The sequence below is a fragment of the Gossypium hirsutum genome, chromosome D02 (genome assembly GCF_007990345.1).
Source record: "Gossypium hirsutum isolate 1008001.06 chromosome D02, Gossypium_hirsutum_v2.1, whole genome shotgun sequence".
Classification (NCBI taxonomy): Eukaryota; Viridiplantae; Streptophyta; class Magnoliopsida; order Malvales; family Malvaceae; genus Gossypium; species Gossypium hirsutum.
In genome coordinates, this window is record NC_053438.1 from 16650813 (window position 1) to 16722901 (window position 72089).

The 72089-nt window shown below is 32.3% G+C and overlaps 2 protein-coding genes, 1 long non-coding RNA gene and 4 pseudogenes across 3 annotated transcripts; 4 read left to right on the forward strand and 3 right to left on the reverse strand.

Annotated features, from left to right (window-relative positions):
- Positions 1-9859: 9859 nt before the first annotated feature.
- Positions 9860-15039, forward strand: LOC107908346 (branched-chain-amino-acid aminotransferase 2, chloroplastic-like; annotated as a pseudogene).
- Positions 15040-17133: 2094 nt separating this feature from the next.
- LOC107910328 (uncharacterized WD repeat-containing protein C2A9.03-like) lies at positions 17134-18810 on the reverse strand (annotated as a pseudogene).
- Positions 18811-20281: 1471 nt separating this feature from the next.
- On the forward strand, positions 20282-22294 carry LOC107910327 (uncharacterized; the record flags this gene model as incomplete). The annotated part of the gene is made up of 3 exons (XM_016838148.2): positions 20282-20731; positions 20798-20884; positions 21983-22294. Coding segments are annotated over 3 exons (684 nt in total), but the record flags the coding sequence as incomplete, so codon positions are not given.
- Positions 22295-22341: 47 nt separating this feature from the next.
- Positions 22342-24219, forward strand: LOC121214644 (amino acid transporter AVT6A-like; annotated as a pseudogene).
- A 3642-nt stretch (positions 24220-27861) lies between these two features.
- LOC107908345 (amino acid transporter AVT6B) lies at positions 27862-29238 on the reverse strand. Its single transcript, XM_016835533.2, has 2 exons — positions 28600-29238; positions 27862-28450 (listed from the first exon to the last, which is right to left on the reverse strand). The coding sequence occupies exons 1-2, from the start codon at positions 29025-29027 to the stop codon at positions 28312-28314; spliced, it is 567 nt and encodes a 188-aa protein (XP_016691022.1). The 5' UTR covers positions 29028-29238; the 3' UTR covers positions 27862-28311.
- An 11651-nt stretch (positions 29239-40889) lies between these two features.
- Positions 40890-44091, forward strand: LOC107910326 (probable xyloglucan glycosyltransferase 12; annotated as a pseudogene).
- Positions 43710-44703, reverse strand: LOC121214645 (uncharacterized). The gene is made up of 2 exons (XR_005910240.1): positions 44221-44703; positions 43710-43798 (listed from the first exon to the last, which is right to left on the reverse strand). It is a non-coding gene; the product is annotated as an uncharacterized lncRNA (long non-coding RNA).
- Between the last annotated feature and the right edge of the window lie 27386 nt (positions 44704-72089).

Here is a 72089-nt window from a genome sequence, read left to right on the forward strand (position 1 = left end):
ACAACTATACGAAGACATCTTTGAATTCTTGGAGTAACTCAATGAGGTCTCGCTTTGTCTCTACAATGATGCAAGCTCCGATCTTCACCTTTTTCTTTTATTATTTGTCTCTCAAACTCACAATTTCTATTGACTCTTTGCGCAATATGATTTGTTTCTCATCTTATTCTACTATCATTAACAAATTAGGAGATGGGTTACAATCTCGATCATTTTCAAAGTTTTGAGGTTCTTCTAGACACATATCCTGTTCAAAATGAGACTCTAAGTCAGCAACAGCATCGTTCGTATCATTAATATTTAGAAACCTATTGTATGAATAAAGGAATACCTAAATAACAAATGAATCTAAGAATAATTATCTATGTGGTATGAGTATGAATAAAATAGAAAAAATAAAAAAAATATTTTCCAAAATGAGACATAAAGATGCATTTTATTGAAATAAAGATGTTGGACATATGTCTTTTTCACAAAGGGTTCTTATTGCTCCCAGGCTTAAAGCAATAAGTGTGTTTTGAATATTACTCTGAATTGTTCTAAAAATTACAAGGTTTTCTTCTGCAGTCCAATTGTTCAGAACACTTTCAGGGACATAAGAACAAATGCCTGACAGGTTTTTCCCACTTCTTTCTTCAGATATGGCATTAATGCTCAAGTTTCTCATCATTCTTTTCGGGCTTTCTTTTTCTGTCATCTCTCGTTTAGGGTAAATGGTTTCTCCTAACACAAACATTTTGAGTATACAGTGAAAGATTATTAGTTCCCATTTGACCTCCCCTCCACTCAGTCGCGCTCTTCTTCTTTCTTCTTTATTATTTCTTCTTTCTTCTTTCTTCTTTCTTCTTTCTTCTCCAGCTCTCTCTTCTTTTGCCTCGCATCTGACTTGTATCCTAAGTCAAAGCGGTCTCATTTGTCCATGAGTATTGGTGCCTCGACTCTCTCTTAAAGGTATTTTTTGAGTCCTCTTCCCAGTAAGGCTCATTTTCCAACTGTCAAGTGCAGGCTCATCTTCGTGGTTTTGGATATTCTTGGTATTGGGATCTTGTTTCCTTCGACAATGAAAGTTGCATTAACAAATTCCAGTGATCAAAAGGAACATTCTTTTTCCTCATCATCTTCTCCTATGTATGATGCGTCACTAGTTACGGATGCAATGATACCCTCTTCAGCGTTTAACGTCACCAGTTGACCCTCTGTTACCAACTTCAATTTTTGGTGTAGTGACAACGGAACTGCCCCAACCGAGTGAATCTAAGGTCTCCTCAACAAGCAATTATAAGAAGGTTTGATATCCATTACCAAAAATTCTATCTCGTATATGTTCAAACCAATTAAAAGAAGTATTTCAATCCTTCCCATCACCCTCATTTCTGTACCATCGAATGCTCTCACTATATTTTGGCACGTCTTCATATGAGAGCTATCCACTGGCAACCTAGTCATGTGGATAGAGGTAAAACATTTAGTGCTGATCCATTGTCGATTAACACTTTCGACAATGTATATCCTTTGCAGCGGGTAGTGATATGTAGGGTCTTTGTGGATCCCATGCCTTCTGGAGGTATTTCATCATCATTGAAAAAGATAAAATTCTCGACACTTAGATTATTAACCAGGCGGTCTAGCTTGTTCACAGAGATATCATCAGCGACATAAGTTTCATTCAACACCTTCATCAACAAGCTACGATGTCTCTCTAAGCTCAAGATCAAAGCTAGTACTATATGCGAGCTGGTTGTTTGTGTAGTTGTTCTACAACACTATACTCACTATGCTTCAAGAATTTCAAGAATTCCTAAGCCTCATTCTCAATTACCGGCTCATTAACAGGTGATTCAAGTCTAGCCGTCTTTTCTTTCTTATGTTCAACCGTCAAAGGTTTTTCCTTTAACGGGCTCAATTCTTGCATTTGCAGCTCCTCCCACTACGCGTGTACAAACCAACATCCTGGCCCTCTTCTGAAGTGCTAACCGAGTTCTCTTCTCCTGGGATTATCACGTTGCAATTATAGTTCTATGGAACCCTTTTGCTATCCTTATAGAGAAAAGCCACGGGTTTCTAAATGATGACTCTCGGCGCAACTTGTGTTCCTACTTCATTATTTCTCGATCGTGAAATAATCACCACCGGGTGGTTGACCTCGTAGACCTTCTCCGTCGATCTTTCCTTTGAGGCGTAAACATCTCCTCCTTCTAGACCCTTGACATCTTCAAAGAACTCCAATTCTTTGTTATCCATCAAAATTTACACTAGAGCCCTGAACTCAACGCACTCTTGGATCTCATAACCCTCTTTACTGTGAAACTCACAACATCTCCTCACTCCTTTGGTCTCTCCTTTGAATCTTGCATGATTAATCCTTCATTTATCATTTTTTTTAAACCCATTTTAGTGGGAATTTCACCTCCGCAACATCAATTTTGGTCATCTATCCTCCACTTTCAATTATCATGTTTACCCCTTGGTCAAAATGACTGGGTAAAGAATTTCTTGTCATATTAAGCCTCGATGGATCATCGAATCTTACGATCCCTATCTTGATGAACCTTTCAGTCAACTTTTTAAATGCAATGCAGTTCTCAATTGAGTGTCTCGTTATTCCTGCATGGTACTCGTATTGAGCATCAGTATCATACCATTTTGAGAATGGAGGTTGCATAAGTTTTTAGTAAAACGGGGATACCGCATGCGCGTCGAACAAATTCTAATATAACTCTCTATATGTCATCGAGATGGGTGTAAATTGAAGTTTTTTCGTGTTTGGCCTTGAGTTAGATTCTTGCCTCGAAGGGCCTTGATGGCTGGTTGTTGCAGTCCTTGGTTGGCCTATAGTGACCGGTTTTGAATAACTTTTATTACACACACCTACAGTGTTCATTTCATTTTTCTTCTTTCTCGGGTTGTTTTTTTAGCGTTTTCCCCCACGTCTATGTTGCCACTCCTTACTGCACTTTCAATCATTTCTCCAGACATTATTATTACTATATCTGAAAAGCTCTTGGTGGCACTTCCCAACAAATGGTTAATGAATGAGGCTTTCAGAATATTTATGAAAAACATTATCATTTCTTTCTCTAGAAGAGGTGGCTAAACTTGCGTTGCCACCTCCCTCCATCTCTGAGCGTATTGCCTGAAGCTTTCACTTTGTTTCTTTTCCATATTTTGCAGCGTAATTCTATCGGGTGTCATGTCAGTCACATGGCTGTATTGTTCCATGAAAGCCTGTGTCAAGTCTTTTCATAAGTTAATTTTGGCACGGCTTAGCTAATTGTACCATTTGGCAGCCTACTCGATCAAACTATCTTGGAAGCAATGGATTAACAATTGGTTGTTATTGACGTATCCCGTCATCCTTCGGCAGAACATTGTGATATGAGCTTCAGGACAATTAGTCCTATTATATTTATCGAAATCTGGAGTTTTGAATTTTGGTGGGAGCATTAGATCTGGGACTAAGCTCAGCTCCTTAGCATCAACCCTACAAAGGTAGTCAGCATTCTCCACGGCTCTGAATTTCTCCTCCAACCACTTGCACCGATTTTCCAACTATTTCAATAATTTTACTCTTGCTCTATCCATTTCTACCATGTCATCCAAATCTAGAACTATAAGGTTGGTCAGATTATCTCCGGGATTGGAACCTGAACCTATTGGGTAATTCACCGGTGCTGAAGTGCCGGCTTGATATTGTTAAGGTTTTATGGTAGCGAGTACCCTTCGTGAATATGTATCTGCTTGGGCTTAAACATTTACCAAGGTAAAGCCTGGAAGTATGTAAGGTCTTCATTATTGTCCCCAGAGTTAATCACAGTACTTTTCCCTTTTTCAATCCTCCTGGCCAGTAGTTGGGTCAATTGACTTATCATGTTTCGTTGGGACTCTTGTATTTGATCTCTCATGTCTTGTTGTACTTTAGCTAACTGTTCTTACAGTTGCGCTTGCAACTGATCTTACATATCTTTCTGAATTTGTTCTAATCTCTCTAATCTTTGATCCATTGCTTTGGTTTTCTCGCAGGTACCGTAACGATATTCAATTAGTAGATTCTTATTGTTTTTCAGGGTAACTATCATAATTTTGATTAATTAGGGTTTTTTTTATAAAATTTAATACTCAAAGCCTTGAGTTTCTTAAGAAGCCAAGCTAAATCTAGGCCCCGATCTGATTTTTGTAATGGCCCAAATTTAAGATTATCGGAACAGTGGTTTCGGGACCACAAATCCGATGAGAAAAATTTTATTTTTCTTATATTTTTATGGTCTACAATTTCACAAAATGATTTCGTGAAAATTTCGTTCGAAAATTTCGACGTTTGGGCACTCAATTTAGTCAAAAAGACTAAATTGTAAAAAGTGCAAAAGTTGAGTTCTACATGTTAGAGGTGTCCAATTGTTATGAAACTTTAAATTGGAGGTCCTTATATGGTAATTATACCATTGGTAACTTGGTAGACAAAAATGGACATGAGATAAGTGAAATAGAAAATTTTTAAGTTAGGGGCAATTTGGTAATCTAATAATTAAAATGAATTAAAAGGGAAAAAGATGGCAAATTATGCTCATCTTCTTCATATGAACGAAATCAGCAAGGGGGGAAGCCATATTTAGGGTTTTCAAGCTTCCAAGCTCCATAGTAAGTGATCCCAAGTCCCGTTTTTAATGTTCTTTACGTTTTTGAGATCCCGGTAACTTAATTTAGCTTATTCTAGCAATAATTTAACCTAGGGTTTATATTTGGAAAAATACCCATAGGTAAAAAGTGTTTATTTTGATGTTTTTTGATAGAATATGAAGCTAAAAATTATGTTAAACAACTTTTGCTAAGCGATTTTAAGTGAAAACGAGTAAAACGACATAATCGGTAAAAATACCTAATGTTATTAAGTACATGTTAGAGTGGGAATTTGATGTTGCCATAGAAGGGAAAAATGTTCAGCATGTCATAAAACATAAGAATAAGGGATGAAGTTTAATTTCCGAGTCTTGGGGCAAAAATGTAATTATGCAAAAGTTTAGGGGCAAAATCGTAAATTTGAAAAAGTTAGAGTCGAGGGCTGTTTTGATAAATGTGAGTATTAAATGAGTTAAATTTGCTATTTTAGATCAAGAAGAACGAAACTCGAGGTTAGACAAAGGAAAGAATAAAGTTGAAGACTAAGTTGGTGAATTGGGCTATATTGGTACCGAGGTAAGTTTACGGTAAATAAATGCAATATTTCAATATTTATTATTAATGCTGTTAATTTTCAGCAATTATGAATTTATTTTATGAATTTATTTGATGATGATCCAAGCATGAAATGATAGAGAATTAAAATTTAAAAGTCCCGTTGATACATAAGGATGGTACTGGATACGAATGTCATGACATTTGGGTAAAGAGATCCCATGTAAGACCATGTCTGGGACATGGCATTGGCATCCTTGAGATCATGAGAGGTCCCATGTAAGACCATGTCTGGGACATGGCGTTGGCACCAAGACGAGAGGTCCCATGTAAGACCATGTCTGGGACATGGCGTTGGCACCGAGATGAGAGGTCCCCTATAAGACCATGTCTGGGACATGGCATGGGCACCAACATGAGAACATCCCATGTAAGACCATGTCTAGGACATGGCTTTGGCATGTTATTATCAGAAGAGACCCGAGTATCCTTATTATTCCAATGTAGCTCAACGGGCTTGTAAACGAATCATGTTCATGAAAGTTCAGTTTAAAGAATAAATGGCAAGCTCAAGTAAGTTGTAAGACTTAAGAACTTATTATACTATCAATTGATGTTCAACGATGCAGCAAGAGTTGAGTAAGTTATGCACACAAGTATTCTAAGTAAACAAGTAAGAGAACTAGTATGAGATTAACTAAAGAGTAAACTAGAGATATAGACATTGAGTTTAATTATTTAAGTTAAATATTGTTATTTATTTGCTAGTAAACTTACTAAGCTTTATGCTTACGTCTTTTATTTCACTTTCTCTTATACTATTACAAGGCTACTTCAAGGATCCTAAAGAAGTCAGAGATCGTCCACACTATCAACCACAACTGCTCAGTATTTTATGTCGAAACACGTTTGAGTTATGGCATGTATAGGGATTTAGTTATTCTAAATGTTTGTATTTATGATCTTGCTAAAGAATGATGTGTAAGTATTTGATGATGAATGGTTGCTAAAATGGTTAAGTATGGAAGTGTTTGTTGTTATAAAAGTTTAGGTGATAAACTATGCATGTAAATCATGAAAGGGTAAAATTTTGCAAAGAAACAGAATTCAGGCAGCACAGTGACGTGACTTTGAAAAATCACCTAGGATGGTATAAAATGAATTAGAGGATGAATGATATATGTAATTAAGTCTTGTTGAGTCTATTTTCATGGAAAAATAACAGTGTAGCAAAAGGAAATTTATATTTTAAGATATGTGAATTTTAGTAAGATAGGGTCAGAACTATTTTTGGAGTCCCCTGTTCTGAGTTTAGAAAATAATTAAAAATTGTATAAAAATTTTTATGAGTTGAAATTTATATGCTTAGATTCCTTAATGAGTCTATTTTCTGTAGGAACAAGTGGGAATAGCATATGAAAATCCTATAATGAGAAAAGTTATTTTTAGTAACAAGAGGTCAGAATAGTCGAATGGTGAAACAGGGGAGACTTTAACTAATAAACTGTACTAATTGGCTGAACCAAAAATTCTAAAAATTTTATGGTAGGAAGATATATGAGTCTAGTTTCAAGGAAAATTTACGGAGTTAAATTTTTAGTTTCTTAGCTCAAGTTATAATTAATTTAGTGACTGCTGCGCAATTGGACAGCTTTGCTGTAAATAGTAAAAAAAAATTTCAAAAGTAAATTTTTATGCTCCGAATTAGTAAGATAAGTTAAGTAATACCTCGTGCTCAACTCCGGAAACGGTCTCGGGTAAGGGGTGTTACAGATTTTGATTCATATTTTAAGCTCAACATGTCGACTTGAACTACTAGGGTTTGCAAATGGTCGGCTACTTCCCGTACTTGAGTCACAGCTTTACCCATGATGTGATATCTATCCCTAATCTGACCTTGAGAGCGTTGGAGTTGCTCTTTGTAGTGTTCATTGTTCGTTTCAAGAACCTCAACTCGAAGTTCACAATTTTGCAATGCGGTCTTGAGCTTTTCTATCTTTCCCTTTAACTCTTCGATCTTATTTAGGCTTGCTTTCAACTCAATTACGGAGTTGTGACTACGATATTGATACAGTGAACTTTCTAATTCTGCTACCCGATCTCTTACTCCAACCTTTTCATATTGGCTTTCTAATAATAAATCCCTTTCTAGAGCATCTTCTTGAACTCGAGCATCTTGGAATTTCTTTTCCCACTGATCAGCTCTAATATTTTCTTCTTTGATTTCTTGCCATTATTCTTCCGATTTTTTACCCAACCCGACAGTCCTCATCGACAAACGCAGCTTCTTATAATATGTCTTTAGACTGCCCAAGTCTTCGTCAACCTTGTTATTTCCTTTTCTTATTTTCTCGACTTCTAACTTTAGGACGTCGACGTCTAATCCTAGCTGCATTTTTTCCTCTTCCAACTGTTCTATCTTTTTCCCCAACTCCAAACTCCTCTTGTCAAAGTCTTTCTTTATGATCTCTAGCTCAGATGGGATCATTTGTAGGTTTTTTGCTATTGGCCGAGTGTTTTCTTAACTTGACATAGGGACATTATCATTGACTCTTTTACCCCACCACCAATTATATTCGGGGGTCGTCATGTGATTTACAGCAAGTCATTTCATTCTATAGGTTTGGTTCCAAGCGTTTGATATTTCACGAGCCTTCTTCTTGTAATTATCACCCTTGTACACAAACTCACACTGAGCCAACCCTTATGTTGCCGGTATAAACTGTCTCGACCTATACTACCTCAATACAAGCAAATAGGCATATCCAATAGCTCCTCATATCCCAAGTAGAGGAATTCAGTCGAAGTTTCCACATCGATACAAAATCTCATCAGGGATCATTCAAGGGGTCTTTCATTCGACGTCTTTGACTTGGAGACTCTGAAGAATTGCCATCCACTTTTCTTCAGAAATGTTGTCTCGCCTTAAGGTAGCCACAAATTCTTTTCGTGGAGAGTAGCTCTCAGAGAATACTCGATAATAGACTTTTTCTACCTTCTAAAAATGGCTATAGAACCATGCTAACAAGAGTTGCGCACACCCAATAAATCTTTCTTCACCCGCTCTCCGGTATGCACTTAAAGACCTAAAAGTTTTAGCCAAAATTACTGGGACAGGCATGACCCTTTTGTCAAGCCGGTCAAGTAGATATGAAACTATCTTTCTATGTGTCCTAGTGCTTTGGGGAAGATGACCAACCCGTAAATACTTAAGGTGAATACGTCGACTCTTTTCTTCGTATTCGGGTGTGTTAAGATCAAATCCCACAAACTTTTCTCTAAAGTAATTTTTGAGTTCGACCACTGGTCTGGCGAGCCTCCACGATGACCACCGGTCGCCGGCGACGGCTTCGCCATTCCCAGTGGCTGAAAAATAGAAAAATGTCCCCCTTTTTGGCCTTTCGGTTTCTAGAACCCAAACTCGAAAACTCATTAAAAGTCGTAAAAAAAATAAGAACCCTTCGATTTTAGGGTTTTAAAAAGCTCTCTGTCATAAAAAGGGGTCACATTTCATCGATGGTGACGACCTCGGCCACTCACTATGGCAGAACACGAAGCGTCAGGTAAGTTTTTTTTTCTTTTTTCTTTTATGTTTTTTATATATATAAAAAAATAGATTCAAAAAAAATCACCTTCAGATTTTTGTATTCTGTTTGTTTTTTTATTGCTTTTTTCTGTCTGTAAAAAAAACATTACATTGATAATGGTTTTTATAGGCGAATTACACTGTTATTTTACTGTTCTTGCTGATGTTTCTTACGTGTTGTTTCTGTCCTTTTCCCCTCTTTTTTGCAGATGGCGGTGGAGGGTCAATGACGAGGAGAAGCAGACCCTTTGCCATTTTGGTAAAATGTCAGCAAAAAGGGCAGACCTTGGGATGAGGATCCTCGGGCGGTGTGCCTGTGAAGGGAGGAGCGGCGCAGGGGGCACTAGGGTTTCTGTTTAGTGTTTTTTGAAAATTTAGTGTTGTGGGATTTAGGGTTTCTTCATTTACGCCATATTGGGTCACGTTTGTTGTAAATGGATTCTCCTTTTTTTATTAGACTTTATTATTTATTTTTGGTTTTGCTTATTTTTTTATCTGATTTCTGTTTTAGATTGATTGACTTGAGCCTTTTATTTATTTGTAATTCGAGCCCGGACAAAATTGGGTTATTACACACGTCATTAAAGTTAACAAATTGTTGACTTTTACATTTATTTTAAGGTGATTTGATAAAAAAATACAAATTCAAAAGTTAAAAAAGATTAAAAATTAAATGTAAAACTAAAACAATTTTTTTAAAAAATTAAAGAGCCAAAAATTTCATTATGTTATACGTTAATACCTATAATGTCTTCCAACGTTTACGTCTAGTTAGTCTTCAAACAGTTTATGTTGTTGATATTTATCAGATCCATTTATTTGAAAGCCAAGGTCTTTTGTTTTTTCAATTAAGGAATTGTGTTCATAAACTGGTTAAATATTAATATTTAATACATTCTTTTTAATAAATTTACTTCAAATGCGATTAAACCGTGAATTAATCATTGTTATTTACGGCAAATATTTTGGTTTCGATAAAAAAAACTATTTCACTTATAATTTAATTAATTAAAATTTTAAACTAAAATTAAATGAGGGCCTAATTTATTTGGCTTAGCCCCAACCTATATACTCAAACAGGACAATCTTTACTTTCTTAGGAGCTATAAATTTTAGGTATATTTAGAAGTCTAGATTTTATAGTGTTGCAGCAGTACAAAAATCCTTCGCTATCATCACAATTTCATTATTTTCTTCTTCAAACAAACAATTTTAAAGAGCAAGTAGAAAATATGAGGTTCAAAAGTTTATCATTTCAGCGTCGTCTTCAAACTTCTTTTAATTCCAAGGTATCAATCTTTTCTTTTGAGACAAAAACCTAAAACATGTATGGTTCCGACAATAAATATATATATCATGTAATTTTCTTTTCAGGATAAAACTTATCGTTATTTCTCATCAAATCCTGCGTTTGCCTTACAGCAACCACGCAAGGCTTCATACAAGTAAATATGTTGCTACTCATTTTAATGGGCTTCTCCGTTTTAGGATAATCTCCCTTGCCACAAGATTCATACTTACCTGAATTATACACAGTTTGTTTAACATCTCGTTTACTATTGATATTAGCATAATTTTGAGCTTAAATGTTATATTTGCATGAGCAAGGCTTTTTGGGGTTAAAATCTTAGTTTGTTAACTGAAGCTGAAAAGGCTTTTGCAGTTTAAAATCGTTGTTTAGCAACTTATCTAAAGTCGAGCTATTAGATTAGATGAGTAACATAAATTCATCATCATTATTATTATTTGATGGGGATGATGGGATATATAGTGAAGATGAGAATGGTGAGATGGAGTGGGAGAAGCTTGGATTTGGTCCCGTATCAACTGATTTTATGTACAGCATGAAATGCTGTGAAGATGGAAACCTTACTCACTACGGAAACATTCAATTCAGCCCTTTCGCAGCGGTCTTAAATTATGGGCAGGTAGTTGTCACCTTTCTTTTCTTTTCTTTTCTTTTAATGCACACTTTAATTCTTCAGAGTATATCGTTTTTTCACTTTTATCCACAAAATTCTTTTTAACCCACTTTAATCCTTAACATTATCAAATATAAACACTCTCAATTTAGTCCTTAATATTATCAGACACTTATGATTCAATCCCTAACGTGATGTTTATGATTGAGTGAATATTTCAACCATTAATTTCTAGTGTTTAAAGGAGTGAAGTGGAAAATGAGGAGGTGAACATATATTGCATAAAATATGAAGAAAGTTATAATATGAGATTTGGATTTGAAGTTGATTGGATGGTTAATGCTTAAAACTAAATACATGAAATAATTGAGTTGGATATATATTTTAAAATAAAAATGCAGGGCATAATAGAAGGTTTAAAAGTAAACAGGAAAGAAGATGGGAGGCTGCTTCTCTTTCGCCCTGATCAACATGCCCTTCGCATGAAAATGGGTGCCCAAAGAATGTGCATGCCTTCTCCTTCCATCCATCAGTTTATCCACGCTGTCAAACAAACTGCTCTTGCCAACATTAGATGGGTATTTCTATTCTTCTTCTTACTTTCTTTTCTTTTAACATGCCAGTTTATAAAAATATTATGGAGATTTTTATATTAAGAGTTAGATTTTATTTTATTCTTTTAATTCAAAACTAAGTAATTTAGCCCCTACATGTTAGATAAATTAAAGATTGGTTCATGTATGTCAACATAAGGTACACATGGTATGCTATATGCAATTGTCTAGGTTATTTCGTCAACTACACTAGTTTAACAGTAGAAATGAATAAAATATTTAACAGAAATGACCAATTTACTCTTTAATCTAACGTACATGCACTAATTTACCTTTTTTTAATAAATAGAGTAAAATACAATTTGGCTTCTAATACAAGGGTCTCAATAATACTTTTACCCATCACAACACAAATAAAAATATATTTGTTCTTCTTGAATTCTAAGTTCAAAGGTCTTAAAAAAGGCCGATCCAAGAGGGGAAGAGAGAGGTAGTCCCGTTCTTAACATTTTTTAGGCCCTACGCGAAACAATAAATTGGATCCCCTTTTAAAAAATTATAAAATGTAATACAATAAATAAAAACATATACTAGTAATAAAATAAAAAAAATTGGGACCCTTTTCTTTCCTTTTTTTTCCCTGCCTGCAATGAAGCATCGATCAGAAAACTTAAAAGGCTAAAGTTTTTTTTTTCCATGTTAAAAGCTAGAACAACTCTGGGCCTTAGGTGGCCGCACTCCCAAACTACCCCCAGGGTCAAGCTTGAAGAGAGGTCTTAGGACCAAGATAGCTAGTACCGCATTCTTAGTACCAAGATAACTAGTACCGCATTAGTGAGTGCGCCGTTTTTTTACTAGGACTAGTACATGGCAGTATCGATCTGTTCCCGCATACCATTCCGAATTTATCAAAAAAATTTTAAAAATTTTAAAATATTTATATTTTAATATTTAAAATATTAAATAATAATATTAAATAAATTTTAAATATAAAATATTTATCAATTATACAAAATACTCAATAAAGATCTATCAATCCAAAATTAAGAAGGAAAAAACAATCTCATGTATTAAACGATAATATGATCCCCAACATTAGCTTAGAGGTGATTATGGGCCGGGCCGGGCCAGGCTTGGATAAAATTTTAGGCCTATTTTCTAGGACCGGGCCTGCCCTGGCCTAAAATATAGGCCTAAAAATTTGTCCAAGCCCAGCCCGAAAGAAAATTACTATGTTCGAGCCCGGCCCGGCCCATATTAAATATATATTTTTAATATATATAAATATATATTTGATTAAAAATAATATATATTTAATATATAATTCGGGTCGGGCCCGGGCCAAAAAAGTTTTACCCGAATCCTAGCCCGTTTTCTAAACGGGCCTCATTTTTTTGCCCAAATTCATATTTTGGGCCTATATTTTTACTTGAACCCTCCTATTTTTTAAGCGGGCTATCGGGCCGGGTCGGGTAGCCCAACCTATGATCACCTCTACATTAACCCATTCAATAATAGACTTGTCCATGGGCCGAGCCGGGCTGGGTTTGGGCCGGGCCCGGAAAAAATTTTCGACTCGCCTCCTAGGCCCGAGCCCTGCCCGGCCCGAAATATGGGCCTGAAATTTTGCCCAGGCCCAGTCCAAGAAAAATATCATAAGCCCGAGCCCGACCCATTTTTAAAATAAACATTAAAAAATTATTTTAAAAATAAAAAAATAAAAAAAAGTATTTTAAAAGTATTTTAAAATTAAAAAATAAAAATATATATTTATTATATTCGGGTCGGGCCCGGGCTAAAAAAGTGGTGCCCAAGGCCTGGCCCGTTTTTTAAACGGGCCTCGTTTTTTTCCGAAGCCTATATTTCGGACCTATATTTTTACCCGAACCCTCCCATATTTCGGGCGGGTCGTCGGGCCGGGCCGGACCGCCCGGCCCATGGACAGGTCTATTCAATACTAACATACATATCAAAGCTGGAGGCTGAAATTTTAGGGATTTAGGCATTCAAGTTGTTTCCCTATTTTGATAAAGGAAGAGAAAGGTGAGGGGAATTTTTTATTTATTATAATTTAGTTTTATATTTTAAAATTTAAAGTTTGTCCAACTAAATGAAGTTTTTTTATTAGTTAATGCAAGTGTTGATTTTTTAAAGTTTAAAACAAAATAAATTATAAAAAATTAATATTTTTCAGTATTATTTGGTGCATCATATTCCACCTAGTGTGAATGAAATTGACCAGAATAGGTTGATGTAACAGAAAAAGGGTTATTTGATGTTCCATTTTAGCACAAGGAAGGTGCACACCAATTAGAATAATCGAAAGTGGTGTGGAATGACCACCATGCTTAGGACCCTTTTTCCCTTGAAAAGATATTTTGGCATCCTACAAGTAGTTAGGAAACTAGAAGTTTAAAAAAAATTAAAATGAAATTATAAATTTTTAAATGGGTTAAAATATAATTTATAATTTAATTAGGTTACAAATTTTCAATTTATTAATTTAAAAGTATAAATTGTAAAGGGCTATACTATAAAATTGTCAGTTTTCTAGGCGAGGCTTTATGCCTAAACCCCTAGCGTCCCTACTGCCTAATCTAAAACCCTTAATATAAAATTCAATTTCTTTTCTTGGATGGGATTGAAAGCCCTAAACTCCTGTTAAGGGTAATCGCGTGGAGCAACTGGAATAAGAAAAGAAAAGAAAATTGCCCATTTGTTTATTCTGGATGACTTCAATTGGCAATAAATGAACAGGTTCCTCCACCAGGAAAAGGATCCCTCTACATTAGACCTTTGCTCATTGGAAGCGGTCCGGTTCTGGGCGTAGGTCCAGCGCCTGAATACATGTTCCTCACATATGCTTCCCTGTTGGCAACTATTTCAAGGTGCTCCTTTATTTAAACGATAAGCAGTTAATTTTAACTTCAAATGAGATTGAGTTGTACGGATTGTTGATTAAACAGCAAGACAAAACACCTTTGAGCTTATATGTGGAAGAAGAGGAGGTTCGTGCTTTTTCTGGTGGAGTTGGGGGAGTGAAATCTGTGTCGAATTATTGGCCGGTGAGTCCATTGTTTAGTAGGGGTAACTTGCATTGCATGGGACAGTATCAAGGTTCTAACTTTGGGTTTTATTTTGTAGGTGTTGAAGGCACTTGTTAGAGCAAAAAGTCTAGGATTTTCTGACGTTTTATACCTTGACTCTGTCAATAAGAAATATTTGGAGGAAGTCTCAGCTGCCAACATAATTACTTTGAAGGGAAATGTAATTTCAACTCCTCCTACAAGTGGGACAATTCTTCCTGGCATTACTCGTAAAAGCATTATTGAGATTGCGCGTGGTCTTGGTTTTCAGGTCAATCATTCTGTTCTCCCAAAACTTATACTGAACATAATAGCATAATTGACAATTAAAACTGAAACAGGTAGAGGAAAGATCTATATCAGTGCATGAACTGACAGAAGATGATGAAGTTTTTTGCACCGGAACTGCTGTGGGAGTTGCTGCTGTAGGGAGTGTTACTTACCGAGGCACAAGGTATTTTGTTGTTTAAAGGGAAATTTTGACTTCACAAAAATCGTCTAACATATATTATCATGTGCTACAGATTTGAGTTCAAGGTGGGTGAAAACACTGTATGCCAAGCACTGGGCTCCACTCTTGTAGGCATTCAAACAGGGTTGATTGAGGATAAGAAGGAGTGGATTTTCAACATTCACTAACTCTTTTATCATATATGAATCAGTATTGGTAGTTGATGACTTCAGAATAACTTTTAATCAACTCCATGTTAAGTTCTTCATCACTTCAGCAATATTACCTTATGAAAAATGTTTGATTTCGCAATAAAAACAATGGAAGCTCAAAACCATTTGCACCATCAAAAATACACGCCAAACAGCATGTTGTCAAAGATTATTTTGAACTTGGGTAAATAATTTTTCATAAAAACTTTGTTTACACTTGGGGTTTCTTCCCCATCCAAAATAAGACTTGGACAACTTGTTCATGATGAAGTCTTGAACAGTAAGGACAATTAAGAGTCAGGCAAAAGGATCAGACAACCAAGTTTTGATAATGAAATTAAAAAATGTCAATTTTCTTTTGAATTTTAAAATTTTAGAAATGAAATAATAAAAACTCTTTAAAAAATGGTTTTAAAAATATAAAAGAATTTCAAAATACAATGTTATCTAAACTGAACTGGACTACGGTATCGGTCTAGTGAGAGGTAAAAAACCCATTGACCTACAAACTAATATGATTTGGTTACCGATTCAAAACAAATAAATTATTAAAAAAAAATAAGATTATAAAAATTGGTTCTACTACCAATTCAAATGGTTTTTTAGCTTGGTTCAAATCAAATAAATTATTAAAAAATTGAAAATAAAAATTGTTTCAACGGCCAATTCAAATGGTTTTTTAACCCTATTCAATCAGTTTGGACTAATTCACGAGGCAACTAGTTTTTTACCTCTCACCAGATCGATGCCCTAGTTCGATTGGTATCTACATTATTGTCAATGTAAGAGGAAGTGGGTTTAAGTGCACTAAAGGAGTTATAAGTAATTGTAGGTATTGTATAAAAAAATACAAACACAAAATGAGTGTTTTTTTATATATAAATTGAATCAATATAATAAATTATGTAAAATATGAGATAACTTAATACAACATGGATACAAAAATCTTTTTTTTTTTTAAATGAGTCGCTATAATAAATTATATAAAATAAAATACAATAGAAAATAACATAAACACAACACATATACACAATGTACCAGAAATTTTTAAGATGTGAAAATTATATAATACACTTAACATATGGATATAACAAGAGTATGATATAGAAATAAGGGTGCGTTTGGTTCGCTGTATTGGATTAGAGGTGTATTGGATTAGAAGTGTATTGGATTAGAGGTGTATTGGATTAGAGGTGTAATAGCAAATCAACTGTTTGGTTGAATGTAATGGAATAGAGGCGTAATAATAATCTTGTGTTTGGTTGAATGGAATAGAGGTGTAATAGCATAATGGAAAAAACTAAAATAACTAGAATACCCTTAGCATAAATTTGTTTTGGTAAATGATTATTGTTATTGTTATTTAAATTTTAATAAGATTATTATTATCAATAATAAATATTTTAATCATATTTAAACATAATTATTATTAAATATATTTTAATTAAAATATATAATTTAATAAAATTCTTAATAATTAGCAAAAATTTGTTTTGGTAAATTATTATTGTTATTGTTATTTAAATTTTAATAAGATTATTAATATCAATAATAAATAATTTAATCATATTTAAATATAATTATTATTAAATATATTATAATTAATAAGGAACCAATATCAAACAAGGGCCATATAAGGAACCAATATCAATTGACCATAGAATAAAATCAAACATGTTGATCAGATCAACAAAATGAAAATAAAAACAGAAGCTTTCAAACTGCAGAAGGTGGAAAACATTTAAAAGAACTTCCAATCGCAACTCTCTTATTCATATGGAATTTACAATGTCACTCGTGAATGAAATATCGAAGCTCAAAAACTACCCCATGAATCAATACAAGCCAATCTTAAACCAAAATCAAAAAAGTTTTATCGGGTCAAAGCAAGTCAAGAATGAAGGCTGAAGCTTTTAAACAGCAGACTATAGAAAACATTACCAAATCAAACGCATGGATTTTACTAATTCAGTCTTGAACGAATATCAGAGCTCGAAAATTACCAACAAATCACTATCAAAGCTTGAAAATTACCCAATAAATTGATATAAGGAAATCTTAAACCAAAATACGTTATATCAAAGTCAAAGCAATCAAGAACAAAGGCTGAAGCTTTTAAACAGCAGATTACAGAAAAAATTACCACAATTCTAACATGAAATGTTAACAACCACATGCAATTTATTAAATCATCCATGAATGAATATCAAAGATCGATAATTACAGAACAAATCGATACGAATCAATCTTAAACCAAACAAAACATGTTTAATCCACTCAAAGCAGTTAAATTTATACTCTAGCTCGAAAAGTTATATAATAGAACCCAATCATCCCAGGCGATTTTTAACCCATCCCTTAAATATTCACAATCATTCGTCTCTATAGATATTGGCTTCACCTTAGGTTTTACAATATGGAATACAAATACTAGTTATGTCGCCTGCGGTTGAACTCTAACAAGCTGCCATAAGTGCGATCAACAACACCAACGAAGAGCGATTCTGTATCTGGGCTAAAGGATATTCCAGCAACCTCACCAAAAAAGTCAATTTCCTGGCACTTCACATACCCGGACTTGGTGTCGAAGACATGAACGAAGTTAGCTGGCTCAGCCATGGCAAGAAATCGACCATCTGATGTGAACTTGAGAGCTCTAATTGCTCCCATTCTTCCCTTCAATACAGCTAGGGACTGGGATGGTTTTCTTACATCCCACAATCTGCAAGTTGTGTCCTGATTCCCAGTAGCAAGAATGTTCCAATCAGGGTGCCAAGATGAAGCAAAAGAATAGTCCAAATGTCCCTCTAGGGTGCCAGTGACCTGCAGCATTGTACAAAATAAATTAGACATCAACAAGATTTAAACCTCAAAACGCACCATTTATTTGGATGTCCAGCAAGAGTGACATACTTTGCCAGACTGAGCATCGGCAATTAGGCAGTCGGTACTGTCTCCAAGAACTGCAAGCAACTTCCCGTCTGGACTAACAGAGGTATTCTGTTAAGAGAAGACAACCATAAAAGTAAGAAAAACACCCGAAAAATGGAATTCTACAGCAAGCATTTGAAGACTAGCACTTAAATTTACAGACCTGTCGAATGAGAACCGGTTGAAGGTTGAAAAAGTTTCGGCATCAAAAACTCTGATTTGAGCATCGTTATTTGTAGCCATAACTCTCATTGCACCACTGCAGAAATAAAGAAGATTCAGTTTTATTTTAAAATGTAGTCAAAGTAATATATTGCTCAAGATAACCAAAATATTTCTCTTTGTTAGACTGCTCAAAAAGGATCAAAATATTTCTCACCTAGGATTGAGATACACATCCACCGCATTAGTGATTGCATTATCATCAGTGGTTACTTTTGTGGAGAATGTCACCCCCGGTTGATTTATATACTGCCCAAGCAGAAAAATACTCTCAATAGCATGAGCCAAATTGCAAACATAATATTTTATCCCATAAACATTTGTCAAACAAGCAAACAGATACCTTGCAAATAAGCTCCCCCAGAAAACCACCAGCCACCATTAAATTTTCTTTAACTGCCATGGTGCTAATCTGCACCCTAGAGAGTTGCTGAGATTGTCGTTTCTACAAACATATCAAAATACAAAGTTTATCTCAACTGCTCTTCAAACAAAGCAGCAGAAGTCAAATTAAATTAATCATGGCCATATTCACTAACCAGGTTGGGAACAATTGGCTTAGCCACATTCAACACTTCTTTGCCCTTGCGTAGTAGTGATGACCAATGCATTACCGAGTAGTTTTGCATGAGGTACACATCGTGCTTTGATGTAGCCCACAATAGATTCCTTAGCTACATGATAAAATAAATAAATTAAACACAATACCATATATCAGCATTCTTTCAAGCATGAAAGCAGATAAAAATATCCATCACCTAGATAACTTAATTGAAACTAAAATCTTAAATTAGTGTGCATGTGTACAAGACCATACTCTTCCACATAATCCTTTCACCGACAGATAGTAATGTTACTGTTAACTAAAGACTCGTTAACTAGCTTCACCACTCACTGGGGTGACCAAAACAATTTATAGCCACAATTCAGCCTTCCAGCATCCTTGCAACAAGAAGTACGGCCCAATGCCATGGTCAAGAGTATGGATAAAAAAGAAATTGGTAGTTGATAGGAAAGACAAACAAGCATTAATCTTCTTGTGCACATTAATTTCAAAATGAATTACTAGTAACATATTTGTAAGACCATGTAACCACATTTTACCACCAACAAATGTTGTGAATCCCATACAAAGAGGAAAGAAAAGAAAGGGAAAAAGAACTGTCATAAAAAGAAAAATTGGCAGTTGATTGACCATGTATGCCCCTTTTCAGTATGGGAAGCCCCAATTCACTTTCCTCAAATTTCCCATTACATAAATAACAAAATGGAAAACAAAAATTCACAGAGCACAGGTAATGCATTAAAATTTGCAACACCAAACAGAACCATGAAAGAGGGAGACCCATAAATGCAACCAGTAAGTTAGAAGGAACATTTTTAAATCATCCATGAATGAATATCAAAGATCGATAATTACAGAACAAATCGATACGAATCAATCTTAAACCAAACAAAAAATGTTTAATCCACTCAAAGCAGTTAAGAATAAAGGCTAAAGTTTATAGACAGCAGATTTAACATGTTTCGAATCTGCTTACATGCAGAAAAAATAAAAGACAGTAACAAGGTTAACAGAGAGTTAGAAACCTACCTTTCAGTTGCACTAACTCAGAAATCGGCAAAAAAGAAAATGAGAAGAAACAAAGGGAGCAAATCGGTAGAAAAGAAAAGAAAATAAACAGAGGGCAGAAAAGAAAAGAAAAGAAACGGAGGGAGCAAATCGGCAGAGGCTAGAAGGAACAGAAGAGAAACAAAGGGGAAGCAGATGAGAGGGTATAACAGGGATGGTAAACCTATGCGGCGCCTAATCTGGGCAAAATGGAAGGATTACAAATCGGTGAAATCCACCGATTAAATCAGTAACCGATTACAATGGTATTAGCAATACCATGAACCAAACATAGGAATAGAGAGGGATTAAGCGGGACCCACCGATTAGCCAATACACCCAACTAAACATGGTGTAATATGAGTATTTTATAAATAGGGGACGAAAACATGACGTAAAATTAAATAATTAAAATAATATTTATTTTGAAAAAATAAATATATTTATGCATCAAAATTTACTGTAACATGCAAAAATTATTTCTGAATTCTAAAATTGGATTGTCAAGACCTGATTCGACTAAATGGAGGGATTAACTGCCTAAGTTGATAGGAAATATTTCCCCAAAGGAACTGGATTTTGAGTGCACTGATTTGAGCATTTGGAAAGAAGCTCTCTCCTCCTACAAATCTCGAATCCAATCTCTAAACAAGCCTAATTTGATTTCTCTTGACGAATTTTACACCCACGATCTTCCCTCTCTTCTCCGCCAACGAAACCCTAACCCTTTCATTACCACCGCCGAACTCTCCCGCCTCATGCAGTGGAAGCTCACTCGCGGCAAATTGAGGCCTCGTTTGTTAAACTTTGTTTCCTCTTTGGACGACTCTTCTGTCCAATCCGTTTCTCAAAAGGCTTTCCTCTCCCTTCCCGACATCTCCAAAGCCATCTCCCAGCTTACGGTTTTGAAAGGAGTCGGCCCCGCTACTGCCTCCGCTGTTCTCGCCGCCTACGCTCCTGAAACGGCGCCATTTATGTCCGACGAGGTAACTGCCTCTCCAATCTTTCTTTATTGGTTTTTTATTTGATATGACTTTTAATTTATATTCAAGGCTATGGTGGCTGCGCTTGGAAGCTCCAAAGATTATTCGTTAAAACAATACTTGTTATTTGTGGAAAAACTACAGAGCAAATCTAAGGTTGGTGAGGTTCCTTTCTATTCTATTTGAGTTATTATTGTAGTTCTTTTGGCATGATCCTTACTTGTATTTTGTCTTGATGATGTTGATCAATATTGTGCAATTAAAATATGCTAGTAGTTTTCAAGTTAGTATAATGGCAGTTTAATAAGAAATATTTAAAAAGTACTTAGCTTATTACAGATGGTATCGGTTAGGCTTAGAACTAGTTAACTTTTGCTATTTAAGATGTTGATATTTTTTCTTGTGGAGCCTGTTGGAAGTTCAATTCTGTACATTTTAGGTGGAACTTAGTTTCCATTGACAGAATCTCTTTCATTTTCATGTTACGAAGTTCGTTTCCATTTTCCTTTTGCTTATTTTGATTGAGCACACCTCTTTGCATGGTTCCCCAAAATGGTGTTTGCAGGGGAAATTACTTGACGAAAACTTAGTTTCAGGAGTCAGGACCACAAGTGTTCTTTCTTTCTTTTCCTGAACTCATTGTTTTCATAGTTGATAGCTGATCAATGGTCACTTTATATTGTTCTGAAGCTTCATTGTTGTCTCACTGAATTTGTAGCTTTCTGATGCTAGTCTTATTGTTTTGTTTCTATTGAATGTTTTATGTTGTTGATAGGTGATCCTAATCCGTCTCTAGTTTTCCTTGTTTCTGATTCTTGGCTAATTGCGTTTTGACTGGGCAACACTATCATATTCCTTAAGGAACAACAAGGCAACTCTAGTATTCTCTAGTTGTTAATATCCATTGGAACCTTTGCCCATTGTATGTTTGTTTGAAGAACTTATTCAATCAGTGTAGAAGCCACTGAAGTTTTGGCTATACTGCTTATAACCTAAAATTAATAGCCTACCAGTGATAAAATTGATTAAGGAAAGATGCTGAATTCTTGATGTTGACAAGTGATAAATTTTTCACTTCGTCCTCAGTCTGTGCCCCTTCTATGCACCTTTGTTGGCTTTATTCATAGGCTAACAAGAATATTTTCTCATAATGTAATGCATGTTGTTATGGGGAAGGATCAATTAATCATTCATCTATGTGCCTGATCCAGGAAATACCTTTTTGAAAAGGATGATCTATGTTTCTTATTACAGGAACTAAGTTCAATGGGTGACTCCTTCAAACCTTCGGATGTAGAAAGGGCTTTGTGGAGTTCAGCTGTAGGCGTAAAGTTGCAGTCTTCACAGACAGCTCCGGACAACAAGATCAAAGGAAGCAACAAAAGAAAGAGAAAACATTGAATTATCTATGTGCAAGATGATGGAAACTTTTGTGAGTTCTAACATGGCCAAGTATTAATCTTGTTTACTTGATGCTAACACTTTATCAATGTGATGTTGTGCCTTGGTCATATATCTGGCATACATGCATGGAATGCAGCCTGAAATTCCTTGTGTTGGATTTAACTATTTTAGTATGGTTAACCCACTGATATTAGTTAAATATTGACAGTAGCACATTACCATGCTATGGCATCTTGCATGAAGTTACTTTGAGAAAATGTCAGAGACCCAAGTTATATGATGAAACCCTTGATCCATCTTTAACTTACGAGGTAATTTCAGTCCTTTTTCCCCTACTTTATGGATGGCAATTTGCTTGTGGGTGGAATGGTAAAGTGCAGTGCAGGTGCTTTAGATTCAAACCACAGCGTTGTTGAAAGCTAGGGTGAACATACCACCCGGGTTTGGTACTTGAATTAACTAATTATTAACCCACCCACAAGCAAAATAGGGTTGGCTGAAGGACAATGATCTATTTATGGACTCTTTAATGGTTAGCCTAGCTGTTGCGAACTGAAAGCTAAAAAAGGCTCTCAAATAGCAGAAAAAACATAATTTACACCAATGAAATTCTCGTTTTCTTGGTAAAACAAAATGTAATTTAATAATTGAACCAAAAAAAAAAACCAGAATGCAGTTTTACTAAAAGAGGAAGAAGTTCCAGGAAGATTTAATGAATCTTCCATTTTGAGCAACCAAAAGCCCAGTTTTGTTTTTTTTACTTCATGTAGGGAGATGAAGTCATTGGTTTATAGGTGTCAAGTCGCCATTCGCTTTCCTTGTACTTCCCGTAACCATTGTGTTATTGGAGCCTTTCCCTTTTGATCTATAAAATTACACCAAAAAGAAAGGCCGTGACGGACGAAATCTTCAAAAACTTCCCAAGTCTCTTCTTCTTTTACGGCCTCATTCAACGGCTTTAACCACCAAAGTGATGAAAATGAATATTATGCCCTCCTTCTCAGACCGTAAACACTGACGGAGTCCCCGAGGAGAGGCTCTCCTCCCTCAAAAGCAGGCCTACTGAGTACTCGAGACTCCCGAAGTCGGCTTCGATGGGGCTTCAACTTCAAGAGCCATTTTCAACCTCTTGACCACTGTTGTGGGAGCCGGGATCATGGTGCTCCCAGCCACCGTCAATCAGTTGGACCTAATCCCGAGTCTATTCGTAATCATATTCGTCTATTTGCTAACGGGATCATCCATCGATAAGATACTCAGGTTCAGTCGAGCCTCCAAGTCGGCCACATATTCAGGCGTTGCCGCCGACGCTTTCGGTGGGACCGACCGTAACATCTTCAGGTTTGCATTGTCATCAACAACTTGGGCATGCTCGTGGTTTACATGATCATCATAGGTAAGTTTGAACTCCCCCCTCCCCCAAAAAAAAAAGAATTAAGCTTCGTGGAACGACTAGTTGCCCTTCGATCACCTCTGAATTTGATTTGATTGCAGGTGATGTGTTGTCGGGGACATGGGAGGATGGGTTCCACCACAAGGGAGTTATGGAAGAATGGTTCGGTGAACACTGGTGGACAACGCGTTCGGCTTTGCTCATGTTCACCACGCTCTTCGTTTTCGCACCTCTCATTTCATTCAAACGCATTGGTAACTAACTCACGCCTCAAAAATTCTAAATTGCCGCTATACTCCTTTCTTACTTTTATTGAAATGCTTGCTGTTTTTCGTGATTTTAGATTCATTGAGATACACCTCGGCATTGTCAGTTGGTTTCGCGATTGTATTTGTGGCAATAACAGCGGGAGTTACCATTGTTAAGTTGATGGAAGGGAAAATCGAAATGCATCGTTTAATGCCGAAACTTGAAAACCAGGCATCGTTTTGGAAGCTTTTCACCACTGTTCCTGTTCTAGTCACTGCTTATATATGCCACCATAACGGTGAGTCATCACAGATTGATTCCTTCTACACTTCTAAGTCTTTATTATCATAATTTGGGTTTGTTTAGTTGTTGGTTCAAGTAAATTATCTTCCAATTTGTACCAAATTAGTTGCATCTTTGAGTTGATTGAATGCTTTAACGGTAAGAGATGCTTAATGTACCTGTTGATACCTAAAACTCTGCGAAGAACAAATTATCCATTTATGGTTCAACATAGGGGTGTTCATTCGGTTAACCGACCGGTTAATCGACCCGAAATTACTATAACCGAATTAACGGACCTTTCAAAAATTTTAACCGTTAACCGAACCGATTTTTTTAAAAAAAAATTAACCGAACCGAAATTTTTTTGGTTAATAAGGTCGGTTAACCGAATTAACCGAAAATTATGTATTTTTTATTTTTGGTTAAAAATTACCCGAATTACCGAAAAATACCCTAATTACTCGAATTTTTTTTATTTTTTATTTTTAAAATTTAAAAAATTTATAAATTATTAAAGTAAATTGGGTTTTAGACTTTAGTAAATTAGGTTGTCTTTTAGTTTTAGTTTTATTGGATTGGGTAATTGGGTAAACTTTAGTTTTAGTTTTATTGGGTTGGGTAATTAAGTTTGGGCTGGGTTGGATAATTTTATTTATTAATTTTTTCGGTTAACCGACCGGTTTCGAACCGAATTAACCGTTAACCGAAAAATCATAAAAAAATTAACCGACCCCCGACCGAAAAAATTCGGTTAACCGATCGATTAACCGAATTCGGTCGGTTAACCGAATTTTTTCGGTTTTACCCGAATTATGCACACCCCTAGCCTGATCTTCATTGTTAATATGAACTTCAACGTTCTTTAAATCATTTAAAAGAGTAATGAATTGATTAATGTGATCTCTAAGAAGCCCACATTCGTTCATGCGAAACGTAAATAGATGTTGTTTCAACACTAAACAGTTAGCCAGAGACTTAGTTGCATAAAGAGTTTCTAACATTTTCCACAAAGTAGATAAGGTATTATCCATCAATACCTCTTGCAATACCGTATTCGCAAGGCACAACTGGATTGCAAACAAGGCGTTTTCATTAAGCTCTTCCCATTCTGTTTGATTTAGAATCTCAGGCTTTTTCCCAGTAACAACCTTTTTTCAAGCCAGTGTGAACTAGAATTGCCATCATCCGAACTTGCCACTGATTGAAATTTGTCTCACAATCGAACTTCTCAATTTCAAACCTTGTTGCTGTCATTTGTGAACGGGCCGATCTATGAAAATTGAACTAGCTCTAATACCACTTGTTAGGATCGACTCAATTAAGTAACAAGTAACAAAAAATAGCGGAATAAATTGAGAAATTGAACACACAAATTTAATGTAGAAAAACCCTCCAAAGAGAATAAAAAATCACGGGCAAAGATAATTTTACTATAATGGAAAAAGAATGAAGAGTACAAAAGATGGAGATAAAAAAAATAAACCACGAAGAATCCGAAAATAAAGACCCTCAAAACATAAACACAAAATTCTCTAAATGTATTATGAGTTCTAATCTCTAATGGGTGTATTTTCTAAGATTGTAAAAGAACATATTTATAGGCTAAATTAGTAAGTCAAATAAACTATGCTAATAAATGTTAAATATATTATACTAATAAATACTAAATCTTCTAGAAAGAAAATATATTTTGTTTAACTTGACTTGCAAGCAATCTCTTAAAATTTGGGTCACACAACTCTAACAATTTGTCAAGTTCTCCAAACTCCTAAGTCCATTCAAACTCTCACTCTAATTAGGAGAAGCAAATCGCCAGCCTTGCTTCTACTTCTACTCAAACAAGGGGTCTTATTTCCAATAGCTTCTCACTTTAATTGCTTTTATTTTTTTAAATTTTTTTTTATCTTGAATATTTACATCAATTCTCACACTCTATTTGTTATTTTTCGACTTGAGCGTACCTAGTTTGCTGCCCAAGACATAAGGATTTGGTTTAGAGCCTCCCGGATCAAAACAAGTCCTCTAAAACTCGCAATAACTTCAAATTTACTTGAGGGTTTATGGAAGTTGCCCTCTTCATCAATAAAGATAAGGAAAAATAAATAAAAAATAAAAAATTGTCAACAATAAAATTTATGCACATATAAGTTGTGGTTTTTCATGTAGGCACAACTTGTACCACAAGTCGTTATGTACTAATAGAAAAATTCTTATCATTTAAATAATTTCTGTAAAATTTTAAGATTATATATAATTTTTCCTTCATATACATCTAGTATATTTTTATCCATAAATTATTCAATTTTAAAAACTTTATTGTAACAAATTTTATAAAAAAAAAACCAATTTTAAACTTTAAAATATAATGACTTAATTGTTGATTAATTAGCTATATTTTAATTAAATTAAATTGTTTTATTTTTAACATACCAAAATAGAGAAAAATTATTAATTTGAAATTTAAAGAAATAAATTAAAATTCCATATTTAAATTTATTAAATTTGAAGTATACTAATACCATATAAAATCTATTTTTAAATATTAATAAGTTGAAGTTTAAATAAAATAATACAATTACATAACTTTGTTACTTTTTAAAATTTAAAAGGTATAAACATCAGTTCAGTTAAAATTAATTTCACACTTACGTAAAAAATATATGCATATTTTAAAAAATGCACTATACTTCAACATGAACATTTAGTTTATAATTTGAAACATTGGATATCAATTTCTTTTATTACTTTATGCACAATAATTTTCAAAATAGTATAAATATAATTTCTTATTTTTATAAACCAAAAATATTGTTATAATATTCAAGTATAAAATCAAACAAATAATATGAAAATCTATACTTATATAAATAAATATAAACACCTGTCCATTTTCTTTTCCTTTGACAACATATGGGTCCATCTCAATTTTAAATTTTAATTTGATTCCTATAGTTTAGAGTTGTTTATGGTCGGGATGGGCCCTAACAAAAATTTAGACCTGATTAATAAGCTCGATCTAAAATGGTTTTAAATTTTTACTCAAGCCCGACCTGGATCGTCCATATTAAAATATTTTATTTTATTTTTTTATATAAATTCTTTTAAAAAATATAATACATCAAATAGACTAAAAAAATTAAAATAAATATTTCCCAAAAAATTGAAATAAATTAGAAAAAATTTATAACACTAAGATAGATGCAACTTAATAGGCGAATGCCTCTAAAATAGTATCAAAATTAACAATAAAACAAAAGTTATACAATATCCAAATAATAACAACAAAATAGTAGCAACATAATAGTGAAATGACAACAAAACAACATAATTATTTTTTTTACAAATTCAGGCTAGGCCTAAGCCAAAAAACCTTACCCGAGGCTTAGCTTGTTTTTTAAACGAGCCTTATATTTTTGCCCATTTTTCAGGTCTATATTTTTGCCTAAACCCTCCTACTTTTTAGGTAGATATTCGAGGCGGGCCACAATCTACTATATTTTGCTCAAATTTGAGATTTAATCTATATACTTTAATTTTGACATAATTTGACACTTTAACTTTTATAATGTCATTAGCTAGTCTAAATTATTTATTTTAATTAGAATGATGATGTAAATTTTTAAGAACTTTAGCACTGTTAAATTGAGGTCCCTTTTATATATATATTGTTATATGAATACCAAACGAGTTTTTTTTTTTAATTTCAAAATGCTTTGCCAGTAAATTCAACAAAAAAATTTTAATAGTGTTAATAAATAGACTTAAATTTTTAATTTTGAAAAGTAAAAAAAGTAGAGAAAATAAATCCGGATAAAAATCCAAATAAAAATACAACTACTTTTAAGCAAATTGTAACTTTAACTTCTCAAAAAAGAAAAAAAAAATACAGTAACCCATGCAAGGGTAAGAATTTAGTTTGATTACATAATGAGAAACACGTTCAATTAAATTTAGATGATGAATAATCAATCAATAGAAATTTCCTATTTGTTACCCACCTAAAGGACCAAGAACTAACAGCTAAATCACCTTGAATTTCATCGAAAAGGTCATATCAAACCTCATGACATGCTGGAAAACTCACTTTATTCCCAGCAAGCTCATATAAAACAGATCCCCTATTTGTCAAGTTAGCTTTGAGGGTAAACCGCATGAATGGAACCCAGATCGTCTCCTTGCCCATTAGCTCTGGTTTCCAACCGTGCACTGCACCTGGAACACTGGATATATATAAACGGACACCTCAATAGAATCAGGTTATAACTCCTTTGTCAACTGTTAAAATGCCATAAATGTCACTTGTCACAGCCACTGTGCTTGTTGAGACGGCAAGAAAGATCATCATCCATGATATTAGTCTATCTTTCTTTGTTGCAATTCCATTGGTGTCCCTGCATAAAGAACCCAGTAGCTAATCTTCAATACTAGTTTTAATGTATGCTGCTCTCTGTTATAAACATATATAGTACTACACCATCTAACAAGGGGTTGCATGAAAGTTCATTTGACACTGAATTCAACAAAACATCTATTACTTTACCTAAGGGTGATGGCAGCTGGAAAGATAGAACCAACACAAGCTGCAGCGGTTGCATCAGTGAACTGGAAGGCATCCCAGATGCTAGGAATAAAGTTGGCTCCCATAAAGATAAAACCCATAAGAGCTACTGTCATTGAGAAGAACCTCTTTTCGGAAAAGGCAATAGGAATGGCATAGGGAAATAGAAGACCATCTACGTTGAGACGAAGGGAGGAAAACACAATTGGGAAAACAAGCATCAAGTGAAGCCCGTAGCTCACTCTGATCAAATCATCGAGCAACGAGCTATACGGAATTCCAAGATCACCATCAAAATTGGCAAGCACATCATCCAAAATATGATTTCCGAACAGAACTACTCCGAAGAAGCTGGTGGCAATGTAGAGAGAAGAGCAAAACATGAGGGACTTCCTAACAATTAACTTCATCTGTGTAGGGTCTCTCAGTTCATTCGCTATTGGGAATACTGCACAGGTGTATCCAAGACAAAAGGAAAAAGATAAAAACAAAAGGCTTGATCAATTGTCATATAAACAAGCATATTTTAAAATTTTAACAATCTTTGCCATGTAAGGAGGAGAGTTGTTGGAATACTTATTTCAGAGAAAAAATTTGTTACAATAGCGCATCATATTTGTAATTCTATGTAATGTTGAACTAGGGGAGTGCATAATTCGGGTAAAATCGAAAAAATTCGGTTAACTGACCGAATTCAGTTAATCGGTCGGTTAACCGAATTTTTTCAGTCGGGGGTCGGTTAATTTTTTTATGATTTTTCGGTTAACGGTTAATTCGGTTCGAAACCGGTCGGTTAACCGAAAAAATTAATAAATAAAATTATCCAACCCAGCCCAAACTTAATTACCCAACCCAATTACCCAACCCAATAAAACTAAAACTAAAGTTTACCCAATTACCCAATTCAATAAAACTAAAACTAAAAGACAACCCAATTTACTAAAGTCTAAAACCCAATTTACTTTAATAATTTATAAATTTTTTAAATTTTAAAAATAAAAAATAAAAAAATTCGGGTAATTCGGGTATTTTTCGGTAATTCGGTTAATTCGGTTAATTCGGGTAATTCGGGTAATTTTTAACCAAAAATAAAAAATACATAATTTTCGGTTAATTCGGTTAACCGACCTTATTAACCGAAAAAATTTCGGTTCGGTTAATTTTTTTTAAAAAAATCGGTTCGGTTAACGGTTAAAATTTTTGAAAGGTCGGTTAATTCGGTTATAGTAATTTCGGGTCGGTTAATCGAATGAACACCCCTAGATCAGACTATGTTATTATTGTGCTCTTTACCTCCTTCATACAAGTCTTTTAAGGAGACCCTGATTTATGGCAGAGACAAACTCTCATTCGAAGATGTGAAAGGTCATTTGTTGAGTAGAGATAAACTTGACAATGAGTTTGGTTTGGATAGCAAGGCAGATAGGCAAGCTTCTGTTTTGGTAGCATCAAAGAAACGAGACAAAAGGTGTCGCTATTGTAAAAAGTTAGGTTACGTCAAAGCAGATTGTTATAAACTGCGAAATAAAAGAGCTGCTGAGAGTAACGAGGAAGATGTAGCTGGTGCTAATATAGGACATAAATGTAATTTTTTCAAAAAGGAGTTGATGATGAGAAAAGATGGAGCGATGGCAGTCGAAGATACAAGGAATGCCTGGTGATGAAAAACTATATAATTTTTTATTTTTCATTTATTTTTTAAAAATAGAACCATGGGAACCTTAGCTAGCAATTTTGTTTTATTGCCCATCTCTTTATATATTTGTTTAATAATTATTTATCATATGATTGTGATATATATGTATGAGATGATCCACAATTGATCTATTAAAGATAAGAAGTGTGGTAATGAGAAAATACACGTAGGGGTGAGCAAAACTCGATTCGACTCGAAAAAATCGAAAAAAATTCGAATTTCGAGTTAAACGAATCGAGTTATTCGAGTTAATCGAGTTATTCGAATCAACTCGAATTTTTTTTCAAATTTCGAGTTCGAATCGAGTTGAGTTTTCGAATTCGAATAACTCGAATAATTCGAATAATTCGAATATCAAACTATAATATTTTACATTTTTACCCCAAACTCCCAAACTTTTTTACTTTTACCTCAAAACTTTTACTCCTTCCCACTTTTCCCCTAAAACTTTTACTCTCCTCCCCTCCCAACCCCCCAATCTACCCAAAATCCATTTCCCACCAAAATTTTACTCTCCCATTTACTTTTTCTCAAAATTTTACTCCCAAAAATCCTCAAAACCTTTTATTTTCCCCCAAAATTTTTACTCCCTCCTACTTTTCATCTAAAACTTTTATTCCCTTCTCATCTCACCTCCCATCTACCCCAAACCCTCCCCCCTCAAAATTTTTTTTAATATTTTCCCTCCAAAATTTTACTCCCCCTATTTATTTTCCCTCAAACTTTTATTCCTCAAAACTTTTTATTTTCCCCCTAAACTTTTACTTCTCACCCTGTACTCACAAATAAAAAATCAAAATTATCCAAAAAAATCACTAAACATAAATAGTAATAATTTTATTTATATCTACTATTTATATTATTAAATTAAATTTCACATTTTATATTATTTATATTATTGAATTGTTTAGTCATATTGAATATTTATATTAAAATTGAATTATTAATTATGCCATAAAATATTCGTGTTAAAATTTTATATTGGTATCAATTTCACATTTTATTTTTAAAATAACTTTTATTAAAAAATCATATTTTTACATTTAATATTTTTTAATTCCAAAATACATAGTGACAAGAATCTAAAGATAATTGAAACAACTAAGCAAGCAAAGAAGCTAACCAATATATAAAAAATTAATAAATAAATTATGAGGCGATGAAAGTTAATAAAAAATTTGATTAAGGCGGACAAATTTTATTACGATGGGTGACAGTGGTTACAAGGATCTAAAATTATTTTTTTAAAATTTAACTCGAACAAATACATTCGATTCGATTCGATTCGAATTCCATCTCACTCGACTCGATTCGAGAAAACTTCAAATAAAGTTAGGATGATAAAATGAGATTCGAAAACTCGATTAATTCAAAAATTTTTGATTCGATTTGATCGAATGCTCACCCCTAAATACATGTGTTGTATTGTTCCATTCACTTCTTAGGTTATTTGGTAACTGTGAGAAGTGTGGTAATGAGATGGTGCATGTCTATAATTTGGTTTAGCAAGGAAAGGCTTAGTTTTTAAGTGGTCAAATATGATTTACCTCCCTTTTTTGGGAACCTACCTCCTACATGGTTCACATTCACTTTTTCAATTTTTCCCTTAAAAGAAAAACTGTAGAGAATCAAAATTTTTTGATTGACTCTTGTGAATAATTGAATGTGAATATTATAAAATTGCTATAGCATGTCATACATACATGAGATAAACATGTCATATAGTTTAGGAAAGAATACCACATGTACTTGTCATGCATATATTAATCATTCATGATTGAAATCAAAAATTAAAAACCTTGCATGTTTTTAAAATATTGAGTGGAAGAAGGTTCCTAAATAAGACCTGCAACCTCCATCAATAGTCTCTTGTGATGGCATGGCAAGTGCACTACCCCACTGTAGGATTTCTATGTGGATTTCATTGAGAAGATTTCCTAAAAGTAAGAAGAACTCTCTTGTGATCAAATGATAATTAGACTATCCCTTGTGGTAGGTATTATCATGTAATAGGTCAAGAAATTCTGTCTTTAAAAGAGGACAACTAGTCAAAGCATGCTACTCGATGAGATTGTCCCATGATGACTCATTTGTGGTGCATGATGCGATAGGTGTTGAGTTGATGGTTATACACTCAATATCTTCTAGTTAAGTAACTTCCCATGAAGCTCTACTTGAGTCAAAATGATGGTCATACTAGTACATGTGAGCCTAAGGAATTAGGTTCATGTACTAATTGGATGGAAATCAATGTTCTTATTAGTTGATCATGATCACCCCAAGGTGTCTTGATTCAATGGGTGTGGGAGTTACCGTTGCAACAGTTTATAGATATTTTCAAGGTTTAATGTAAGTTGCATGCATCATCTTAATGCATATCGTAATATTGCAAAACATCTTCAAAAATTTTTTTAATACAAATATATTAATATATGAATGTTTTATTTTCAGTTCAAAAAAGTCACCAACACCCTTATTGAACATACTTACTGAAAACAAATTGAATGGAAATAACTATAAGGAAAGGAAAAGGAACCTAATAATTGTCCTCAGTTGTGAAGAACTTAAAACAATTCTTGATAATAAATGTTCACCGACTACTTAAACTGAGGCTAGAAAATGCTGGGAAGAATCTGATGAAATAGCTTATTGCTATATGCTGGCAATCGTGACCAGTACTCTGTATAAGCAACTAGAGAGTTGTAAGAATGTTAAAGCGATTCTACATAAGCTAGAAGATATGTTCAGAAGTCAAGCTGCCTTAGTCCTACAATCTAACATAACTAGCTTGATGCATGCCCAGCAAACATCCGGTACTCCAGTCAAATACCATATGATTACTCTTATGGACCACTTTGTCAAGGCTGCGGACAATGAGGCAAATCTAAACCAGAACACTCAAATTGAAATGGCGTTCAAAAGTTTGTCAAAAGATTTTGTTGGTTTTCGGGCCGCATATAACCTTGGTAACAAAAACCTAACACTTACACAACTTATGAAAGAGTTACAATCTTATGAGTTGATGTTGAACGACGGTCAATCGGTCCGAGGAGTAGAAGCGAATATAGTTGTCACTTTTTCCTCAAAAAGGAAGAAAAAACGTGTTAAGAAAGGCAAGGCTAATGCCTTTAGGCCACCACAAGTGGAAAAGAAGATAATAAAAAAGCCTAATGACTTATCTAAGTCTAAATGCTTCTTTTGTAAAAAGAAAGGGCACTTCAAGGCAAACTGTAAAGAGTAGAATGAATACCTAGCTACCAAAGGCAAAGGTATGGAACTCTTGAGATAGAAGCTTGTTTAGTGGAAGATTCAATAGACCACTGGGTCATTGATTCGAGAGCCACTAATCATGTTTGTGTTTCTCTATAGAGGTTTGATGAGACAAAATATCTTAAAGATAAGAGCTTATCGTTACGAACTGAGAACGAGACAAGTGTGGTAGCTGAAGCAGTAAGATATGTACATGTTTATTTTGATAATTTTAGGAAGATTATTTTAAGAGACGTTTTCTATGTACCAAGTTTTAAAAGAAACTTAATTTCTGTTGCATGTTTATATAAAGACGACTTGATCGTGACTTTTAATAGTGGAATTACAATATTTAGAACTCACAATCTTATATGTAATGGATGGATGTCAAATAATCTCTATTTTATCAAACCAAATATGTACACACTGCTTGAGACTGAAATATCAAAAAAATACTTAAAACTTCTCACCCTAATGAGGCATACCTTTGGCATTTGAGACTTGGTCATATTAATCGAGAAAGAATCATTAGACTTGTGAAAAACGTCATCTTAAGTTCACTTAAAGAAGTTGATCTTTCACAATGTGAATCTTGCTTTGAAGGTAAAATGACTAAGCGATCTTTTAATGCAAAAGGAACGAGGGCCAAAAAACCCCTAGAATTTATGCACATTGATGTATGTGGCTCCATGAGCATTAGTGTAAGAGGTGATTACGAGTATTATGTAACCTTTATTAGTGACTATTCCAGATATGGGAATGTATACCTAATGAACTGGAAGAGTGAAACCTTTGATAAATTCAAAGAGTTTCATGCGAAAGTGGAGAAACAACTAGGTTTACCTATGAAGGCACTTCGATAAGATCAAGGTGGGAATATTTATCTAATGAGTTCTTAAGGTACCTCATAGATAATAAGATTTTATCTCAGTTAACTATGTTGGGCACTCCACAACAAAATGGTGTGGCGGAGAAAAGAAATTGAACATTGTTAGACATGGTACGTTCGATGTTAAGTTATTTGAAGCTGCCAATCTCTTTATGAGATATAAAGTACAAACGACTTGCTATATTTTGAATGGTGTGCCAACTAAGGTAGCATCGAAAATCCCATACAAATTGTGGCATGGTAGGAAGCTGAATCTTAATCATTTTAGGATTTGGTGATGCCCGGCTCACGTATTAGATAAAGATGCGAGGAAGTTAGACTTACGGGAAAAATTATGCATGTTTGTAAGATATCCAAATAGAACAAATGATGGTTTATTTTATAACTCAAAAGTGCAAGCTGAGTGTCAACTCATGCTACTTTCCTTGGAAAATGTTACATGAATAACTTCAAACCTCGGAGTAAAGAGGTACTCAAGGAGTTTTCGGGAAATATACAAAACCCTGCAAAAACAATTGATGTGGTGCATGGGTGGCAAACCAAGCTAAGCCTTTGTGGTGAATTATCTTAAGAGTCATTGTGTCGAATTATCTTAATAGCCTGGCATATTATCCAGAAAGCCTATGTGACGTATTACCTGGAAGAGCCTTTGTGGCGTATTATTTAGAAAGTCTGTAAAATGAATTCTATATCGCTTAAGTGGCGAGTTGTTAGTCCGCTTTTATGGTGAGAACTGGGTATGCCTTTGAGGCATTTTCTGAAGGTGGCCTCAACAGATTACTCGACTGATGAATCTATCATAGTAACTCATTAGGTTAGAAAGAGAGCTTAGCATATAAGTAATTATGGGTGGTGTAAGTGTCCGCCAAATCTGGAAGTTTTTCCCTTTTGTATCTGAATTTATTTGAACTTCCATTGAGTGATCTAAAATATTACCTCCATCGAACCAAATTCGTTATTTGGATCGATGCGAAGATAAAGCATGACTGGTATTCAAACAGCCACTAAAGCCAGTATATGAATCCACCGAGAGTAGTGTCTATAGGTATAATAGTCTCAGAAACGTATCCAATTTCTTTCTTTAAGCAATTACAAAATAGTATCCGTTATAAGGTAGGAAGTCTGTAATCCACCAATCGAGTGAAACATGTACAAGAAGTCGAGTTAGAGGTTGGCGTATAGTTATCCGTTAAGAATAAAAAAAGTATCTTCCAAAATCTGAAAGGAAGTTCAAATTTCTTAAGTCGAGGAACTCAACATCATCGCTTAAAGGTAAAACTGGTCGAGACTCATTAAATTCACTAGGAATGCGTCAAAGTGATTAGGAATCTCTTTCTAAAATTTTATATTGTTAAAATTTAAATTAAAGAATCCTAAATCCTTTTTCCAAAGTATTTTTAGGTGAATTTATGATTTTAAGAACAAAGATATTGGTACCTCATTTATAGTATTGAAACCTATGCAAGATTGCTAATCACTTTTAGCTCCAAAGTATTCATTTATTGAAACTTTGAAAGACATGTACCGAAACCTCATGCCTATTGCAATATAAATTTTTATTATATATTTAATTTATTTTTAAAAAAAAATTAATCATTTCTCAAAATATACCAATACTAACTACACTTTATCTTTCCATTGTTAACTAAATCTACTCCTAATCATATTCTTTTTAACATATACTTCATAATAAAATTCTCTTCACTATAATGAATTTAATCTTATTAAGGACCTGTTTAGTAGTGCTTAAAAAAATATTTCTAGCTCCAAAAGCACTTTTAGAAGAAAAGTTGTGCTAAACAAGCTGTTTTTGGCTAAAATTTTTGGCTTTTCAAAAGTGCTTTTCAGAAGTGCTTTTCAAAAGCACTTTTGAAAATGAGAAGCTAAAATTTTTAGCTTTTCCTCTCCTAAAAGCACTTTTGGTATTTAATTATTTTTTCACCCCTCCAATAACATAGTACTTTTCCTTTTTTTCTTAGTGCTTTATTACAAATGTGTTAAAATCATTAATTAAAATTAAAAAAATTAAAATAGTAATTACAAAGATTTAATGGTTATATTTAAATATTTAAAAAATAATTTACATATTCTAATTAAATTTTATAAATAATTAATATTTATTGCTTAAAAATATTTAAAATTTATATTTCATATATTAAAATATTAACAACAAGTTATAATATATATTTTTTATATTCTTACTAAAATATAATAATATTAACTAATTTAAATATTATTTAAATACATATTTGTTACTTGATAATAACATATCTAAAATGAACATTTTATTTATCAAAAGTACTTTTTGATAGCAATGCTAAACACTCAAATTTTAAACCAAACTTTTCAAAAGCACTTCTCCATAGCACTTTTCAAAAGCATTGCCAAACTAGCCCTAATTCAAGTTTCAATTCTTTTATTTTTACTTAATTATTTTAGTTTAATACACTTAATTCGATAAAATTTTCAAATATTACATTTAAACACTCATGTAATTAATTTGCTCATTTCCAATCCTAGATTTTTCCAAATTTACTAAACAACCCCTAGAATTCTAGTTTTGCAATTTTTATGATTTAGTCCCCAAAGTCCCAAATTTACACTATTTTACAATTCAGTCCTTAGAAATCATTTTTTTTATTTTCAGTTCAACCTTAAATCCCCGTTTACACAGCTTTGAAAAACAGTCTCTCTCTCTCTCTCTCTCTCTCTCTCTTCAAAATTTCGAGATTTTATAATTTAACCATCTTATCAAATTTTCCACAAAGTAGTCCCTGATTTTAGAACTATTAAACTTTCATATTCTATTTTTTAGAATTGTAAATTCTCAAACCATATCAATTAGTTCTAAAACCCATGTTTTGAAATCAACCTTTCAATTTTCATATTTCATAATCATATAATTTAGTACTACGTCAACTTTTTAGATTTTAGTACTCAACCTTTAGAATTCGAAATTTTAAAAATTTTACAATTTGGTCCTTACTTCAAATTTTATCAAATAAATCACTTGACAAATTATTTTTCAATTTACTCATCCAAATAGTATTCAAAATAGATGTTTACCACATTCAACATGGTAAATACACAATTCCATCATTCAAAATAATTAATTTCAAATTAAAATATTCTTAGTAAAAACACCCTCACTTTCTTACTTTCAATTATTCACTTCAAATCATCCACCAAATTATTTGTAAAACCATTCACCATTCACTTCATACATAAATATAATACTTCCATCACTTTGAACATAAAAGATAATTATATATGCTTAATTCTTACAGTTTCACATCAAATTATATAATCAAATAAATATAACATAATAATTTAAAAAACTTACCTTAATTTCTCCACCTACCCATACTCTCTCCCACTTCCAACATCCATCTTCAAGCTTTTTTTCCTCATCAAATATGAACTCTAACTAGCTTCACAAGAAACTTATCTTGCCATGGCGTTGTTCTCTTGTTTTTACAAAAAATCTATGGAAGAATTTTTGAAGTTTGACTTGAAAGGGTTGAAAAAAGTTAGACAAGGACCTAAATGAAAGAAAAGGAAAGTTTAGCTAGATATGAGAAACAAGGTAGAGAGGATAAACTGATGATGGATGATATCTTTTTTTCCTTTTTTTCTTTTCTACATCTTTCTACACAAATATTTTATTAACTTTGTATTTTAAATTAATAGTAATATTTAACTAAAAAAAATCAAATTATCATCATGCCAAACATGTGAACCAGATTGCATTTCAATTTCATCCAACTGCTCATGTACTCTCTTGGTGAAATTGCTCTTTAAGTCCATCTCTTTTTCCTATATATCTAATCCGATCATTTTTTATTTTTTATTTTCACACTTTTGCCCAACACTTCTCACACCTTTACAATTTGGTCAATACCTTAATTTAATTTCTCTAAACCCAAAAGCCTTTTTAATTTCTTATAATCTCCAACTACATTCTCCACTAATATTAAAAATTCTATTTTATTTAATTCAAAAATTCTAACACGAGTAAGATCCATGCTAACACTGTTCTTATCTCGGGGTGTTGGGGATGTTACACTTAAACTTTTCTATTTTATTTAATTTAGTCCATACCATTATTTTCCAATTCCGCCTATCAATTTTTTTTTCATAACACATTCAGAAAATCTTCTATTTATTTGTGACTCCACCTTTTCTTCTTTAGGTCTATTATCACTTTTAGTCCTCTAACTTTCACCAAATTCCAAATTATTATATTTTACTTACTTTTTTTTGTCAAACCAAATTTCAATATACTCAATCTATTTTCTTGATAAATTTACCATGTATGTTACTGGAACAATACCATTTGTTATACCGAAAATTTTAAGGGTATTACACAACCATAACTTGAGCTCTTAAGCTTGAAATAATGTGAATCAAATTGTGTTTCGAAGCTAAGAGATAGTTCTTTCATTGGTCAACGGATATCTCGACTAAGAAATGTCTAGTACCTATCCAAAAGTGCATCTTAAATTGACTGATTTTCCAGAGTTGAAAATTGGTAGCTTCAATGAATTGAATTTAATAAATTTCTCCCCATTCGTACATGTTGAATTGACCATTGGCACTCAATAAAAGTTTTGTTTGCATCCAAAATTCTCAATTTTGAACTAAGATTTCCAAAAATCAAAATCTTGATTTTCTTTAAGCTCAATGTTGTCTCTTTGAAGCTTATTAAATTTGTTTGTCATGAACTCTAGTATAATCAAGTTCATCTTTACTCGAATCTGTCTCGATCTTGGGCTATAGACTACTTTTGACGAACTTTTCTATTTTGGTTATTATATGAATAATTGAAAATTAATATAAATGGTGATTGCTAAGCACTCTCTCAAGTTTAGGTTAAACAAATGCTCTTTGAAGCATGCTAAGCCAATATGAGGTGATTGGAATTGGGATAAACACAAATCTCTCAAGTGAAGAACAAATTAAGCATATTGTTTAACACAGGTTTTGGTTGGAAAAGAAGAATATATTTTAAGTCATAAGGCTTTAGAATGTTAATACCTCATCTTCAAATCCCACCTTGAGTTTTTAAAATTATTTCAACTTAAATTTCACTATCAATATTTTAATTATATTTATTGGAATAATTATAAGTATGTAAATTTAATCTTGTTGAAAAAATTTTAAGATTATAGTTATACTTGAAACATAAAAAAATTTATCAAATTCAATAATAGGAAAAAAGAGAGCAAGCAAGCAGGCCCTGAATTTATGTATTGCCACCATTCTCATTTTATTTTAGTCAGACTTTGAATCAGACAAAAAGAAGTAAGGATGTATCCCAAGTAACACCGTCCGCGTCTTTCATCAATTTCTCATTCTGACTTCTCCCTCCTTTCCTTAGGTCTGAGGATATTTTTGACATTTAATTACTTTTCATCCAACATGTATTTATACCCTCTGATTTCCCTCGTATCTATATCTCACGGTGGGTAAGGTGGGACGGATGCAAAATTTTAGATCCAAGCATAAAATTTTTATCAAAAATTTAATTTAGATTAAAAATATTAGATTTGAGTTGGACTCGATTAGTTGGTATTAATTTTTAAATTTAAAAAATATAATACATTAAAAAAGTTATACTTAAATAGCACTAAGTTAATTGTAACTTAACAAATAAATGCTTATAAAATAGAAATACAATTAACAATAAAATAAGGTTATATAATATCCAAACAATAATAACAAAATGATAGTAATATAATAATGAAATTATAACAAAACAATAACAATAAAAAGGTTTAGATTGATTCAGACTGGAAACCAAAAAAATCATATACCAAGCTAATACGAAAAATGATAGATATTAAGGGCAAGTTTGGATGAGCGATGCGTTTAATATAAAAACAGCAATAGTAATAAGATTAAATACTATAATAATATTAAAAGAGGAGACAAAAAAAAATTAAAATATACTTTCTCTAAGGTATTAAATTCTAAAAACTTTGATTTGGTTAGACATTAAAAAGAAGGTTGAAAACTAAATGTATGCGAATTTATTTATTTGATCAATTATCGTAATAAAAAATTGTTTTTCATTTGAGCAACTTGATATTTTATCATGTTTTGAACGAGACTGTGGAACACGCTCTGAAATGGAGCGTGAACGGTGGTGCATTCTAACCAAACAAAAACCAAAACCATAAGATATCCCAAATAGAAGATTCGAAATTCCAATGAAGGGTATTTTCCAATTTACTAGTTACTGCAGTAAAAATAGGAAACTTGTTCGTATCCTCAAAAACAAAATGGGATTTACCCATTATTCATTAACCCTTTCAATTCTCCTCCTCTCATACACGAAAGGAACAACAAACAATAAAATTTTACCTCTCTTCGTTTTGACCGCACTGTAAAATTCATCCCATCAAATTTATTGCTGAGAGTTATCAAAAATTTAAATCAGAAGGTGAAAAGGAAAAACAACTACGAGAACAACAAAATCTGTCATTGTCGCAACAACACTTTTCTCTGTAAAATTATGAACATAATCTCTGTATAAATCTGTCATTAGTAATGGCATCTCCTTTACCAAGCTGTAATTGAATGTGAAAGAGCTTAGAAGCTCCTCTTTGAAAACCAAAGCTTTTTTCTTTTTTTAATTTCTTTTCTTGTTGGTATAAGTTTGGGTCGCCATTGCCATGATTTAGAGAGAGACCACGCTTGTTTATTTGCTTTCTTCTTCTTCCATTGTCATCTGATAATATTATTGAATTTTTAGCCTTTTTTGCGTCTACATTTCGGAGTTTTAAAGAAGCAAACAATGGTGCCGTGGTGGGCGAAGGGCAGCCACAAAGGAACCTCGGTGGTTGTGAAAATGGAAAACCCCAACTGCTCGATGGTCGAGCTCGAAGCTCCATCGGAAGAAGATTTCCTCATCGGCAGCACCCCGACCGGTTCGCGAGAAAAATTACGTGGCAAAAACGCCAAGCAACTCACTTGGGTTCTCCTGTTAAAAGCGCACCGTGCTGCCGGTTGCTTAACCTCCATTACCTCCACATTCCTAAGTTTCGGCTCAACCGTCCGTCGCCGAGTCGCCTCCGGAAGAACCGACGACAATGACATCGAAACCGACGAAAACAAAGCCGTTAAAACCGGTTTCTATAACTGCATCAAAGTGTTCCTTTGGCTATCCTTATTATTATTCTGTTTCGAGGTTGCTGCGTATTTCAAAGGCTGGCATTTTGGTGCCCCAAATCTTCAATTACAATATATTCTCTCGGTGCCGCTTGGTTTCAAAGATTTGTTCGATTGGTTATACACTCATTGGGTTTTGATTCGGGTGGGTTATCTGGCCCCTCCTCTTCAGTTCCTCGCTAATGTCTGCATTGTTCTCTTCCTTATCCAAAGCATGGATAGGTTAATTCTTTGTTTGGGTTGTTTTTGGATCCGATTAAAAAAGATCAAGCCAATCCCCAAGCACGAAGCTGTTGCAGATCTTGAATCTGGGGAAGACTCTTTCTTCCCTATGGTTCTCATTCAGATCCCTATGTGTAATGAAAAAGAGGTAAAAACTAGAAACCCAAAGATAAATTTTTTCTTTCATCATTTTAAAAGGAACCCTTTTTTTTTTTTAAATGATGGTTTAAATATTTGTTTTTGCAGGTTTACCAACAATCCATAGCTGCAGTGTGCAGTTTGGACTGGCCAAAGTCGAGAATTTTGATTCAAGTTTTGGATGATTCCGATGATCCAATGACTCAGCTACTTATTAAAGAGGAAGTGCATAAATGGCAACAAGAAGGTGCCCACATTGTGTATCGGCACCGTGTACTTAGAGATGGCTATAAAGCTGGTAATCTTAAGTCTGCCATGAGTTGTAGTTATGTTAAAGACTATGAATTTGTTGCCATTTTCGATGCGGATTTCCAGCCCTCCCCTGATTTCCTCAAAGAACTGTCCCCCATTTTAAGGTAACTAAATTAACTGCCTTTTGATTTAAATTGGGTGCAATTTTGAGAATCGAAGCACTATTTAGTATGTTTAGGATTAGTTGAAGTGAAATCTTATTTTTGGTTTTATGGTTATTAGGATACTGAGGATTTAGGGTTGGTTCAGACAAGGTGGTCGTTTGTGAATAAGGATGAGAATTTGCTAACAAGATTGCAAAACATAAATTTGTCATTCCATTTTGAGGTAGAACAGCAAGTGAATGGTGTTTTCATTAATTTCTTTGGATTCAATGGGACTGCTGGGGTTTGGAGGATTAAGGCTTTGGAGGAGTCGGGTGGTTGGTTGGAGAGGACTACAGTTGAGGACATGGATATTGCAGTCCGTGCTCATCTTCGCGGATGGAAGTTCATCTTCCTCAATGATGTTGAGGTATAGTTCTAGTTTGATACGTTATACTGATAGTTACTTTCTTGATCGGTAGTTGATGTTTTTAGTCTTTATTATTTGTTCAGTGTCGGTGTGAACTTCCTGAGTCTTATGAAGCTTATAGAAAACAACAGCACAGATGGCACTCTGGACCGATGCAGTTGTTCCGCCTCTGTTTGCCGGATATTATCCGTGCTAAGGTGAATACATATTTGAATTGGTCTTTGCTTAAAATTGTGATGATGAACTTTGTTCTTATTCGGTATTTTTATTGATGCAGATTAGTGTGTGGAAGAAATTCAGTATGATCTTTCTCTTCTTTCTGCTTAGGAAACTGATCCTACCGTTTTACTCTTTCACTCTTTTCTGCATAATTCTCCCAATGACTATGTTCGTTCCGGAGGCCGAGCTTCCAGCATGGGTTGTTTGTTACATCCCTGCTATAATGTCATTCCTCAACATCCTTCCTGCTCCAAAATCATTCCCCTTCATTGTTCCCTACCTTCTTTTCGAGAACACCATGTCCGTGACCAAGTTCAATGCCATGGTCTCTGGTCTTTTCCAACTTGGTAGTTCATATGAGTGGGTTGTTACAAAAAAATTCGGTCGATCATCCGAGAATGATCTTGTCTCCTTGGTTGAGAAAGGACCAAAACATCAGCGTGTGGGATCCGAACCCAATCTCGACAAGATCCAAGCAGATCTTAAGCAAGAACAAAAGGCTAGGAAAACTAAGCATAATAGGATATACACTAAGGAGTTAGCTCTGGCATTCCTTCTTCTAACAGCTTCAGCTAGGAGCCTCCTATCCGTACAGGGTATCCATTTCTATTTCTTGCTATTTCAAGGGGTATCGTTCCTTCTGGTCGGTCTAGACTTGATTGGTGAGCAGGTAATATGAGGATCAGAGTAGCGACTTTGTAGGAAAATGTGGATCACGTGAATGCAACCGACACATTCCAAAACGAAACTTTTGCAGTTCGGTGTCCGACCTGAATAGGCGAAGAAATATAGTTACATGGACAGAAGAATAACATGAATTTTGACATAGGGCACATGTAAAATTGGTGATAAATCTTCAGTACATGTAAGGTTTTGTTACCCTACTTTTAGATTCTTTTGCTTTTATGGCAAATTCTTTTGTAAGAAAGGAAGTTGAAACATGAAACAGGAATTTAGGTACAAATTAAGGGCAAGGTAGAAAATTGATTCCTTTTCCTTTAGTCACTAATTTTCATGAGGATGGTACTTTGAGCTGATGTTAATTGAAGTAAATGTTTAACTAGTTCGGCTGTTGTTTTATTCACATCCAGCTATAGTGATTTTTATCCAATCTAACCCTTTTGCTTCACCAAATCCAGGAACCATTATAGTCCTTATTTGGTAAGAAAAACAGGGTGTTAAAGAAATTAACCTTTTTATTCATTTCTCAAGAGGTGTACATGTATGTATGCATGTGTTGTACGTAGAGGGTTACAGTAGTTGGAAAGTACGTAGTTGGGGGATAGCACATGGGGGTGATGCTTGAGTGGTGGGGTCGTATCCCATCCCTAGAGGAATTTATTGTAGCAGCTGGACCACACTAGGATATCAATCCAACTCCTTTCTAGCCTCTTAGTTAGCGGTACTCGACATTTAGAAATAAAAAAGGGGGTGGGGTGGGGTGGGGTGGGGGGGGGGAGGGTTATGTTTTGAATTTTTGCAAGAAAAAAAAGTTTAGTTGGAGAATGTTTTTACATTCTCAAATGGAGAGAGGAGAGGGCACTTAAATTCTATGAAAATTGGACTCCATGGTCCAGCAGGAATGAAGTGTGGGGATAGGATTAATTCCGTTAAATATAAATGGTTGATCAATCTGCATCCCAAGTTCATGAGTAAACTAACTTTTATACCAGCAAATCAGTCCCTCGGCTAAATGTTTGTTTTGTGTTTTGATGTTTATAAATTATTCTATTTGATTCTGGTAAAAAAAGTTTTAGTAATAAAATTTTTTTAAAAAATTCAATGTAAACCCTTTTAAAAGTTAGAAATTACTTTTAAAAAATCTTCAACTTTATAAACACAATTTATAAATTTTAAAATTATGAGCTTTTTATTAAATTATAATTTCGACTAATAAAAAAGTAAGGATAATTATTTTTTCAAAATCTTATAATTATTAGATGTTAATGGGTTTTATTTTTAATAAAAAAAAATATAATTTTAAATTTTTCATAACTTTTTTTAATAATTTTTAAAATTTAAAAGGGTTGAATTGATTTTTTTTTAAAATTTACTAAGATTTTATTTATCCTTCAGCTTTATTAATTTAAAAAATTTTTATTTTACTTTCAAAAAGTTTATGATTTTAATTGGATGAATGTGTAAAGGTTGAGGGATAAATTTGTTATTATATATTATATATAAACATCAAAATTTAAAGAAAGACTATTTTGCTTACTCATCTAAGGTATAAGAGGTAATTTGCTCATTTTTTCGATAGAAGAACAAAAATGCAATCAATGTATAATATATGAGATTTTGTGGTAATTTTATCTCATATATTATACATTTATAATTTTTTCTTTAATTTTATGGAGTAGGCTATATGTTACAAAGTTAAATTGTAACGTAATCATTTAATATTATTTTTTATATTATTTATATATTTTTTTAATTTTTAAATAAAAAATAAATGTGTTTTAGTATGTTGAAAATAATAATAATAATAACATAAAAGTCGTTTTTATGTAGAAGAATCAAACATAGAATTTTCAAAAAGAATGAAAAAGTAGATAGAGAAGAGAAAAGATAGGTAAAGTAGGTACATCAGCTTCCGACTGCTTATCTCTGAAACTTTAAAATATAAATCTCTCTTTCTGAGTTCCATTTTTTGTTTTATTATTAGTATTTACATAATTTATATATTCACTAAATCGACCACAAAAATATTATTTTTTAATCAAAATACCACCCATTTTAATTTTTCTCACCTGAGAGTGTATCATCATCTTACTTTTTTTTTCAAAAATAACCTATCGATTGAATTTTATTTTTAAAAAATAATTAATATTGTTTTTAACCCCAATCATTCCTATATTTAAATTTACTAAAATCAATTGGGTTAAATATTTTATTAATCATTTTTCTACGTATTTATTTAAATGCAGGTGCCTCGTAAAATATGTCTCATTTAAAAATGAGTGTCATTTGTATTGATTTGAACGAAGTGGTAATTAAATTTTTATCAGATATTCGTTTGATACGAATTCTACTTTTATAATATCGTATAAAAAATAGATGCCATTTTGACGAATAAAACCAAAATCTTCAACATATATAATACACAATATATAAGTTTGTTATTTGATACACTAGCATTATATTCTTTTATATGGGGTTGCTTGGAATTGAACCTAAAGTCTTATACCTATAACATTATACACTTGTCATTAAGTTCAGAAATTATTGACAGCAATATATTTTTTAATTACACAAAATAATTAAAAAATTGACACGCATCATTTTCCTTTATATATTTATATATTTTTATTTTTTTTAACACCTTATAATCATACGTTTTTCTCTCAATTTTACTTGTGGAAATTTTAAACATATGAAATAATTATCCATATATATTTGAATATTTAAAAAATATTCTACATATATATACTGTACATATGTTTTCCCTTCGTAATTAACTTGTTTCATTTTACAAAGTGAACTTGGACTAGTTAGTTTGTACCTATGGAATTTTAGGCCACAAGGATACGAAGTGCAATTCTAAAGAACATCTCTTGGCATGTGGTGCGTATATTTGATAAAGAGTTGGACTCTTTTAAGAACCCCAACTATTGCTTATGCTCAAATTGACATCATTCTAACACATGTTTTATATCTATATCAATGCAATTACTTATCCTAAAATTCAAGTCTAAACATGAAAATAATGTCGAGGTAAAAATGTCACATTTGATTTTTTTATGGTTAAGTATTTTTAATATTTTAATTAATTAAATTTTATAAATTATATTTAAGAGATATTTCATTGGAAAATTTTATAATATACCTTTCAAATAAATTTTAAAAAATAAGTTATTAAAGTTAAGCAATTTATCAACAAGTAGTTGAGTATAACGGTAAAGCACATTGCACTCTCAAGGGGATAGCATAGGTTCAAACCTTGAAAACAAAATTATTGAGAAAAAACCACAAAACCATAAAACAAATATGTATAATATAGAAAAAAAATTAAATAATTTTTACCACTAAACTTCAAAATATAACAATTTTAGTGAAATTAAAGAAATAATAAAAAAGTATATATTAGATTGATATCTGACCTAGATATAACTTTTTTACATTGGCAATCCATTTTTTTATTGACGAGTATTGGCAACTGAAAAGGATGTTATATATAACTTTTTAGTATTGTTAAAAAAGTATAATATTTGATCAAAAAAACATAGAGTAAAATATTGAATCATCAATTAATGAAAAAAGTCAAAATGACTAGCAATGCACAACAAAACAGAACAGAACAAATGAAAGGCAAAGATAAGGCAACTATAAACAGAGTTTTCCACAGGTCAGCTACCCAGCAATTCATCAAGACAAAGAGAAGTTCATACCAGGGGCATATTTAGGGAATTCTTATGGAAATAGCATATATGGCAATATAGACACAATAGGGAGTTCAGGCTAGTAGAATACAAGCAATGGAAAATCAGCATTGTACTCAGAATAGAAAAATCAGAGATAGCAATGATGGCATAAAGACACAACTGGGAGTTCAGGACAGTAGAATACTAAGCAATGGAAAAATCAGCACTGTACTCAGAATAGATAATTAGAGATAACAGTGTTGGTAGTGGAAAAATCAAAGCAAATTTTACCTAATAATTCAAATCCAAAGTATAATTATAAGCAAGTATATACCAATCGAGCATAACAGATATAACTTCCACATTGTTCACAAATATTCATTTTTAACCTAAAAAATTTCTTATAATTTAATCTATTACAATTTTCTCATTGAACCCACAAATTCTTGTATGGCAATAAAGACACAACATAGAGTTCATGCTAGTAGAATACATGCAAAGGAAAAATCATCTCAGAATAGAAAAATAAGAGATAATAATGTTGGTAGTGGAAAAATCAAAGCAAAATTTACCTAATAATGAACCTCGGTGTTGAAAGAGAAGAAGCGTGAATGATGGTTTTCTAGCCTTGATGTTAAAAGAGGTGAAGCGAGAATGATGGATTTCTACGATCAGTTTCAGCAATAGCTGTTGGTGATAGGATTCAGTCGAGAGGGTGATACTAACAAGTTATATACAATATCCAGTAATCTTGAAAATGGAAGGGAAAGGGAGATTTCTTACCTGAGTTGGGTTTGAGTTCTTAATCTTGTTACAAGTGGAAGCAGGTGAAGCAACAAAGGAAGAAGGCAACATGGATTAGGTCTAAGGAAATTTGGGCTACCTGTTTTGCTACTCAAAATACTTTGGCTGTCGTTCGAGTTGCTTGGAAAATACTCAAAATACTAGTTTCAATGTCATTCCATTGTTTTTGTTTTTTTTCAAAATTGACCCAAAATTATTGATTAATTACAAAAAATATCCACTTGCAAAAGCATGTACGAAAATTTAAACTTTTGGTCTATTTGCATGTTAGGTCTGTCTCCTATTGAAATTAAATTTAAATAACCTTTAAAATATTTTAGAATTGAAGTAAAATTGAACTTGGCCATTTTAACACGATTGAAGTATTTTAAATCGAATTAAACTTTCAGTGCAAGCATTTGAGGAAGAAAGAAGTTTTTACACCAATGCAATTAAGTATTGATAACTTGGAGCCAATCAACGGTAAAATTGGAAATGGATTATGTGCTAAATTTTTTCTTTTTCTAACTTATGTGTTAACTTATGGGGAAATCAAAGTCTGAAATTCTTGCCGGTGAATATTTTACCAAACTGCCAATGGGCAGGGATGATGTTCCAAGAGGTAGAAGTGCGTCTGTCACTGCTTGTGATCCTGAATAAGAATGACTAACCAACTAGCACAGCGTTTAATTGCCAGTTCTGACCCCAGTTTTGGCTCATGCTCATTCACCTTATCCTTGATCCTTTCACGCTAGCCTTTACGATGTCCCCTGCACCTGCCACATTGAAGATCAACACCAAGTTGAAGTATCGAAATCTGTTGATTGTGAACCTTAACCCTCCCCTTTTTTGGCATGGCACCCTACGTAATTTTAATCAAAACCACCACCAATTTTAATATTATTTACATCTCATTATAACAATGATTAAATAAATTTCTTCTTTGAAAAATACATATAATAAGCAATCGTTGAGAGATTTGTCGTTGTGCACGGTCAAATAATACAACTCTTTGCAAAGTATCCTGATGAGGAGATTAAGAAGTGCACATTTGTCGTAGGCCTTGCACATAAAATGGAAGAGAGACACCATACAAAATGGTTATTTAAAAAAGGACTAATTATGACTATTTCAATTTTAAGGACTAAATTGAATAAAATGTAAAACTTTAAGGGGAAGACGAATAATGAAATTGAATTGATAAATACATATAATAGATTTTTATAAGATGTTTGGAATTGATAAATTGAACTGAATTGTTATATAGATCGGGAATTGAACCAAGATGATCATGCTTTTATATCTACTAATCCAGCAGTTGTTGAGAGATGTGTCGTTGTGCATTGCTAGATAATATTACAACTTTTTGTAGAGTATCCCGATGAGAAGATTAAGAAGTGCACATTTTTCGTAGGCCTTGCAAATAAAATGGAGGAGAGACACCATGCAAAATGATTAGTTAAAAAGAACAAGTTATGACTATTTTGATTTTAGAGACTAAATTGAATAAAATGTGAAACTTTAAGGGGTATATGAATAATAAAATTGAACTGATACATACATATAATGGATTGTTATAAGATGTTTGGAATTGATAAATTGAACTGAATTGTTATATAAATCGAGAACTGAACCAAGATGATCATGCTTTTATATCTATTAATCCAACAGTTGTTGAGAGATATGTTGTTGTGCATGGTCAGATAATACTACAACTCTTTGTAGAGTATCTTAATGGAAGATTAAGAAATGCACAACTGTCGTAGGCCTTGCAAATAAAATGGAGGAGATACACCATGCAAAATGATTAGTTAAAAAGGACTAGTTATGACTATTTCGATTTTAGATATTAAATTGAATAAAATGTAAAACTTTAAGGGGCATATGAATAATGAAATCAAACTGATACATACCTATAATAGATTTTTCTAAGATGTTTGTAATTAATAAATCAAACTGAATTGTTATATAGATCGGGAATTTAACCAAGATTATCATGTTTTTATATCTACTAATCCAACAGCTGTTGAGAGATATGTCGTTGTGCATGGTCAGATAATACTACAAGTCTTTGTAGAGTATCCTGATGAGAAGATTAAGAATAACACATTTTTCGTAGGCCATGCAAATGAAATAGAAGAGAAACACCATACAAAATGGTTAGTTAAAAAGGACTAGTTATGACTATTTCAATTTTAGGGACTAAATTGAATAAAATGTGAAACTTTAAGAGGCATACAAATAATGAAATTGAATTGATACATATATATAATAGATTGTTATAAGATGTTTGAAATTGATAAATCGAACTGAATTATTATATAGATCGAGAATTGAACCAAGATGATTATGCTTTTATAAATACTAACTCAACAGCTATTGAAAGATATATCATTGTGTATGGTCAAATAATACTACAACTCTTTGTAGAGTATCCTGATGAGAAGATTAAAAAGTGCACATTTGTTGTAGGCCTTACAAATATCGTTCCAACAATTCACAATTTATTTAATCACAGAGTTAGTCCACAAGAAGTATGTTACACCCCTCACCCGGTCCGATCATCAGACCCGAGTTTCAAGATGCTACTACAATTATCGAAACATTCAAATGAAAATCATAACATTGAATTCAATTTAAATAATCAAGTTGTTCTAAATACATGCATAATAGAATTTATGAACCAAATAGAGACTAAATAAATCATACAAACATAGTTTAATAGATTCGAGCATGATTAAGGACGAGCGACTTGGTTTCCAAAATTTCAAAGGTTAATTTGGTTAGTCCAATTTAGTCCTTTTCTTGACTAGAAATTGTAACTAAGCATCGCCTATTGGTTCTATACCCAATTCATAACTAGAAAGTTTTTCTGGATCCTTTCTAATTGGGGCTAAAACTCCAGAAATTAGAAATGCAAAACTATGAATAACACTTGATATTGTTACAAATGCCTAGAAAATGTCATATTCATAAAGCAAAAACATCGCCCAAGAGTTGCCCTATACAAACTGTTTGTGTTCAAGGTAATATTAAAAGCCTAAAGAAAAAAGCATGCTCTGAAGCATGCAAGAAACTCCATCAAATTGGTCTATTGTGCCTGATGTTGTTTTGGAAGAAAATGATGTAGAAGAAATTGGTAATTGTAATGACCCGATAGTTAGGGGGTGACGAAAAGTGAGATTCAGGACTCTATTTCCGTAAAACGAACCCGTAGATATTTTTACTAAATATGTACAAGGTTAGTTTAGTAGTGAATTAGATTTTGGTTAAGTAATTTTCGTGAAATTAGAAGTTATTAAGATATAAGGACTAAATCGCGTTAAAGTTAAAAGTTGAATTATAGATTAAAATAAACTAAAAGGATTAAATTAGCAATTATACCTTTGTTCTTTGAAACTGGATAAACATGGGTTAAAAACAATTAATATTATGTTATTATTTATATATATATTATGATTAAAGTTAGCATTAATGTATGTATATTATAATAAGAAGAAGAAGAAATAAAATGAATTATAATAAAATAATAATAAGAAAGTGGAAAAAGATGAATGCATGCAAAAAGAAAGAAAGAAAATGAGAAGAAGCTTACGACAAACTTAGGGACTTTTAACCTTTTAACTTCAATTGGTTAGTCAAATTAGTCATTTTTCTTGTAATTTTTACATTTTTGGAATCCTGGTACTTAGAGCTACCTGACCCATGTCATAATTTTTAGTATTGTTTAATATTTAGATGTTTTCATTGTTGAATAGTTTAAGTACAATGGGTTAAATTGATAGATTTTTAAGTTAGAAGTGGAAAATGACTAAATAGTGAAGATAATTGTTGATTTTGTGTAGTAGGGACTACATTGTGAAAATTTTGAAATTAAGGGGTCCAATTGAAAACAGAGAGCTAAATTTTGCATAGAGTGAAATTAGTATAAAAATTTGAGGTTAAATACGGATATTAAAATTAGTCTCGGTTTAGGGACTAAATTGAGTGTTAAGCAAAATATGGTGTAACATTTGAAATTTAATGAATATTGAGTTGTGTATTATTAATCTATTGTAATTATTTTATTCTGTAGTGAACGTCATCCCGAAATCCTCGAGTAAGAAAAGGAAAGACAAGATCGACGTCGAGTAGCTCGGAATATACGGTTTGTGTTTCTATAATTCGAATTAAGTTATAAATTATTGCATATTGCAATGTTATGCATGGTAGGCAATTGAGGTGAGTACTTTTGTACTTTGGGATTGAATTGAATTAATAGTTGATTTGAAATGAACTGATTTTGTATATTATGAAATGTGTTGATTATGTGAATATTGAATTGACTATATGTGATAATGTGTATATATATGAGAATGAGATATTGAATGTATTAAAATGTGAAATTAAACCTTATTAACTGTTTCGAGCTAAGTCGAATATAGATGGCATGCCATAGGATAGGATGAGTTTAGGGATTTCTTTGACCTCAAATTGATGAGGCATTGGGTGCCAATTTGATTCAGTTTAACCAATGAGACACAAAGTGTCAACTTATATAGCGTTGGACGCAGTTATTACTTCGAATTTATCTAATGAGGCACTGTGTGTCAAATTGATGTGTTGGTTGGATCCGTGTATCCATTCAAGTCTGAGTCGTGATAATTGGGGAAATTAAATAATAAATTTATGTGTTTGATATTGAGATGACAAATATGAGAAATGAATATGAGATGAGAAATGAAATATGAAATGATGAAATGATATGTGAATTGTGAAATGAAATCAAGTATTGATCAAAGAGTTGAATCATGTCATTGCATGAGTTGAGATTAACAAATGCTTTATGAAATGCCATTGATATGTGCTTGACCATGTGGAATTTAGTGGATGAGATAAAGAATGAGTAATTTTGTATTTTTTTTATTTGAAACATAAGTGCATAACATTTCTTGTTGCATTCTCACATTGTGATTACTCATATCAAGTTAAATTGTTCGAATTATAGAAATACTATTGAGTTATACTCAACGTGTGATTTTGTTTTCTATGCGTAGGTTAGGTACTTCTCAGTTTATTGTCGACTCAACATCCAACAACGAATCCCAGACTCAAGTGTGGTGATGTTCTATTTTATAATGGCATGTACTTAGGGAGTCTTTTGGAATGATGTTGTTTTGTTAATATGATGATGTTTTGAACTTCATGTGTAATGATGTTTATATGTGCATATGGTTGAGAGTGAAGCTATGTTTAGGTAGGTTAGCTTAGTTGATGTTTTGGTATATGTTAGATTTAGCTTGTTAGTTAAATAGTTAGAACATTAGTCAACCTTGATAATTTGGTATGAATGTGAATGAAATGGTTGATGTCTTATTATGTATTGGAAATGTGAATTGTGGTATCAATGAGGGTACATTGGTTAGGCACCTAAGATGATTGTTTCTAGCATATTTTAAGCATGTTTAATGGTGTCTTGAATAGGTTAAATGGTTGGTAATTGAGCTGCATCGTGTCCAAGTAAACATGAAACGGTAAACTTGGGTTTTAAGGTACATTTAGGTACAGACGGCCTTGGACACGGTCTGTCATATGGTTGTTTGTCACACATGCGCATTACACATGAGCGTGTGCCCTAAGCTTGTTGAAAAATAGTACAACTATAGTTTCCACACGGGTTGACACACGATCGTGTGACCCAAGTTAGTGAGTTACACGGGCAAAAACACAGGCTAGGACACGGTCATGTGTCTCAAGTCAGTAAGTTACACGGTTTGGAGTGTTTCACACGGTCTGGCCATAAGGCCGTGTGTCCCCTATTTCTAAGTATTTTTTATATTGCCCTAAAACTTTTAGAATTGTTCCAAATTAGTCCATGTTTGTTCATTGACTATTTTTAGGGATATATAGACTCAAATTAAGGCTTGTAAGAATATTTTTACTCTGAATTGGAATGAAATAGTATGATACATTATTCGATTATATAAGACACTATTATAAAAGTAATTGATTGTCATGATCTGCCCCTGAATATTATGACGATATTAGTCAGCGTATACTACTGCTTGTAATGTAATTAGATGTTCTATTGGTTAGTAATGCCCATGACCCTAATTCGACGATGGAAAGGGGTTAGGGGTGTTATAGTAATAAAAATGCATGTATTTATTTTCTTTATCTTCAATGAATAATGTATGTAATTTCATATGCTATCATTTGTCATGTAACAACCTGTTTTTCAATGGTGTCAAAAATAGTGGTTTCGAGGCCACCAAATTCGATGAGAAAGTTTGTAAATATCATTATTTAATATTAACGAGTCAAATATGACTTTTAAAAAGGTTTTTGATTTGATAAATTATGATTTATAAGCGATTTATTAAATTCAAGTGGTGCGACCCTAAAGTCAAGCGGTTTTAGAAAATGAGGTATCGAGACCTCGTTTCCATAAACCTAATCGTAAATGTTTTTATAAATATTTTCAGAGTTTCATTAAGGTGGTATTAATGTTTCATTAAAAAATTTAATGTTTCGATATTTAATTAATTAAAAAGAACTAAACCGTAAAAGATGTAAAATTTGATCACTATTTGATATGAGTGATTAAATTGTTAATTGAATAAAGGAAAAGGGACTTAAATGGTAATTATACCATTCAAGGTGTTAGTGGATAATAATGGACATGAATTTGATGTTTTATTTAATTATTAACTAAGGTTAATAAGGTAATTTTATAATAAAATAAAATAAAGTTTGTATCATCTTTTCTAATTCATTTTCTTTCACCAATTTGAGAAAGGGGAAAGCCGTTGTTAAAGGCTTGAAAGATTTGACCAACCTTCATTGTGTGCATGTAAGTTCGATTTAGCCCCGTATCTAATAATTTTTATGTTTTTAAGATCGTTGCAATTAGGTCCAACTAGCCCGTACCTTCGATTTTGAAACTGTTAAAGATTTTGAATGTTTCCATTGATGAATATTGTGATTTTAGATGTTAAATGATTAATTTAGAATGTTTATTGATATTTAAAAGTATTATATTAAATGATTAGTGATGAATTTATCATTAGGGACTAAATTGTTAAATTAATAAAAGTAAAAAGGATTTAATATGAAATTGTTGCATAAATGAGCTATTTTGGATACCATGAACATTCAGATAAGCTCAATTTTGGGTAAAAATGGTTAATTTTCATGTATTGGGCTTAGGGACTAAATTGAATAAAATTAAAATTTTAGGGGTAATTTTGTAAAAATGTCAAAAATAACTAAGTTGCATAAAATGAATTTTTTTATTATATAAATTAATATATTGAATGAAATTATTAATTTAGATCAAGATCGGGTGGAAAATCAAGGAAATAGAAAATTACCAAAATGCCCTTGAACCTTGGTAATTTTGCAATTTAGCCAGGTATGTTTGTATGAACTGTATTCTGTATAATTTTTATTAAATTAAATGTTAATATGTTATTATATTGTAATTAAATTAATATATATTAGTATGTAATTTACCATGTTATAAAACGACGTAAATCCAACGACATACGACGAATACCGAGCCCCATTTGAACCTTAAGAATTCGTAGGATACAAATGGCATGTAATTAGGGTTTACATGATTCGAGTTCTGGTCCTGAACGTCCTACCAATGGCTAAGGTTTGGTATGTGTTGCGGATACTCCACAGCTCGTGTGAGCATCATCGTGTAGCTACATTTTGACGCACAGCTAGTGTGAGCAGACCCATTTTCACAGCTCATGTGAGCATTTTGATTCACAGCTCATGTGAGCATTTTGATTCACAGCTCGTGTGAGCATACATTTACAAGAATTGACGGATTACAGTTATATGAGTTAGGACACTATGTGTGAGCTATCTCGGGTATCCAATGGTATTCTAAATAGTTCAACGGGCATTATTCAGACAACAAATGGTAAGAGAATGATATGAAATAGGGCATGTGCTTATATGAACTACTTTGATATGATGATACATGGAAAAAAGTAAGTTGAGATGGATGATATAAGCATTTGATACATGTTTAAATATTGTGATCATCCATGATTATATTGCTTATGTTATAAGCTTATATGGCTAACATGTTTGGTTTATATGCTTAGGCTTTGGCCAAGTTGTGGTTGGATTATGCCATGTTAAACTTATAAGTTGCATTGAAATGGTAAGAGCCCAAATGGAAATATGCTTGTGTTCATAAAAGAGTGGTAAGGTTTAAATTATGAAATTTCTTATGAAATGGTTTATCATGTGGTTAATTCCCAATAGAGCTATGCTTAAATACACTAGCTTGTGGCTATTGTTGATGATATGCTTATGTCTTGTGTGTTATGCATATGAAACGGGTGTGGAAAGGTAATGAAATAGTAAGTTCATACTTGAAGTGTAAAATGATGAAAAAGGGAATGATGAGTTGAATTGATGTTATTTTAAGTTAAAAAAAGTAAATTCAATGGAAAGTAATGAAATGCAAATGAAAGTAAGAAAATTTAGAAAGGGTTTAAAGTCTTATAAAATCCTACTATGTTAGGGACGATATGTATATGTGATGTTGTGGACTTATTCACTTGTGAGTTGTTGAATATGGTTTCATGAATCTTGCGGTATTGGTATAGGATTATTCTTGATACGTATAAATTTCATATTTGAAATGGATTGATATGACTAAAGTTTATACAAGCTTACTAAGCATTCATTGCTTATGTAGTTGTGTTTCATTTACTTTTTAGATTATCGAAAGCTCGATCGGGTTGGAAGTTTATTAAAGATCTATCACACTATCCAACGATTATATCAGTAGATTTTGATGTCTTGGTTAAGGTTATAATGACATGTATAGATGAATTATGTCTAATGTTTAATTGATGAATTTGGTGTATATATATGTCATTTTGTTTGATGATTATGGCATGAAATGTTGCCTTGGATTTTAGGTATTTAAGGTACTATTGATAGCTTGTTGGTTGTGGTTAATATGGTCAAATTGGTGTATATTTTGAAATGACTAAAATTGGTATGGTTTTTATGTATCAATTATGTCATGTTTTGGCATGAAAACTATTAAGTGATAAGTGGTTAAATATGCACATGTATAGGTGTTTTGGTTGATGTTTTAGCCATTATGTTTTGGCTTGTAGGTTTGGTACTTTGAATGGCTGATATGTTGATATATGTATGTGGTCTTATGATGGAAGTTATATTGGTATGAAAAATGTAGTTGTCATATATGAATATTGATGCTAATTGTTAAATGGTACATTTGGATGTGAACTTGATATGTGAACAAAATAGTAAGTTTTGGCCAATTTGAGTATATGGTTATACCTGTTTAAGTGTTGATATTGAGGTGCCCTTTGGGAATATTAGTTGTATGCTTATGTACCACATTTGAATAGCTTGTTTATGCATGGTCTTAGTGTAACACCCCTAACTCGTATCCGTCGCTGGATTAGGATTACGAGACATTACCGAACAAAACATAGTTCATCACGATCATTTATTACAATTCATGCACAAAATTATAATGACTTCTTTACAATAGTTATCAAATTCAAATAGAAACCATTCACTCATTCATATAAGTCAAATTCATATATATAAAGCACATAACCAATTAATTCAAACATGCATTATTAATCATATTACAAATACGAACCATGCTTCAAATTCAATCATATCAATGTCCTCCATTCAATCAAATTTTCGATCCAACTAATTCAAACATGCATTATTAATCATATTACAAATACGAACCATGCTTCAAATTCAATCATATCAAACGTACATTTACATACCTATGCACATTCGAATTATTAAGTCAAAACAAGACACACCATACGACTTAAATATCATCCATACATGAGACATTATCAAACATTACCAAACGATTAAATATGACATTGTACTTTACTAATTCATGCGCAATTTACCATTTATGTCCATACCTAGATAACCACCCAATAAATTATAAAACATATTCGTATTTTACCACCACAAACCATACCTAAACAACCTGTATGCAAGCAATCACTTATACATAACTTAGCTTATGGGAACATATGCATTATAGTAAAAACACATCCACCAACTAAATCGTTACTCAACCAAAACATATAACCAATACACCATACATATATACCATGAAACATACTTCCCAAAACGAGCTTATACCATGACTGAGTATACACAAACATTAGCATCATTATCAAGCCATTTTCGCATGGCCACATATATACAGATCAAAATGAACCATATCGAAACTAGCCTATACATGCCATATGTCAAAGGTACAAACTCTTAAAGTACCGAAATAGCAACCAATAGTGTGACAATGATCCTTGACGATTTTCGAGCTCGAAACTAGCTTTCAAAATCTATAAAACAATAAAAAAGACACACAAAGTAAGCTTTGAAAGCTTAGTAAGTCATAAGCAATTAAATTATCACAAGAACATTAATAGTTCAATTCAAATAGGCCAAATTTAATCAATCTCATACACATATAAAATCATCTTACTTATATAATTACATATTACCACATTAAATATTACACTTACCTTGATCTTTCATGAATATATAAACTTCTCACATATCTGAACCATTTAGCTCAATTTCATCTTTGGTCTCGTTTTGTCAATGCTCGATGAACCATTCAGAATTGTTAAGGATACACGAAAATCATATAAAGCTCATACAATACCATATCCCGGATATAGTCTTACATGTTAACACATTTCGATGCCACTATCCCAGACAGGGTCTTATACAACTCATATACAATGCCAATGTCCAAGACATGGTCTTACACATTCTCTCACTTCGATGCCAATGTCTCAGACATGGTCTTACACGAAATCACATCTCAGAAGTCCTTATGTCATGACATCAGTATCCTATACATTTCCTAAGGTTCGTTCGGGGCTTTCGACTTCGTAATTAAATCAATTCATACTTGAAACTAGTCATCCAATGCTCAATTCAATTCAGCTACATAATATATATACATTTGAATTTAAAAACATTTAATTACTTATGAATTTACCTCGTTCAAAAACGAACAGATCAGATCAACTACTAGTCAACTTTCGATTTTCCCCGATCTAATTCTGATTTCCTTGTTCTATATGTATTCAAAATTAACTCATTTAATCATATAATCATTCAATTCAGTCTAAAAACACATATTTAAGCCAAATTACACTTTGGCCCTAAACTTTCACATTTCTTACAATTCAGTCCCTATTTCACAAATACACAAAATTCATAAAATTCAACAAGACCCATTCTTGGCCGAATTGCCATAATGCACCTAGCAGCCCATATTTTACATTTATTCACACTTTTAACCCCACATTTTCATCTTTTCACAATTTAATCCCTATTTTGCATTTTCATCAAAAATCACTTTATAAAATATGAAAATCTAACATCAAATATTCATATTTCACCATTAAACATCAAAGAACACATAAGCTCATAAATTAAAACTATCAAAATCTTTAATAGTTTTGAAATCGAAGACACGAGCTAGCTAGATTAAGCTACAACGACTTCAAAAACATAGAAATCATTAAAAACGAGACAAAAATCTCTTACCAATTAAGCATTCAAAGTTTCCGAGCCCTAGCTTCCAAAAATGGCTTTTATTTCTTTTATATTAGGTTGAAAGAGAGTGAAAGAAGATGAAAATTTGTTTGGTTTTATTTATTATAACTTTAATTAGTTAATTACGTAATTAACCTTTAAAATTAAACCAAATTTCAAAATTGCCAAGCCAATATCTTCCACTAACGCAATTATGGAAGAATTACCACATAAAGACTTCCAATTTAAATCCCTATAGCTTTTTAATATCTTTAGCTATTAGAACTCAACTTTTATGATTTACGCGATTTAGTCCTTTTTGCCGAATTAAGCATTCAAACAGTAAAATTTATTTGCGAAACTTTCACCTAATAATTCTATCATGCTGTAAACTTTAATATAATAATAAAATTAATATTTTAACTTCAGATTTGTGATCCCAAAACCACTATTTCGATTTGACCTAAAAACAGGCTGTTACAGTTAGTGCAAATTGAAGGCTTGTTTATATGTGCAAAAGTGATTGTAGGTATATGCATGAATGGGTGAGAAAAATGGCTTGAAAATGGGCTATTTTTCGTCTACACGAGCAGAGACATGGGCGTGTGTCTTAACCATGTGTGACACACAGCCTGGCGGCATGGGCATGTGTCCCCTATAGTTTTCAAAGGCTTGCAAGTCAGATTGTTACACGGCGTAACACATGGCCTAGCACACGGGCATGTGAGGTCATTTTGAAGGGTACACGGCCTGGCACATGGGCATGTGGCTTGGCCGTGTGACCTAAATCAGTGAGTTACACTGGCACGGACACGGGTTGAGACATGACCATGTATCCCTACTTCGAATGTCCACACGGCCTGAGACATGGGTGTGTCTCTCAGCCGTGTGACCTTGCCACACGGTCGTGTGATCCCTATAGTTTGAAAAAAAATTATCTTTTTCTGAAAAATTCTATATGTTTATGATTGAGCCCCGACTTGTTTCTAATGTGTTTTTATTGCCTCGAAGGCTCGTGCAAGGGACAATATGCATGTTATGGATTAGTTTTGCTATGTTTAATGAAGTGAATTAAAATGTTTTAAAATTTTTATTTGTTTGAAATGTACACTTCGGTAATGGTCTATAACCTATTTCAACGACGGATACGGGTTTGGGGTGTTACATGTCACATTTCATATACATATATGGTATACCATATTTAATCAACAGTTCATATAAATCATCATTTAGCAAGTTTATGTTTTATAATCCCTATTAACCAAACATGAACTCAAGATAGATACACAAATTATTCAACCATCACACCAATATATCTGGCACTCAGTGCCTCGTCAGAATGACCAAATTATAAATTGCGCTCCATGCCTTATCGGTATAACCAAAGTAAAGTATCCACACCCCATCAGACGTCTGAAATATAATATGTGTTACACGCTTCATCGGTATAAATTGAATTATATCCCGTACATTATCCCTATGGCATGTCAACTATACTAAACTCTGCCTGAGACCGTTAATAGGGTGAACAATAATTTAAGCATATATATATATATTTTCATGATCACATATCATAACTTCATATACTATTCATTTTTTCCTTACTCATCTCTATTCAATTCACAACATTTCATATTACCTTATATAAACTGATTTATAAGACAAGTTGTAACAGCCTGTTTTTAGTGAAATCAGAATAGTGGTTTTAGGACCACAAATATGATTTGAGAATATTTATTTTAATATTATTTTAATATATATAGTATGTTAGCAAGGTTGTATAAAAATTTTGTTAAGAAATTTTATCGTTTGCATGCTTAATTTGGTAAAAAGGACTAATTCGTAAAAGATGGAAAATTAGAGTTCTATAAGTTAAAGGTACTAAATGGATATGAAATTAAATAGTTAAGAGATTTATGTGGTAATTATACCATTGATAATATGAGTGGAAAAATATGGACATTTAATATGTTATTTCAAAGGTTAATAATAAGGTTAATTATGTAATTCATTAATTAAGTATAGTAAAATAATAGAAACAAAGATATCATCTTTGTTTTTGTTCATCTTTCACCCAAAATAAACATAGGAAACTCCATTGAAGGTGTTTGAAGGTTCGACCATTGTTTCCTTGTGCATGTGAGTGAATTTTCATCTCGTTTTAATTATATCTATGTTTTTCAAGTCGTTGTAGCTTAATTTAGCTAGCCTAGGGACTAATTTGCAAAACTGTTAAAAGGTTACGGTCTTGCTATGAATATATTCATGTGTTTTTTTATGTTTGATGGAAGAAAATTAATCTTTGTTGATAGATAAACAACTTTTGCAAAGTGAATTTTGTTGAAAATGTCAAATAGGGATTTATTTGTAAAAATGTGTAAAATACATGGTGAAAATTGTGAAATAATGAATTGTATAAGTTGATATGGATCGATATGAAATTCAGCTAGCTTGGGTAGGGATGAAATTACATGAATTTCAAATTACGAGCTTAATGACTAAATTGTAATGAAATCAAAACAATAGGGGCAAAAGCATAATTTTGCAAAAAATATGAATTTGGATTGAGTTGAATAGAATGGTTATTAAATAGATTGAATTTATTTATTTAGATCAAGATAGACCTCGTACAAATTTAGATCAAGGTAAAGAAAAAGCTTTGGATTAGTCGACTCCATTTCTACACCTTTATTGTCGAGGTAAGTTCGTGTAATTATGTAATGTTTTAATGCTATCCTTTGAGCTATATGTAAATTATGGATTGTTATGTAAATGATCAATACAAATCCGACGATGTCACGACATCTATTGAGCCCTGTTTGAACCTTAGGAATTCGTAGGATACAAATGACATGTCATTGTGGTTTCCATGCTTCGGGTGCTAGTCTTGAATGTCCTACCGATGGCTGAGGTCCGACATGTGTTGCAGATACTCCACAGCTCGTGTGAGTAGCATCGTGTAGCTTACATTCCGACCCACAGCTCGTGTGAGCATATCTATTTCACAGCTCGTGTGAGGAACGATGTAAAAGAAAGGAAAGATTATGATTATATGTAACACCCCTAGCCCGTATCCGTCACCGTATTAGGGTTGTGAGGCATTATCTCACATATCACAATTTAGAACAGACTTTTGCTGCATTTATTTCTTCATAATTTAAACTCATCAAAACACTTATTTCATTCGATTTTAAACTGAAAATTTTTATATTAATATCATATGTTTATTTAAGATTATTCAAATATATATATACATGTATCATTACACAACATATACCAAACATACATGATAACAAATTTTTCATAAGCTAATCATCAAACATAACCTTTTTATAGTCTAAGCATGTTCACATATTAAAATCAATTATCATCCTTACCAAAAATACAACTTTGGTTATTAACCATTATGGCCGAATATACTAATAATTAGTAGCAACCATGATGCACATTTAAATTCAAACAATATGAACCATATCACATACTTAAGTACCACTAATTTAAGCAGCATTGCACACATTTAAAATAACATGATTTAAAACTGAACATGTTTCTTTACCAATCATAAAACCATGCGCATATGACCATGTTATCTTAAACAAATTTGAGCACAAATAACAACTAATAGTACACATCATTCGCATGCCAATTTATATGCATTAGTTCATGCCAAAAATTTCATTCATACCACAAGCTAAGTTAATCCACAATCAGACAATCAATATAACAGATAATACATACTATATTTATTCAAGTGTTATAAATCAAATATAAAACTTATCATTTTAGTACCATACCCTTAGCCTTATAAGCATATTCACTTTAATTATTAACTAAACAATCATATGACATATTCATTATTTATCTTTTACCAACCATACCTAATTAGCTAATCATTCAAGCTTAATATATGTGCATACATTGCCAATAAAAACCGAATCAAAATAACTTATACACATTCGAACTTAATCATTCTTTTACCCCATTACTAAGCTGAATTATGAATATACATCAAACATCACAAACATTTATATATTCGGTATTAAGCTTGCTAATTTAAACTATAAGCATATACTAAGCATACACACATATATAACATGCATAATATTTAATTCATATATTAAAATTTTATACATATCATTTCTCATTTTCCAAATTCAAATTCTTACACTCATTTCTAGCATAAAACACACTTCCAAAACAGGCCTAAATCATGACTGAAAATACACATATTCTTCCATATCTTATGACTGAACTTAACTATCATTTCATTTATAATATATTTAGCATTTTACCCATTTATTCAATTCACATATCAAAACCTTATCACGAAGCAAAAACAGTATATCTATATCGCATACGTATGAAATATATATTACTTTCGATACAAGCTTAATCCATGACTTAGTTCAATCGATCATTAACAAAACATATTAAACAAGTCACACATAATCATACCATGACCAAATCTAAATAACTCAAGCATCAAATAAATCTATTATAATCAAAGGCATAAAAACTAAGATTAATCAAAAGAAATAAGCCATTTTCGCATGGCTCAATATTACATAACCCAAAATCAAGCATTTCAGCTATGCTATACATGCCATAAAATTGAATTCAATTTCAACAAAATACCAAAAGGAGTGGATAGTGTGATAGAATTTGCTGACGATCTCCGAACTCGTAACTTGACTCCAAAATCTATAAAACAGAGGTAAACCAGTACAAACACACACAATAAGCTATTTAAGCTTAGTAAGTCATAAGCAAAAACATATATATTAACAAAGGCACATTATATTAACATTTTACTAATAAGGTCGAATACACATAATTTCCAATACAAAGATATCATTTTAGTACAAGAATCATACTTTAATCACACATACATATCATATGGTCGATTATAAACAATCATGTACACATATATATTTTCTTTTTTAATATCACAATTACAAAAATAGGTTGAATCACTTATATGTTCAACTATGCTAACACAAAGTCCATATTCACATAGCTTTATAACATTTCAAGTAATCAACTTACCTTGTTTCCTTATAAACATTTAACTAGCACATACCTGAACCTGTAATTTGATTTCACATTTGGTCTTTACTTCACGTTGCCCGTTGAACCGCTTGGAATTAAAAAGCATACCCGGATAGTCGAAAGGCTCATACAATGCCATCGTCCCAGACGTGGTCTTACATGTAATCACATATCGATGCCATTGTCCTAGACAGTGTCTTACACGAATTAAATACGATGCCAATGTCTCAGACATGGTCTTACACTTAAACACAAATCGAAGGTCCTATTTCATGACATATGTATCCTATCTATTCCTACAGTTCGTACAGGACTTTCGAACGTTGAATTTCGATTGAATCGAACTCGAAACATAGTTCCTTTGCTCAATACACATTTGGCCATAAAAAATTTTATTCACAAAAATTCCATTCATCATGAAACATTTATATATTATCAAATTTAACAACATTTATATGCTTATAGACTTACCTCGGATGTTGCCAGACGATATAATTGACTATTCAATAACTTTCGATTTCCCCCGATCTAATTCCATTTTCTTTCGTTCTTGATCTAAATAAATTCAAATTTAACTAATTTAATCACACATTCATTCAATTTAATCCAAAAACACATAAATGGGAAAATTATCATTTTTCCCTTGACATTTTACACTTTTTGCAATTTAGTCCCTATTGCATAAAACACAAAATACACAAAATTTGCATATACCATAGCTAGGCCGAATCTTCCTATGCTCCATCTAAGTCCACATATTTTATTTATTTCACATTTTAGTCTCTAAAAATATTATTTTTACAATTTAGCCCTAATTACTCAATTTCATCAAAAATTCCAATACAAAACATATTAATCTAAAACATATCTTTCATTATTCATCATCAAACATCACAAAACACAATTTCTCATCAATGGCATAACTCAAAATATTCATCAAAATCAAAAATTCAAGCATGGGTCGGATAGTATTCGAAGCAACGATTACAAAAACGTAAAAATTATCAAAAACCGAATAAAAACTAACCTTGAATCAAGCTTTAAAGATGGCCGAACGTAGCTTAGGTTTCTTTCTTTTTCTTTTCTTTAGTTTAGATCAAAGAAGAGATGATAATGGCTTCTTTAATGTTTGTATTTTATTATAATAAGTTTATAATATAATATATATTATTATAACCTTTATAAATAATATAAAAACTATATATTATAAAAATAATGCCGTCCACTATCTTAGTTAATGGCCTAATTTCCTACTAAGGAATTCACATTATAAAGACATTAACAAGCTAGCACTTTACACATTAATTAGTGAATTTTACATTTTATGCGATTAAGTCCTTTTATTAAATTAAGCACACAGACAATAAAATTAATTCACGAAACTTTCACATATGTAAATTCACACATAATAAACATATAAAATAATATTAAAATATTTTTCAGACTCGGATTTGTGGTCCCAAAACTACTATTCTGATTAGGGTAAAAAATTAGGTTGTTACATTATATGTTTAGCTCACTTCGTGTGAACTATCCTGCGTATCCAATGATATTCTAAACGGTTCAACGAGCATGAATTTGAAAAGAAATGGTAAGTGTTCAATCTAAACCAGGTCATGTATGTATGAAATACATTGAAATGATGAGCTACATGGAAAAGATGTTATGTTATGATGGATGATAAATCCAATTGAATCGTGTTTAAGTATAATGGTTATCCATGTTAAATTCATATGAATTATGTGTAAGTATGCTAACATGTTTGTGTTGGTGCTTAGGCTTGGGCCAAGCTAAAGGTTGGATTATGCCATGTTAAATTTTTAATGTTATAAAATGAAATGGTAAGTTGTGTTTTATGTTAAACGAACTTACTAAGTATTATATGCTTACATAGTCTTCTTTCCCATGTTTTATAGATAATCGGAAGCTCGTTCGGTTTGGAAGCTCGCCGGAAACCTATCACACTATCTAGCGACAATATCGGTAGCTTTTGATGTTTTGGTTATGGATATAATGACATGTATAGGTTGACTTGTATTAATGATCTAGTTGTTATGTTTGGCATGTATATATATGTGGTAATATGGTTGATGGACTTTTGGGATTTTGGTGCTTAAATGGTTGGTGTTGAAATAGTTAAGTAAAAGTATACGTTGGATGACCAATTTGGTATGTTTGGTTGTGCTTTGTTACATGATAAATTATGCCATGACATGGTATGAAAATAGGTAGTTGTGTGTGGTTGATTTATGCCAAATGTGTTTATGTTTTGGTTGATTTGATGATTTGTGATTGAGGTACCTTTTGGCATATTGGGTGTATGGATAGATACCATATTGAATTAGTCCTATCAAGCATGTTTTAGGTATGTTTTGAAGCTTGATTTTATGTGTAAATGGATTGTAGGCGTGAGCTTGATTTGGGTGAAAGAAATGGCTTGAAAATGGCCTATTTCTTGTCCACACGGCCTAAGACAGGGGCGTGTGTCTCAACCGTGTGTGACAAACGGCTATGCGACATGGCCATGCGACACGGCTGTGTCCCCTATAGGTTTCAAAGGGTTGCAAGTTAGACAGTTTCACGGCCTAACACAGGGGCGTGTGGCTTGGCCGTGTGACCCAAGTCAGAAAGTTACACAGGCACGAACACGGGCTGGGACACGGCCGTGTGTCCCTACTTCGAATGTCTACACGGCCTGAGACATAGGCGTGTATCTCAGCCGTATTAGTCACACGGCCTAGCTACACGGCTGTGTGACCCCTACAGTATGAAATTTTCTATCTTTTTCTATAAAATTCTAAATGTTTCTGATTTAGTTCGTAATCAATTCTAAAGTGTTTCTAAAGCCTCGAGGGCTTGAATAAGGGATAATAAACATGTGTTTGAATGAATTATGTATTGATTTATGAAATGTTTTGTAATTGAATGTTTTAAGTTACATTTTTATGGTAATACTCCGTAACCCTATTCCAGTGACAGATACGGGTTAAGGGTGTTACACAAGTAGAACACTTACCTCACATAAGCTAGCTTGTAACAATCATTTGTGTATATATATATTGAACTCAAATCATAGAAGTACAAACCATATTTCGTTATTCATCTCCAACTCTCATATTTCCTTTCTCTTGATATGGCCCGGCATCGTCTTTAGCTACATTCGATAATTAAATTATAAAAACAATATTAGTTGACATCGAAATCATATTCAAATGCATAATCAACATATTTTTCATTTTATTCATTTTATTCATTTTAGTCCCTATGTTCGAAATACTCATAATTTTCGATATCTAACATCGAAACAAAATCTAATTCCACATCCTTTAATTAGGGATCATATACTTTTTTATCTATAGCATAATTTCATGACAACTTTCTATTTACTCAATTTAGTTCTGTCAAAATTAACTAAACTTTCAATTCTAATCTAATCTCACTATCTTCTATTACAATTTCAACTAATTCCAAACTTAACAATTACTTATGTATTAATTTCAAGCTTAAATTCATCAGTTACACTTTAAGCTTCCATGATTCAAATTCCATAAGAAATTATAAGAAAAACATGAATACCTTGGTATAATTTGGAATCGAAATAGAAACAGAAAACAAAGATTTCTTCTTTCACTAGACGGGAGACAGAAATGAGGAAAAGATGATGATGGTTTTAATTCTTCACTTGCTTATATACTAGGATTAAAGTTAATCAATCTTAATTAATTATGCTTAATTCCACTATCTAATGTTTACATCCTTTTAATTACATTTATAACATTTAAATGTCTATCACCATCTCCTCCCACTTTCTCATAGAAAAATAATAATTTATTTACCGTTTTAACCCTTTGGATAATTTCCAATTAGGTCTTCAAATATTTTTAAATTAAAATTCAATAGTGCTTAGATTTTTACAATTTAGTCCCCGATCTTTAATCAAAGAATTTCATGGTTAAATTACTTAATTTGTCTTTAATATATTTTCATATTAACTTCGTAAATTTTCTTATCTTATTCTTAGGAACTCAGTTTACAGAAATGAGATTCTGAAACGATATTTTTTGACACCAACAAAAATCAAATTGTTACAGCTCTTTAAAAGATTGGGTTGCAAATTGACTTAGCCCTTAAACCGAGTTTCTTTAAAAAGAAAACAATTTTACTACAATTAAGCTTTAAAAAAATGAAATTTGATTAGGATTTTTTAAAACAAGATCAAATTGGGATTTGAAAAATAAACTAATTGGGCTTTTGGATTTAACTTTTTTTTTTCAAAGTTAAGCCTAATAAAGTATTTACAAACCCAAAAGCAATATTATTTTTCTTTCTTCTCTTTTCTTTTTATTATTAATTTTATCAAAATAAAATTTAATTTTGAACAAAATTTTGATTTATTATTATTTTTCAATAACAGACCATCCAAATATCCACCCACCTCATGTTGAAAATCTCAAATTAATTATTATTATTTAAGTAAAATTAATTTTTAATTTAATTGTGAATCCTAACTCACATTAACTTAAATTTCGAAATTAAAAAAAAAATAAAGGTGCCCCTTAATTTTAAAATTAAATGGACAACAGTTTAACTTTAAAATTAAAATAATCATATCAAGAAAATCTAGTCCAAATAGCCAATTCGAAGCCTGAATCTAAATTATGATCCCAGAACAGAATTCAATGTCTACAATATATTCTTTAATTTCTCAAGCTCCCATACATATCAATCAATCTCCTTTAATTTTCCAAGTTCCAACCCAGTTTAAAATTATCAATTTCTATCTTTCTCTTCCTCTCTCCTTTATATATATATTTTTCTAATTTTCCCACTTCTTTCTTTACTTTTTGTTGATCTGTTCTATCATATCCCTGTTTACTCTTTTCTTTTTATCTCCATTTTTTTAATTTTTAATTTCTTTTCTTCATTTCTCTTCCCCTCTCCCTTATTTTTGGGTCACTCTCGTTATCCAATCAATCTTCCATTGAGAGTTTGCGTCAAGAAGAAAAAAATGATGGTCTCTTGGGTTGAAAAGGGAAAGGATAACGATAATCTAAGAAAATAGGAGAAAGAGAAATGAAGAATCACAACTTATTTTGGGTTAGGTGTTAAATTTTTTTCTTTGGGTTGGTTGGTTGGTCGAAAAAAATTGGAGCAAAAATCATATAAACCCGCTTACCGTTGTATACGTTTCGGGGTTGGCAATTCAATAGCGGTTCTCCGAATCAGTGTACTGGCTAGTTCCTGAGTTGACCAGTGGGTCTGCATTTAGACCTCATTTTCGTCATTGGTTAGTTTAGATTAACTCAAAATTTTAATTTCTTATGATTGTTGTTAGCTTTGTCCTTAAGTTGTCTACTGCAAACAGCATTTTGGTACTAGTTAGAAAAGAACAAAAATTTACATTTGTCATAATACATAACATTGTTATCTTGTTCAACATCTGCAAATTGTGGTCAGGTTTTATGTGGATTATGCAGTTATGTTATGTAGAATTTGTCCATTGTTGAATGAATGTAGAGGTGAGTGGTGAAGTGTGATTAAAAGAAATTTGAAGCCTTTTCAGTTGAATAGATATTGATTTGTTGCATTTCATCTAATGGGAACATTCAACAATCCCACTCAGGGAGATTCCTCGAAGATGGTAGGTTTCCTTTTAAATTGCTAGAAGCTCCTTTTTTTCATGATTCATGATGGCAGAATGTTAATTTTGCTTTGGTTAATCTCTCTATATATGTATACTTTTGCAAACACCATGTTTTAATTATATTTTATTAGTATATCACAATTGCTTTTTCATTTAATTTACAATTAACGGTGGATAATGGATACTGAGGTGACAATGTTGTAAAATTTCATATACCATTCAAGGAAAACTTGACAATTATTTTGTCATCGTTACAAAATTTGTATTAGTAGAACCATAGAAAAGGTCACATAGTAATCTTATCTCCTTTTAAATGACTATCATAGTTTATAATTTCATGGCGCAAGTATAAATTAGGTATTCATCTTTGGAAAGTAAAATTTGATGAATAAATGAATTTATATGATCGGTATTTGTATCTTTAGAATCCATAAACCCTATATTGAAATTGAAGGAATTGAGCTTAGAAAGTGGTTTCCATGGAGATTTTGACAAAACCTCAAGGTGGAAGGTGACAATTTTTTTGAGAAAATGGAGAAAAAGACAAAGAAAATAAAAAAGAAGGTGGTCAACCATGGGAGGTTGCTGCCTGTTAGAGAAGAAGGAAAATGAAGTTGATGGGGGGTTCTTTCCCCATTTAAGATTAACAAATGGGCCCAAGGTTTAAGCCCAATCTTTCGATGTCAATTTTCTTCAATACTAGGTTTCAACGATTCAAAATACTTTTGAATATCAAATATCATAATTAAATATCATAAAAGTCTCAAGAATTAATTAAATTACCGTTGCCCATCTTTGCCCTTTTAACAGTTTCTGCAGTGGAAAATTTACAATTTAATCCTTCTACTTTCAAATTTTCCCTATTTAGTCTCAAAATTGATTTCCATCATACCATTGCATATAACTTATTCTTAAATAATCAATAACAACTCACATTTTTAACATTTTGGTCAAATTGCACTTTAGTGCTCAAACTTTCCAAAATTTGTGATTCGGTCATTTTGTCATACTTTCACTTTTATATTTCTTTTCATGTAATTCCTTCTCCAATATCATATTCCTTCAATAAAATTTCTTATTTGATTCATTCCTTAAATTCTTCTCATAATTAGGGGTGAACGTTTGATTGAATCGAGCGAAAAAATTTTAAGTTAATTGAGTTGAAGAGTCCTATTTTATCATCCTAACTCCACTTGAAAATTTTTGAATCGGGTGAAATGAAGTTCGAGTCGAATCGGATAGAGTAAAATTGTTCGAGTTAAACATGCCAAATTAAAATCTTATTACACAAAATAACTAATTTCATGTTAGAGCACATAAATTTGAAGTCATATATATTTGAAAACTCTTTCAAAGCAAAATAAGAAAAAAAAGAAGATATTTTAGTATGATAAACTTAAAATTTTAATTTATTTACTTAGGTCCCAAAATTATTGTTTTAGAAAAATTAACTTTTTATATATTCTTTAGAATTTTTTATTTTTATATCTTTTTTTAAATATAAATTTTGGAAATTTTATAAATATTTTAAATTTTAAAATTATTTTGAATTATTTTGTAGTTATTGTTGAGAGAGACCAATTTGCTCATTTTCAAAATTGATTGGGACCAAAATGGTATTTATACCAATATGTTATTTGAGTT

Coding starts and splice junctions, on each gene's coding strand:
- LOC107908345 (XM_016835533.2), bottom strand. CDS start 29,027: ATGAAGTTAATTGTTAGGAAGTCCCTCATGTTTTGCTCTTCTCTCTAC. Junction 28,451..28,599: donor CCAGCTGCCATCACCCTTAG/GTAAAGTAATAG, acceptor TTCTTTATGCAG/GGACACCAATGGAATTGCAA.